General features: G+C 41.5%; 2 protein-coding genes across 2 annotated transcripts in view; both read left to right on the forward strand.

Moving 5' to 3' along the window:
• The window catches only part of NPFFR1 (neuropeptide FF receptor 1), an 8,059-nt gene extending 2,876 nt beyond the window's left edge, over nucleotides 1-5,183 (forward strand). The window contains exons 3-4 of the mRNA XM_046652813.1: nucleotides 2,344-2,443; nucleotides 4,310-5,183. Of these exons, the coding sequence (XP_046508769.1) occupies nucleotides 2,344-2,443; nucleotides 4,310-5,183 (974 nt within the window). The remainder of the gene's footprint in view (nucleotides 1-2,343; nucleotides 2,444-4,309) is intronic.
• Nucleotides 5,184-22,320: 17,137 nt separating this feature from the next.
• On the forward strand, nucleotides 22,321-53,932 carry PPA1 (inorganic pyrophosphatase 1). The gene is made up of 11 exons (XM_046654832.1): nucleotides 22,321-22,507; nucleotides 25,132-25,190; nucleotides 37,256-37,309; nucleotides 38,176-38,295; nucleotides 40,592-40,678; nucleotides 41,549-41,675; nucleotides 48,138-48,265; nucleotides 48,540-48,625; nucleotides 51,845-51,914; nucleotides 52,954-52,996; nucleotides 53,560-53,932. Exons 1-11 carry the CDS (start codon nucleotides 22,444-22,446, stop codon nucleotides 53,589-53,591), a joined length of 870 nt encoding a protein of 289 aa, XP_046510788.1. The 5' UTR covers nucleotides 22,321-22,443; the 3' UTR covers nucleotides 53,592-53,932.
• The last annotated feature ends 18,157 nt before the right edge of the window (nucleotides 53,933-72,089 follow it).

Genomic DNA, 72,089 nt, shown 5'->3' on the forward strand with positions numbered 1-72,089 from the left:
TACGTGCACGAAGTAGGCATCGCCTGGCTCCCCTCCATGGAGCTGTATCAGTTTGCATTCCCACCGGCAATTCGAGCTCCCCTGTCTCCATGGCCTTGCTGTGGGCTTTTGCATTTTGCTAATTATGAGTGAGATTCGAACTGTTTTCATATGTTTAAGGACAATTTTTAAATCTTTCATGTGAATTGTGAAACTTTTTCACATTTTTCCATAAGGTTTTTAGTCCTCTGTCCCTCAATTTTTAAGGGTTCTTTACATATTAAGAGTAATACCACTTTGTGGCATATGTTGCAAATATTTTCTCCCAGTTTGCCAATTCTCTTTTGACTTTATTTACAGAAATTTTTGCTATAAAATTAAAAATTTTGATGATGTAGTCAAATTTATCAATCTTTTCTTTTATTGCCTCTGGATTTTAAAACATAATTAGAAAGCCTTTCTCTACACATAGATTAAAGAAGAATTCGCCTATGGGTTTTTTCCCTAGTACTTGTACAGTTTAATATTCTGCAGTTATACCCCTAATCCACTTGGGAATTATTCTTGAGTATGGAGTGAGATATGGATCTAGTTTGATCTTTTTCCGAATGGCTACCCAGTTGACCCAGCACCATTTATTAAAATGTCAATCTTTGCACATGCTTTCAGATGCCCTCTTTATCACATACTGAACTTCTACTCTACTTGAGTCTGTTGCCGGGCTTTCTCTCCTATTCTGCTGGCCTGCTTGCTGGTCTATTCATGCACCAACACCACACTGTTTTAATTATAGACGTTTAATAGTATTTTCTAATGTCTGGTAGGGGCTGGTTCCCCTTGTCATTTTTCTTTGTCAAGATTTTCCTGGTTATTTTTGTGGATGTATTGTTAACTTAATTGAGTGGTTTTGTGTTACAGATCTCATTCTATTTCTTACTTTATTCGCTAAGCCTTCTATTGGCGTTGCCATGGGTGCATCTAACCTCTTGCTTCCAACTGCTGCCTGGTAGGCCACGGTGTGTGTCTACCACATCTTCCCTCTGACCTCCCAGGGATGGGCCCCCAGGTGGCCTCTACCTAGTGGTGTACTGGAGCCAGCTTGTCTGTGTTCAGTGACATCATGTTGATAGTATGAACTTTGCTATGTAGGGAGATTTTACACCACAGGAATTGGCAAATGCTGCAAACCAGAACCTTTTGTTTTCTTTTTTGAGAGTTGATTTACCAGCACACCACTGCCTCCGAGTCTCCATCACTATAAAAAACATTGCTGCGAACATGTTTACGGACAACGGGGAATGTCTGCAGGATAGGAACTCAGGAGAGGAATTGCTGGGCCAGGGAGTTTGCACATACCCAGTTTTCCAACAGAGAACCAACCTGCTCTCTACAGCGATGCTGACTCTCCACGACATTTAAACTCCCAGCACCCGGACCAAACTCTCACTGCTAATCCGTAGCAGGCAAAGAGACTGTAAATTAATTAATCTCCCCCTCAGTTTTCTCATCTGTAAAAAGGAGACGATAATAATAGGGTTGTTGTGAGGGTTGACTGAGACAGCGTCTGGTACTCAGTCCACGTGCAGGCAGCACGTCAACTCAGGAAAGACAGCTGGTGAAAAGAGGGCCCCAGCCTTGGGAGAGGACTCTTGTCTCTGGGCACAGTAGACAAGAATAAGGTGGGGTACCAGGCAGAGGGGGCAGAGACGCCAGGCAGTTACCAACACACGGCCTCAGGAACCAGGATGTGGATCTGGTCACCAAACCTGAGGGCAGGTGGGGCCCAGGTCTCCTGACAGAGCAGAAGCCTGGGGATCAGAGTGAGGATATTGGTAAGAGAAGATGAAGCTGCTTCTCTCACCCCGAACCTGGGAGTCAGGATTGATTTGTCCTCGTGGTTCTCACCTTTGGCTACCACTCCAATCCTCTGGGTAGATTTTTAAAATACTGATGTCTCGGTCCCACCCCCAGAGATTCTGATTGTAAATGGTCCAGTCTGGGCCTGGATGCTCATTCTTTCAAAGTTCTCAGTCAATTCTAGAGAGGAGCCAGTGTTGAGAACCACTGGCCTAGAACCCAGGGCAGGGCCATGGGAGCAGAAAGCCAGGCAGGCCTGGGTGGATCCAAAGCTCATGGAGAGAAATCGCTGGTCAATATAAAAATTGTCTCTCTAATAGAACTGTCCACAGTGGTATGGGCTGGTCAGTTCCTTATTCCTAGAAGTGTGTAAGCCGAGACGTATGACTAACTGGCAGTACAGAAGAAAGATCCAAGCCACAGAGGGGACGGGCTTAGATGGTCCGAGGCCCCTGGCTCTTTGTGAGTAAGACTTCTCTTACTCTATGGTGGCCTCTGTCATTGCAGGGTGGCCCTTCGACAACGCCACGTGCAAGATGAGCGGCTTGGTGCAGGGCATGTCCGTGTCGGCTTCTGTTTTCACACTGGTGGCCATTGCTGTGGAAAGGTGAGAGGCTTCCCGACTAGGTTATCGCAGGCCAACTGGGGGCCCAGCCTGGAGAAGAGCCACTGCCTTCAATGCTGGGCTGGCTGGAAGGCCGAGGCTGCTCAGCAGTGGGTGGGGCTGGATTCTGAGCCGTACAGGGAAGGATTGTGGGTCTGGCTGCCCTCTAGACTTGGAAGACCTGCAGAGGACACCATCACCTCCTTCCAGAAAGCCCAGAGACAGCTTCTAAGGAGATTTAATAGGGATTCCAGGGGACAGGGCCCATGGGCAGTGAAGGGCTGCAATGGGTTGAGGGCAGGGCTAAATTTATAAGTTATAGGTATGTGAGTTATTTTTTACTAGACAAAGGAAAAATCATTTAAAAAGTCATTAAAATGGTATCAGTGCAGGTGGCATCTGGTTATCGGGTGGTCCTCCACTTTGGATACAAATCAGGTCAGATCAGGTCAGGACGTCCTATGCTTCCCAGAGGACATTGTAGATCGGTATGTAGGCTGGGACGCCTCGGGCTTTTCTCCCTGGGGCAGCCTGGATCCTCATCATTTATTTCCTGAGCAGCAGAAATCCTGCCATCCATGAGTCTGAGCCAGGCGAGCCAGCTTCGGCTTCACAGTGGCCTCAGCACAGCTGGGGAGGAGGGGTGTGTCCCTGCCCCTCCACTCCACCTCCACAGCCTTGCAGCTGCTTCCTGGCCATCCAGGCCCTCCTGACCCGCCATCGCCACCCTGTCTCCAGCTACTCCTGGTCTTTCAGCTCCAGATTCCATCAGATTCTCTGATAAGCATGAGTCTGCAAATGTGATGGAGCCGGGGCCAAGGAGGCTTTGCAAGCAATGAAAGACAGACCCGACTGCAAATGGTCTTTCTCCCCCTCCTCCCTCCAGGGAGCCCTTTCACTAAGTCACTTCACACTCTGAGCCTAAGTTGTCTCATCTGTAAAACGGTAAATACCCTGCAGGGTGGCTGGAAGGCTTCAGTGAGCTTCTGATTGTAGAGCTGATGCACACTATCTGGCACAGTGTCCAAATGTCAGCTCTTAATATTATTTTATTTCTTCCTTACACGCAAAATGGATGGAGGAGAATCCTGGGACACACCAGGAAGGCTTTCTGGAGGAGATGGGAACTTGAAGAATACTGCAAACACCACTGGGAGGGGTTGCATACCGCACATATCATTCAACAATGGTAACAAATGAAGATGAGTGAAGCAGAGGGACTTGCCCCAACTACCCAGCTAGTTAGTGGCCTTGCAGAGACAGGAACCCAGTTCCACCACCCCAACCGCCTACTTCATTGGGTCACAAAAGACTGGGTTTGGTAAGGGCAGAGGTGGAACTAGGATGAGGATACTAGATTCTGGAAAGGGCGGAGCTAAGAAGTGCCCATATTGAGAAGAGGACAAGGAGTTGGGTGTGCCTGTTACATAGATAGGCTCCACATCTGAACCTCCAAGGTTTTCTGGAGAATCCATAAACAGCTAAACATTGTTTTCTTTGGTACATTTACCTAATCAGCCTACTCGAGGACAGAATGTGCAGACTGATCGCTTTGCTAGCTACAAGTTTACCCCCCAAGGTGCACAGACAGGTTCATTGTTTCCCGCCTGCAGTTCCCTCCTCCCCTCTTCTCTTGTACATCCTGTTTTTGCCTTTGTTCCTTGGCAGCTGACTCCCTCCCAGGTGAGAAACCAATTTGCTTGCAAACTAACCTAATTAACGTCTGATCTGTTTTTTGACGCTGCCTGAGGTGCGATGATGACTGTCAAGCGCCCACACCCCGCCAGCCCTCAGCCAGGCTTGGCTCTCACTTGGGGACGACTGGGACCCCCCCAGACCTCCCCGCCTCTCTTTCATCCCTCGCCGCAGGTTCCGCTGCATCGTGCACCCTTTCCGCGAGAAGCTGACCCTGCGGGAGGCGCTGGTCACCATCGCGGTCATCTGGGCCCTGGCCCTGCTCATCATGTGCCCCTCGGCCGTCACGCTGACCGTCACGCGCGAGGAGCACCACTTCATGGTGGACGCCCGCAACCGCTCCTACCCGCTCTACTCGTGCTGGGAGGCCTGGCCCGAGAAGGGCATGCGCAAGGTCTACACCACCGTGCTTTTCTCGCACATCTACCTGGCGCCGCTCGCGCTCATCGTGGTCATGTACGCCCGCATCGCCCGCAAGCTCTTCCAGGCCTCGGGCCCGGGCCGGGCGGGCGGGGCGGCGGCGGAGGGCGCGCGCGGAGCCCGGCGCAGGGCGCGCGTGGTGCACATGCTGGTCATGGTGGCGCTGTTCTTCACGCTGTCCTGGCTGCCGCTCTGGGCGCTGCTGCTGCTCATCGACTACGGGCACCTCAGCGAGCCGCAGCTGCATCTGGTCACCGTCTACGCCTTCCCCTTCGCGCACTGGCTGGCCTTCTTCAACAGCAGCGCCAACCCCATCATCTACGGCTACTTCAACGAGAACTTCCGCCGCGGTTTCCAGGCCGCCTTCCGCGCGCAGCTCTGCCCGCCGCCCTGGGGGAGCCATAGGGCGGCCTACTCGGAGCGGCGGGGCCGGCTCGTGCGCACACGGGTCTTCGTGGAGGTGCCGCCCAGCGACTCGGGCCTGCCCTCTGAGTCGGGGCCGAGCAGTGGGGCCCCCAGGCCTGGCCGCCTCCCGCTGCGCAATGGCCGGGTGGCCCACCATGGCATGGCCGGGGAGGATCCCAGCTGCTCCCATCTGCCCCTCACCGTCCCTGCCTGGGACATTTGAGTGGTACACGGAGGACAGGCCCTGAACCTGAGGGTGCCGACTGGACATGTGATTCCTGGACCTGAAAGCAGCCCAGTGTGGTTTTGAAGAGAGTACCATAGTGCCTGTTTCTCGAATACAAGGCAGTGGGCCGCTGCTAGTGATCTCTGCTACCTTCCCCCTCAGATAGAGGCCAAGGAGGGCAAGGGAAGAGGAGCTAAGTTTCCCCAAAACCCTTCTGTGTGGTGGGCGCCACAACCGTCATCTCGTGAATCCTCACAATGCTTTGGGAATAGGCTTTTTTATCCCCCTTCTACAGATGGGAAACTGAGGCCTGGAGAGGAGACGAGGCCAGCCCACTCTCACAGCTGGAAATCTCACAGGGCCTGATTCCAGGGCTTGTTTGGTTTTTACCATCTCACCTTTCTCCAGAGGGACCCCTTAAGGAGGAGCACAGTGAAATGTGTAAATCCTCATTAGGCAGCTGGGAAGAAGCAGAAAGAAAAGCTGGCCTGTCCATTTGATGCTTTGTGTTGGTGTCCTGGAGTCCCTTATGTATTACTGAAGCCACCTTCCTTGACCGCTTCCCACAAGAACATGGTGCACCCCTCCTGCCAGCTCTGCGTAGGTTTGTCTTTGTTCCAAGAGGTGCCCAGGGCCATTCTCTTCCTAAGTACTACATCAGGACGTCATGTCTGAGCAGCTGCAGAATGAACCCCCGGGAGTCTTACCCTCCAGGTGTTGCCCTCCCGGTCTGAGCCCAGAGAAGGGCCGGGTGAGCTCTGTTCTCTCTCCTTTCCTCATAGGGCCCACTTCCATCCCCCAGGCCCAACAAGAACTCATAATGCAACAGGCAGCTGCAAGGCCACAGGGAGGCGTGGGTTTATTTATTCATGGACAGGAGAAAGGGAGAACACAGTACCCCCTTTCAGCCTTTGGAAACGTAGCTGCTCACTGGAGCTGCAAGCACAAAGCCTTCCCCAAGGCCTCTTTTTCCCTGCTGCCTCTGGGGAATGGGCGGAGAAGTGGACCAAGGGAAGCTGTGGTGCCCTTTGGGGCTTCATGGAGGACAAACACTAAACCCCTTTCCAACACAGATAACTCATGTACCCTAAAAAGGGTTGGGGATCAGGAAGTCCCTTGTGTACTTGGCTCTCACTCAGCACACCTACATGAGCTTGAAGAAAGGAGACTGCTCCTGAGATGGAAGGAGATGGGACTGACTCGGTGGTCCTTGCACGGCCCCAATAACCTGCAGTTAACTGGACATTTCCCCCTCATCTCTATGGAAGACAAAGTGTTGCTAGAGTTTTAGTGAATAAAAAAGAACATTTCCAGGGGTCAGGGCAGCGAATGTGACTCTGAGGCTTTGACTGTATCCAATCGATACACAGTGACTTAACCGTGTTTACTCCACATTATGTACTAGATGTTGGGGCAGAAGAAAATTCTTAAGCAATTGTACAATATGTTGTCTCCAAGCATGTCCCCAGACACTGTCTCATTTGATTCATAAAATGAGGTGGAAGGAGATGTTGTTGCCATTTCACAAAGTAACAAAGGCTCAAAGTGGCCAAGGTCGCAGGCCGCAAAGGTTTGAATTAGAATTTGTCTTCTGATGGTTCCTTTCCACGCTGCATCCAGCCTTTCAAGGAAGCTGGATTGGGCATAAGGGGGAGGAGAGCGGGAAATTCTCGCGAAAGTTTTTTGCCTGATAGTGAACCAGAATCCTCACCCTCAAGATCTTGGTCCGGGAGATGGAAGTCTATTGTGTTAATTCTTGTAATATCCTTCCTGAGCTGTGCTGCACACAGTATCTATAAACCCATGTGTTGAGCGGGCTGCCAGGATCCATCACAACTCCACACGATCCAGGGGTCTGGGGTGATGGATGAGGGTCTCAAGAGAGGGTGTGCCATCCTGTGCCTCATTAGCTAGTGCATGTGTGGGCCCCATTTTTGGTACTGTATCAGTGTTATGTGTCATGTAGGACAGAGAGTTCCCAGCTGCTTACTGTGAAGAACTCTGACTCCAGGCTCTAAAAATAGGCCAGAGAAAAGGCCATCTCAAACTCAAATGCTTGTCCCTGTGCCTGGGTGGCATCTGTCCAGAGACACAGTCTGGTCTCTCCTCTGGGTGCGTTTCTCCTTTAGCATGACTGCCTCAACCACAAAATCACAGCCTCCACAGCAGGGGGAAACCAGGGCACTCACTCAAGCCAACCTTTCCACCAAGGCCCCTTTGTTTCATTTCCCCCGAAGATGCCATGCTCTGAAAGACTGTGCCTACCACAAAAACTACACTAGGTCATAACTGATGTATTCTGCTGTTATTTTTATTTCTTTTTGAAGATCAATCAAAGGTCCTGCCTGCCCATTCGGAGATTTGATCTGAGTGGTAACAGGCATGACTTGCTGCTTTCGTGAGGGGTTGAGGCCTTGTGGGTACCTGTGGACTGTTCATTTTTTGTGTATGTGGTGAAACGTGCACAACATTAAATTTACCGTTGTAGCCATCTTTAAGTGTACGGTTCAGTGGCATTAAGTGCTTTCACATTATTGTGTAACCATTGCTATAACTGTTTCCAGAATTTTTTTTAAACATCCCAACCTGCAACTCTGGACGCATTAAACGATAACTGCCCATCCCTCCCAGCCCCTGCGGCCCTGGCACCCACCACTCTACTTTCTGTTGTATGAATTTGACTACTCTAGGTGCCTCATACAAGTACAGTCATGCAGTATTTGTCCTTTTGTGACTGGCTTCTTTCACTGAGCATAATGTCTTCAAGGTTCATCCATGTGGCAGCATGTGCAGTACTCTGTTCCTTCTTAAGGTTGAAGAATATTCCATTGTTATATATGTGTGTGTATACACACACATATCACATTTTGTTTACCCATTCATCAGTCAATGGACACTTGGGTTGTTTTCACCTTTTGACTATTGTGAATAATGTGTGGAGTTTTAAGATATTAGAAGTAGTTCCTGAAAATAGTGCCTTTGTGAACCCTGAGGACAGAGACCCCAGTTTGGGGACCTGGGATTTCTCCCAACCTAGCATTTATGGGTAATGAAGTAGAAGCTCTGAGGAAAGCTATGATTTGTCTCACTCCCCTGTGCCCACCCCAACTGCTCTGAGCTTCTGCTGGGCTTTACTTCTGGACTAGAGTGGCTAGAAAACTGTGAGCTCCCTCCATAGGGTATTTTTGAACCTTTTTTGTAAGTGTAGCTTTATTATCCTCACTAGAATTCTGTGTCCTGACACCTGGGCCCTGTCAGAGACCTTGTCTGGCTACCCCCAGGCGTGCAATGGCAAGCAATGCAGACTTCTCCTGATGTGGCATCCTCCACCTACGGGCTGGTCAGGTCTCCTAAGGTGACTGCCTTTCACAGGCAGAAAGTTAGGAGACGAATTGGATGTGTGATGGGGAAAAGAGCCAAGGGCTTGTTGACACTGAGCACCCGCACCCCAGAGAGGCTCTTAGAGGAACTCCGTGTCCTGTCCCGCCATGTGCAGCATGAGGCGGTTGTTCTAATCATGGGTCTCCATTGATGAATGGCCTCTTGACTTCTCCAAGACCACGCAGCACTCAACAGACCAATGTGAGCTGGAGGCAGGGGCCCAGCCTAGACCCTACAAACCACAATCCGTCCAGCCCTATGAGGACTTTCTCTTGGGGCCTGGAGGACACATGAGTTGATTGGGTTGGAATGGAAGATGGAGTTGGCAAAGTAGGATGAGAGCCCCCCTATCATTAGTCTACTGTGTATTCATTCAAAAATCAAGGTGAGAGCCAAACCGAGAGCTGGATGGACAAAGCATTGCTATTAAGCTCTGTACCTTTTTGCATCCATTTCCTCAGCTCACCCCTTCCAAGTGCCACTGAGAAAAGACAGATGAGAAGGAGGTGACCCAAATGGGCCTCATTACAAGCAAACAATGTTGGCTCAACAAGAGATTCCTTGTTGAATAACCCAATTATTTATGTTTATGGCATTTTATTGTTGGTTTCTCTCTCTACAAAAGCACTCTATAATCACTGTGGAAATTTTACACAATTTAGATAAGCAAAGAGAAGAAAATAAAAAGCACCCAAATCCCACCACAAGACATAAGCATAGAGTCATTTTCTATGCATATATATCTATATGTGTAAAAATTTTGTAACAGCTTTATTAAGAAATAATTCATTTACAATAAAATTCACCCATCTTACATGAACAGTTCAATGAGTTTTAGCTATTATATACAGTTGTATAATCACCATCACACTCAAGATATTTCCAGCATCCCCCAAAATTCCCTTGTGCCAATTTGTAGTCACCCCTCTCCCCACTCCTGGCCCCAGATAACCACCTGTCTGATTTCAGAATGTCATACACATGGAACGATAGGCTGTGTAGCCCTTGAGTATGGCTTCTTTCACTTAGCATGATGTTTTTGAGATTTGCGCATGTTGTAGCATGTATCAGTAGTTTGTTCCTTTTTATTGCTGAGTAGTATTCTATTGTATGAGTACATCACATTTTGTTTGTCCATTCATCAGTTGATAGACTCTTGGGTTGTTACCAGTTTTTATAAATTTAGAATTATGAATAATGCTGCTATGAATGTTCATATGCAAGTCCTTATATGTATATACGTTCTCAATTTTCTTGGGTAAATACCTAGGAGTGCGTTTACTGGGTTGTATGGTTTAAGTGTATAGTTTAACTGTGCCCAAGTATTTTCCAAAGTTGCTGTACCATTTTGCATTCCATCAGCAGTGTTCTTGCTCTCATGAGAGAGTTCCAGTTGTTCTTGCCAACATTTAGTAGTATCAGTCTCTTAAAAATGATCACTGGTGATGCTGGGCATCTTTTCATATGCTTATTGGTCATTGTTATATCTTCTATTGTAAAGTGTTTTCAAGTCTGTCTTTTAAAAATATGATTATTGTAGAAATTTTACTACAAAAATTTGCCTTAAATCTAAGAGAAACTTAACACCGACAGATAATATTTAAACCCATCAAGAATGGGTTTAAAGTAAGATAAGTGGATAGAATGTGAAAGAGGTGAGAGGGCTATTTTAAAAAAAGGATTTTTGCATTTTTGTTGAGACATAATGGACACGGGAGGGCTATTTAATAGGTGGTTAGGAATGGCCTCTCTGAGGAGGTGACATTTGAGTTCAGATAAGAATGAAGTGAGAGAAGGAGCCATGGGAATAGCTGAGGAAAGAACATGCCAGACAGAGAGAATATCATGTACAAAGGCCCTGAGATAGGATAGGGATCAATGAAAAAGGAAAGAACGCATAACAAATGGTACTGAATGTCAATAATTACATTTCTGGTCAACTCAAAACATTTATGTTAAATGTTAAAAGCCAGGCACGGTCGTAAGTGCTTTGTGTGTCTGTGATTTATTTCTCACCACAGACCATAAGCTCCAGGAGGCCAGGAACTATGTCTATTTCACTCATCTTTGTGGACTCAGACCTAGAACATTGCTTGGTACAGAAGAGGCACTCAATAAATGTCTGTCGAATGAATGAAGTAATGAAATAAGAAGGTATTTGTTATTATTCCCAAACTAAGGCTCAAAGAAGTTAAGTAACTTACTGAAGATCATATAATTAGGAAGTGCCAAAGCTGAGACTCACATCTTGGTCCATCTGACCAGGAAGCCCAGGGTTTTGCCACTCCCCCAAGCTGCTGTGGATCCTCCTTCCTATATTTGGGAAACTGAGGTTCAGAATAAATGAAAGAGGCTCCCCTCTAATCCTAAAAGTTAGAAAATTAAATTAAATTAAATTAAAGGGAGGTCCCCTCTAATCCTAAAAATAAATCCAGCCAGCCACAGGCTCCAGACTGCTGTTTTGGCCCGAAGACCACATTTCTATCACATTCAGTGACTTCCAAAGATTTGAGATGGAAGGAATACCAGCAGTTTAAGTAAAAGGTGTAAATTTAGTTTGACCCATCAAGCCTTCGTGCAGCCATGGGCTGAAAGAAATCAACCTTTCCACTCTCCTGCCTTGTGGTCAGGGGATGAAAGCTGCCGAACTTGCTGTACTGTGCTGCCTTGAGTTGTTTGTGCTCTCTCCCTAGCTGCAACGCCCAGGCCTTCGACTCCCATCACCAACAAATGCTGCTGTTGTCATGTGCAAGCAACCAAATGAGTGTGGCTGGAAAAACCCAAGCTTCGTGATTTGGGCAAATTAGTTTATCTGTCACAGAGCCAGTGGTGCTGGTAAATCACTCTGTGTTTGAGGAGTAATCACCCCCCACCCCACTCTGTCTTCCTTTCTGCAGGGAGATTAGAACAGCCAAAGCCAAGTTGTTTATGACAGAATAACCTACATTCATGTATTCTGACTGCCCCAAGGGAGTGCATTTTGTGTCATGCTGTCTGGCGATCCTTTGAAGTCACCTCTAATGATCATGATCACCTCCTTCATTCTCCTCTGGTCCATGTCTTTGGAACCTAATTCTTTTACCTATGCTAAAAGTGATGAAAAATAAACTCATTATAAAAGACTTCATGTTTACATTTTACTTTCTATTGCATTAGTAGTTTGCCTTTTTTTGTGTCTTTACTGTGAATGAAAAATTCCCAGGCGAAGTAATCATCCCTTCAGAAAAGGTAGACAGTAGACTATACTACCACCGACATCACATTCTTATTCCCACTTTACAGATGCGTGGAGCCCAAGGCATTTCCTTGAGGTCCCCACAGCTCCTAAGTGGTGAAATCAAAACAAACTTTAGGGCTTTGTGGGTTGCAGTTCAGTGTTCTTGACACTATATCAAATTGCCTACTTGGTTAGCTCCCCACTTTTAAGCGTATGCAGCAGTTTAGACGAAATAATTCTAGCATATGTGTGCTCAACAAAAGTAGTGTCTTTGGAGTCTGGGAACACGGACGTCCCCACAGTCCAGTGCGCAGAGATGGAAAAGAAAAACATCATACTGTGGTACAGTACTTTCTTCGATGAGGCCTCGTGGTTGGCCGAAGAAGCAATGGGACAGCCTGAGGAGTGTTAGAAAAGAGCTCCCATAAGAAACTTGAAATAAGTCTTAAAAACTGAGTTGGGGACAACCAGGTAGAGGGTTTGAAGCAGGGAAGTGATGCATTCAGATCTTTATCCGTTAAAGCTCACACTGGCGGCAGGTAGAGAATGACTTGGAGGGAGACAGAGCTGGAGACAAGCGAGGTAGGAGGTACTTGCAGGAATCCACATGAGAAATCCCAGGACTGGCTGAGGCGGTAGGGATGGAGAAGAGGTGACAAATTCAAGAGATGTTTGAGAGATCAATTCAATATCTCCTGGTGCAAAGGGTTCCTGGATCCAACTCCATTGTGTGTGTGTGGAGGTTTCCCCACTCCAACAAGCGGTTCTTGGACATCAGCAGGGTGTCCCAGAATTCAATTCAGTTCTGACACTATCTACACAGTGTTGAATCAGATCCCACAGGTAAAGGGCTCAGTCCCACAGGACTGCCCTCCACTTCAGACGGCAGTGCAAGGCCCACTCATTACCTGTGCTTCTGGCCTACAAACCGGAGGTTCCAAGAAGCCCCTCCAACTCAGGATGCCAAGAGCAAGTCCAGGTTGTTACCTGTACTTCTGACCGACTGGCTATAAATCAGACGTTCCCATGACCCTCTCCTCAGGTTTGATTAATTTTCTAGAATGGCACACAGAGCTCAAGAAAACCCATTTACTGATTTGTTACAAAAGATATTAAATAATACAAATCAACACCCAGATGAAGAGATACATAGGGCAGGGTCCCAAACAAAGGAGCTTCTTTCCTTGGGGAGCTTGGGGCCTGTCACAGTGGCACATGGAACTTTTCTGGTCCCCCAGTGTGGAAGCTCTCCAAAAAAGAAGGGCCAACAAGCTATTCTTTTTGGGGTTTTATGGAGGCTTCATTAAGTAGTCATGATTGACTGAGTCATTGGCTATTGGCAACTGATTCAACCTCAAGCCCCCTTCCACTCCCCAGAAATCAGGCAGTGGGACTCAAAGTACTAATCCTTTGATCTCCTGGCCACCAGCCCCCACCCTTGGGTGGGATCCAAGAGTCACCTTCATTAACATAAACAAAACACTCATTTCACCTTTATGGCTCTGAAGCTTTCCAGGAACTGAGGACAAGAGACCAATATTATAACAAAAGATGCTCCCATTGCCCTTACGGCTCAGGAAATGCCAAGGGTTTTAAATGCTGTGAGCCAAGAGCTGTAGATGAAGACCAAATAGATAATCTGAATGACCAAATATATATATATATATTTCTTATAAATCATAATATCACACCTGGTAACTGGTAGGATGTGGGAGTCATTATCAGGTCATTATCCAGGATGCTTTTAGTTGCCACTGCGAAATCTGACTCAAATTGGCTTAAACAAAAGGGACATGTTGGTTCATATAACAGTAAGCACAGAGGATTGGTTGATCCAGAGGTTCAACAATGTTATCAGGGACCCAGGTTGTCTCCATTCCTCTTCTCTGCCATCTACAGTGTCAACTTCCTCCTCAGGCTGGCTTCCCTTGTGGTGCAGAATGCAGCTATTGGCAATCAGAGCTACATGCTTTCTTGTTCACCTTGCAGGGGGGATATCTACCCCCCTGACTTTCTCCTGAGAGAGCAAAGTACCTTCTCAGAAGGAGGCAGCAAACTTTCATTGGTTCAGATTGGGTCAGATATCCATTCCTGAACCAATTTCTGTGGCTAGGGGAATGTCATGTTCTGAATCCCATGTTCTTCAGTGGGGTTCTGGAACAGTCAAAGGGGGTAGGAGTACAATGACTGATTTAGACAAATTAAGGCCCATCTCTGGAACTAGAGTCCATCTCCAATCTAATCAACCTGAGGGAGAGGGTGAAAGACCACTGAGAAACCGTATCCATTAGAACGTTTTTCAGCCACCAAGAAACAGACTACTCTCAATCAAATTGGTTTAAACACAACAGCAAAGTCAAACTATCTCGTATAATTTATTAGCTATTAATAAGGTTAATTTATTACCTCTTCGTAAGAAGACCTGAGGCAGGGAAGGCCCAGGGTTGGTTAAGTGAGCAGCTCAATGACATTATCAAGACCCAAGGTTTTTCCACTTGGCATCTTCATGGTAAGTGTATCAATATTACCTACAGGCTACCTCTCCTCCAGGTTGTAAGACAGCTGTGCTTGGCAAATCCCAAGACAATACCCAAGAGAAGAAGAGACGGCCTCTTCTAGTGTATCTCTCATAGAAGGAACAGAACTTTACACAGAAGCCTCTATCACACTCACCTTAGACTGCCTTGGCCGGAATTGTGTCACATACCCACGATCAAACTAGTCACTGGCAAGGGGAACGGAACCACTGTGATTAACTTGGACTAATCAGACCGTCCCCTGGGGCTGGGATGACACTGCAATCCCCGAAGCACAGGGCCATGCAGGGGAAGGTGGATGCATGTCTGAACAACAACAGAGTCCTGTTGGGAAGGAGAAAGGAAGCGTGAACAGGTGTTGGGTAGGCAACCACCAGTGGCTGCTGCAAAGGTTAATCAGGGGGAGCCTGGAGGACCTTCCAGGTTGGCTGACTGGGCAGTTGTGGCACCAGTAACTGCGACAGAGGACTCAAGAGAGAAAAAGGAAAGTTCATTTTTGGATTTGGTGAATACAAGATGCTCATGGGGCAGCCAGGCAGAGAAGTCCAGAAGGCAGCTGTATATAAGAGTTGACCATAATTTCTTCCTAACACCTCCTCTTCCCCTGGCTTCTAAGACATCACAGTGCTGTGTTTTATCTCCCACCTCACTGGCATTCCTTCTCAGACCCCTTTGTGGACACCTCTTCGGCCATCTGTCCCTGGAATATTGGAATTCCTTGGGTTCTGTTCTAGACCCCCTGCTTTTTAAAAAATTATTACTCTATATACTTCCTGTAGGTGGTTTTACCTTCTCTTGTGGCTAAAATCACCCAAATCAATGACTCTGGCCAACTGTCCTTTCTTTTTTTTAAATTTTTAAAAAAGATTTATTTTTCCTTTTTTCTCCCAAAGTCCCCTGGCACATAGTTGTATATTTTCAGCTGTGGGTCCTTCTAGTGGTAGCATGTGGGATGCTGCCTTAGCATGGCTTGATGAGTGGTGTCATGTCCGTACCCAGGATTCGAACTGGCAAAACCCTGGGCCACGGAAGCCCATAAACTTCACCACTCGGCCATGGGGCTGGCCCCTAACCTTCCTTTCTTTTCTGAGTTCAATGCCTTATCTCTAACTACTCCTTGGACATCTCAACTAGGACTTTTGTTTCTCCCCACCTCCAGAATGTCTGTAAGATTCCCTCCATTATTTGTCACTGATAATTCTGGACAATCTTTTCCCTCTGTCTTATATAATGGACTACACAAATGCAATTTCAAGCTGCCTCCTCATCCAATTCTATTGCTATCCTAAGTCCCTGTTGTCATATCCATTCTTTATTCTTCCCCTGCTCAGCTGTATTTGCTGTGTAGTGGAGGAGGGGGCTGGGGTCAGCTAACCACTGTAGACTAGTTTTCTCAAGCTCCTGTGTCAGAGGAATGCACGATTATATTATTGTTCCTAATTATTCACTCTCCTCTCTGTAACAGGAATATATATCCCCACATTGCCAAGTGCCTTATGGTGCCTCTCTGAAGATGAGTATACTTCCCTGCTCCCTTGTCACTGGACCTGGCTACATAACTTGCTTTAGCCAATGGAAGGTGAGCAGAAGTTGCTAATACCAACTCCTACCAGAAGCTTTAGGAGCCATGATGAGGTTCAAGCCATTTCTCTTCTCCTTCTACTATGAGACCAAGAAAGGAGCCGTTCCCTCTGTCAGGAGCCCAGAATAATAGATACACGGAACAGAGCCAAAGCCCTGACATGTAATCTGAGAAAGAAGTGAATGTCATTGTAAGATTAGGGGGGAGGGTTGTCAGTTAACACAACATTATCTAGAAAAGCTGACAGAGGAATTGGTGGCAGGAGCAGAATGCTTTCCTAAAAAGTGTGTCATTGGCTTTGGGACCTAGTGGTGGGCAGCAAGGACCACAGCCTTTCGTCCCGTGGAAGGCAGATAATGTACCAAGGAGCCTGTGGTTTTATGCAAAGAGGCTGGGAAACAGATTGTTACTAGTGTGCCTTGGTTGCATTGAGCTGCATTTGACAGGAAACTACAAGAAACAGATGAGCTTAGAAAAGAATTAGCTGTTTCGTAAGCAGGGATGAAAGGGATAACGGGAGACTCCGAAGTTTCAGATCGGCAGGGTTAAAAGACTCAACTCTTGCTCATCTCAAATAAAGGAGAGAAATTAAGAAATGCTTTGAGTAACAAAGTTGATTACATGTCAAATTAAAACAGCCTTGGGAGAGAGACCAGAGCTTCTAGTACATCCTTTCTTGGATACAACGACTCAGGAAAAATACACTAAGGGGATGCTCTCCAATGGAGGCTTGATAAGTTCAAGTTACTGTAGCAATTACACCTAGAGAGAGAGGCATTTCTTGGAAAGAATTACAGGTGTGGTAACGGGCACATGGAGCTGGCTAGAATCAGATAGCTAAACACTATACAAGTTTTGAAAAGAGTTGTACTTCCAAGATGCACCAACTTGGGCTAAAAGAGGTTATGACTACTGGAGAACAACTTTTGGGCTCCCCAATTTCTGTGAGCAGGAAGGAAGGAAGTTGCAAAAGCTGCTCAATCCCTAAGGAGTATATATTTTCCAAATGTGGCCAAGAAGGATATTGGAAAAGAAAGGAACTTCCATAGAGTAAGGCCAAGGGCTCTGAAGAACAATAACAGGAGGCAACTCAAGAGAGCTGAACTGGAACTTAATCAAGGAATGTTTCCCACACCCAGTAGAATTTTGGAATTCTGACAACCAGTCATAGCTGTGTGCCTCGCATTCTTTCTTTTGATGAATAGGTGTTTATTTCACTGTTTATTCTGTCCTTGTTTAACCATTTCTTATTAGGTACAGATGTGGGGAGCAGGAGATAACATTTGTTTGTTTTAAGTGCGTAAGTTTCTGGATCAAGAGGAGCCATATCTGGACATAACACAGAAACTATCATGAGATACTAAACTGACTCTGACGTCATGATTGGTTGAGACTTTTGAGTGTCATTCTTTGTAGGGAGAGTAAGTGTATTTTTCATGCAAAAAGGGGACAAATGAATATTTACGATTAAGAAAGTACACTGTGTGTGATAAGACAGCATTCTTGTTACTATTTATTTACTTCTCTCTCTATAGGAGAATTATACATTCCTATACATGGTTACCCACTTGCAATGTCTGCTAAAGGAGGAGTTTATTTCCATGGCTCATTGGCATCAGACAAGGTCATAAGACTTGCTTTAGCTAATTGAATGTGAGTGGAAGTGATATATACTGCTTCTGATCCAAAGCTTTAGAGCCATCGTTTGGTTTGGCCATTTGTTTTCTCCCTCTGCAATAAGATCAAGATGGGGGATGCCACTTAAGCCTCAGTCTGCAAATGAGAAGACATATGGGGCAGAACCACAGCTGACCCATATCACCACCATGATATTGGAACTTGAACAAGAAATAAATGTTCATGTTCATTCTTGTAACCAATTGAAATTCTGTATATTGTTTGTTACAGTAGCATAAACTAGTCAAAATTGACTAATACAGTTGGTTTTCATCTGGGCCCAGCCAATGGGAGACCCTGACAGGAGACTGGAGGGCATGAAGCAGGGAAAGAATACGTCTCCCCTTCCCTTTTTGCCCCAGGTAGCAGCTCCAGCAGCAGCTCTATCTCCAGATGGGCAGGCCCACTGTGCTTCTAGCTTCTGTCCACAGCCCCTGAGTGACTCCCTTTGGTGACCCTGCCTCTTCCTCCTGCCTAGTCCCTCTGGCCTAGAGACGGTTGTGGCTTCCTGCTGTTGCTAATCTATATTTGGCCTCTCGCCTCTTCTATTGCTTATTTACCAATTCCCTGCATTAAAGTTCCTCTGTTTTAAACATTTTGAGTAGTTTTTGTCTGGTTGGACCTAGGTGATACACCATCTATGTACAAATTTTGGAGTAATTATTGATCACAGATGTCTTAAATTTCGCATTTTTTTTAAGGAAAGATATATTTAATTATATCATTTTTTTTTTACCATCTCAACCATTTTTAAGTGTACAGTTCAGTGGCATTTAGTACATTCATACTGTCGTGCAACCATCACACCATTCATCTCCAGAACTTTTTTCTCTTCCAAAACTGAAACTCCATTAAACAACTCCCCATCCCCTCTTCCCCTCAGCACCTGACAACCACCATTATACTTTATGTGTCTTTATGTTTCACTCTAGGTGAAACTTCATGTAAGTGGAATCACACAATATTTGTCCTTTTGTGACTAGTTTATTTCACTTAGCATAATGTCTTCAAGGTTCATCCATGTTGTAGCATGTGTCAGAATTTCATTCATTTTTTAGGCTATCAGTCTATTTTAGCCAAGATGCTTTTAGTTCAATAATAGAAAACCCCAATTTAACTGGTTTAAACTCTAAGGAACTTATTATCTAACTCAATAAAAGGTTCCAGAGGCAAAGTAACTCCAGGGTTGGTTAAGTCAACAAGTCAAAGACATCTTAACAACTCAGATTCTTGCCCTATTTCTGCTTTCCTGATCTCTACATGTCAGCTTGGTTCTCAGGCAAACTCTCCTGATGACTGATGCCTTCTAAGAGGACTGCAGCCGCAGTAGCCATTTGTATTAGTTAGCTTTTGCTGGTTTAAGCTGCTATAACAAACAACCCGCCAAGTCTCTCTGGCTTCACACAACAAGCATCCAAAGTATACTCTCTTTTTAAGAGAGAGTAAATCTTTTCCAGAAACCCTCTAGCAGCCTTCCCTTCATCCCACTGGACATAATTGCATCACATTTGCGTGCCTGAAACTATCGCTGGCAACCATGATTGTCTTAGCTTGTTTAAAACTCATTCTTTGAAGACAGTGGAGGGGCTGGATGCCCTGAAGCAAATGTAAACACAGAGGAGTAGATACCTGAACAAAATCAGGATTCTTTTAGAAAGGAGGAGTAATACGCTATTGGGCAGGCTACTATCGGTGTTTGCCATAATACTCAAAACAAAGTCATCATTTTTCTCACCTTCCATCCCAACGAAACTATCTCAGTAAATGACACACCATTCAACCAGTTATTGTCACCAGAAACCTAGAAATCATGCTCAAATTCATCTCCCTGATCTTTCACTCTGTCCAACCAATGATCAATTCCATCGATTCTCTCTTGAATTTAGCTCCATAATTAGTCTTCTCTTTGGCTACCCAAGCCCAGGGCAACACCATCATCTTTCATCTGGGCCACTGCAGCAGCCTTCTCATTGCTCTCCCTGCCTCTAGTCTTGCTAAACCTCATTCAGGCTCCAAGCTGCTAATAGAGACACTTTTTAAAGCAATTCTGATTATGTCACTTTCCTGGCAAATACCCTTCTTAGGTTTCTCATTGCTCTTAGGGAAAAGTTCAAACCCCATATGAGGCCTTCCAAGGCCCTTCACCATTTAACCCTGACCATATCTCTGGTTTCATCTCTTAATAATCCTTTTCTGGCTTCTATCTTGTCCTCCACCTTATGAACCCCTTCTCATCCTTCAGGTCACAGGTTAAGGGTCACTTCCTTCAAGAGGTTCTCTGCACCCATAATGCAATGCCCCGTATTTCCTCTATCATTCTACATATCCAAATTTATTGTAATTATTTGTTGAAGTCTGTCTTCCCTTTAGACTGTAAGTTCTGTGAGGGCCAGCACCATGTCTTTCTAAGAGCTAGATCCCTACCATCTAGCACAGAGCATGGCCACAATAAGTGTTAAACAAAATTTATAGATTTGAAAGTTTTCATGTTATAGGACCTATAGGTGGTATTTGATACCAAATATATATATGAGATAACTTAGGGAGAGGGTATATCTAGAGAGAGAGAATATGAGAAGTAAGAAAGACAATGATGATTAAAATAAAGAGATGACGAGAAAGCTAAGGGGGAGGATGGGAAATGAGTGGCCAGAGAAGTAGAAGGAATGTCAGAAGAGAGTGCAGCCACCAGCCAAGGAGGAGAGGGCATCAGGAAATTGCAGGTACCCAACAGGATCACCCACAGCAAACAGCACAGGATACCGACCGAAAAGCGTTATCGGATTTGGTTACAGAGAAAGAAGGATAATGTCTGAGGACAGGGGTGCTCCTCTGTCAAATATACTTAAGAAGGTATTCTCCCCCTCCTTTTGATTATTTCCTCTATCCATTGGTCCAACAAAGATTCATTAAACATCTACTCTAGGCCAGATACTGGGCTCAGCCCCAGGGAGACATGAGAAAGAGAACAAGATCTACTTGGTCCTGTGGGGCTCACCACTCTTGTCTGCAAGGGAAAGTTACAAGGCACTGACGTGAGCCCCAGCAAAGCCAGGCCTCAGTGTTTTATTGAAGTTGGTACTGATTGGCTCTCTGAACACATTCGATGACACAAGAGCTAGTCTGCCAGTCCAGAGGTCAGTAAGACTTTATTATTGTGCTATGAGCTGGCAGGAAACAAAAGCACTTGTGTGTGGCACATTATTGCATAATTTCTGTCTGTTCATAAGTCAGTCACAGAGGAGATTCTGAGTTTTTCCAAGAAAAGTAGTTCCATCTTCTCAAAGGCAGAAAATTGAGAGAGCAGGTCCATCAAAAGAGCATCCTCTTTAAAAAACTCTCTGAACTTGACCCTAATTAGTATTCACTTTGCAAAGATTCCTTTAACTTTCAACAATACATTGTTTTACTGACTAAACTATTGCTCTATTTTTTCTCTCCCCTTGTGTTCCATAGTAAAACAGTGTGGGGTAGTGTTCAAAAGGTCAGTGAGTCATGGCCTTCTGAAAATTAACGGGAGTCTGGATAGAGGCAAGGGAGAGACACTCCTTCCAACTAATTAGAAAATTATCTTACTAGGTTTTCATTTAATCAGGGAGCATCTCATTTTACAAATAGACATTGTTTTGAAAAAAAAGTTTAAATTAAATTGTCTTTAAGGCACATTATCTCCAATGCCTTAGAAAAACAAGATTATTTAAAGAAACCCAGCCCATCAAAATTTTTAAATAAAGCCAGGTATTCTTTGAAATAATCATTATTATATAATCAAATTAGTGAATAACAATTTCCTAAGTTATAATTCGGATTTTGAAACATACTTTTTTTTTTTTAACATATAGGATTGGGGAAGTAAGTGATGCAATTATCTGCCCACAGCCTCAATCAGACTTTAGTTTTAGGGGTCTGGCCTGACACGATGCAAGAGTAGAAAAACAAGCTCCTAGGAGCTTATGCCTGAGAGAAACGTCCTCCAGGGACTCTGAGCTCACGCCTAGACTTTCCCAATGCTTCCATCGGCAGTCCCCGGGGATCTGGGATGGGTTGGGCAAGGAAGGGGCAGAGGGAATCCTCCCCCATCGGGGAACGTGGGAATAACAAGTTACACCGCCCGAGCGCTTACAAGGAGCCAGGCTCCTCCTCCAACTCTTGACGTGTCTCAACTCAATTAAACATCCCTATAACCCATGAAATAGTTATTATCTCCATTTCCCAGATGAGAATCTGAGTCAGAAAGGTTAACAGCGAATTTGCCCAATATCATACACGAGAAAGCGGTGGAGCTGGTACCCAGCTGGTATCCATTTCGGATGCCAGTGACATGCCTCAACTTCGCTTAAATGGATCAGAAAAATGCCCACCTTTGAGACCGCAGGCAGGGCGTGTCGGGTGAAGCGTATGACTTACAAACGCCTTTTGAGATAAGGAATTACTCTGCAGGGAAGGGTGTGCGAGAGCCAAACGTAGGAGAGGAGTCGACGGTCAATTCTATCTGGTCCAAGCTGAGAACTTGCGCTTTTACCCTTCTGCGTCAGAGTCGCAAACCCCACCCGCCCAGGTGGAGGACTGGAACCACAGCCTGCCGGCAGCCACGTGGCCCAGTCTGGAAGCCAGCGCGGCGCCTCGCGGAGGCGGGGCCCGAGGGGGCGGGGCTAGGGCGCGGGGACTCGCGGGCCGGGCTGAGTGCGCCTGCGCGCAGGGTGGGCCGGGCCCGCGAGCGTGAGCCGCTTTAAAGGCCGCTCTCCCTCCTTGCTCACTGGTCCAGTCCTTGCAGTGCGCAGGCGCCGGGGTCTGTCCTTGTCACTGGGCGCCGCGTGCAGGCTTGTGGCTTTGTCGCAGCGGCGGCGACTCGTCTCCGCCACCATGAGCGGCTTCAGCAGCGAGGAGCGCGCCGCGCCCTTCACCTTCGAGTACCGAGTCTTCCTCAGTGAGTATCGGCGGCCCGCGGCCCCACCCTGCCCGCTAGCCCATTCATTCCCCGGCCTCGCCCTGCGTCCCGCCCGGGCGGCTGCGGCCCGCGCTCGACCCCTTGTCCCGGCCGCGGGCGGGGCTCCTTCGGCGGGTCCCCGGGGCCTGGGCAGGCCCGGCCCTCCCATCTTTCACGTCCCGCTCGCGGGCGGGACAGCGTGGGTCGGCGTTCCTCTTTCACGCGCTTGGTTGGACCCGAACGTGGGCCAGGCCGGTTTTGCAGGTGTCCGGCTCGGGCAGTGTCTAATGGGAAAAGGATACCACTAAGTCACCCTAGAAAGGTGCCTGGAGGTAAACTAATCCTCGTAAGAGGATTGCTTAAGTTGGAGGAACGTGGGGGGGGGGGGTGACTCCCCAAGATCTTAATTCCTTCACTGTAATTCGGATTGTGGGCACCGAGGGGGATCAAGTTCAGCCCCTCGTTCTGCAGGTGAGGAAACTGAGGCCTGGATCAGGAGCGGTCAGTGGATGACTGGACCCATCCCTTGGGGGTCCCCGTAGCGCTCATGCCTCTCCTGCGTTGTGTTTTCCCGGAGCACTGATGCTGGGAATGCGCCTTGTGAAACAGAAAGCTGGTCCCCTCCAGTCGACCAGGTGACGTCAATCTGGGAGGCAGAGTAAGAAGGTGCCAAGTTTTCACCCATGTGCAGGGAATTGGCGTCTAAGGGGTACTTCCCCCAAGTCCGCGCCTAGAGCGGCGCTGAGCCCGGGAAGCTGCCGGCTGGCGGCGCTCCGCTTTCCTCGGCGCGCCACCTTTTGCGCTGTAGGTGGAGGAAAGCTCCCTCGGGTTTATCTTTTTCCTCTACCTCCCTCCCCCCAAGCTACTGGGAATAGATTATTAGAGATAACCGAGGTGTTGAAAAATGTGTCACCAAAGGCCTTTCTGTTTTAAATTCTTTACGGTTTTATGCGGAAGGAAATGGGTAGGTGCACGAGCTTCTTTAAGTTCTTGCGTGTGTTGAACGTCAGGAAAGAGGGGGGCGTAGAGGGGACGAATGAGAATAGTGAAAGAATGAACAAATCTCCTAGCAAGAAGTAGCCTGATGCAGGAGGAGAAGGAAAGTGAACTCAAAAGTGTCCACATCCAGCTGAAGTTGACTACCGTGTAAAATCCAAGGGTGGGGCTCCCCATTTTAATTAATTTCAGAATTAAGCAGCAAGGGCAGTGCAAGAACTTTTGACGAATACGTCACTGAACTCTTTTTCTGGAGTTAGTCTTGGCCCCAGAATTTCTAGGAGGGATTTGGAGAGGTGACTGGCATGATTTGGGTACTTGCCGGCGGGCTGTATGTGCAGAGCAAATGCAGTTTTTAGTTATGTATTGGTGGCGAGTATTCGATAGCCATTATAGAAGACCGAAGCCACTCCTTGACTTTGGCACTGGCTAAAGTAACTGTTATCTATCGGATGGAACTCGCTGGAACTTAAGAAATACTAATAATTACAGCCACCTATATAATTATATATAATTTTGTTTCATTTGTTTTTTTCAAATCACAGATTTCTTAGCATCCTGCCTTAATAGAAGATTTTTGGCCTCTATAATGTTACATTTGCCAGTCTCTTTAAAACTCATGGTGGACTGCAAAGTCACAATTGACTCTGAAGGGACCATTGTGGTATTGGGGGTGGTCACTGTTATGTTTTTCCTATTCCACTTTGGTTTTTAAACCTGAAGGGATGCAGTGTGGACTGACCCTTAGGTTTCTTAAATATTCTTTAAGAATATTTAAGGGAGTTTTTTGGGTTTTCTTTTTAATTTTTTTAAAGATTTTATTTTTTTTCTTTTTCTCCCCAAAGCCCCCCGGTACATAGTTGTGCATTTTTAGTTGTGGGTCCTTCTAGTTGTGGCATGTGGGACACCACCTGAGCATAGCTTGATGAGCAGTGCCATGTTTGCGCCCAGGATCCCAACCGGTGAAACCCTGGGCCCCCGAAGCCAGCCGAGCAAACTTAACCACTCGGCAACCGGGCCGACCCCAGTAAGGAAGTTTTAAAATTACTTTTTGGATATGGTAGTTAGGTCTCTAGAATACAGAAATAACCTGTGAAAATGTTGCAGCTCGTTTATCCCTAAGAAAAATCATCATCTAAGATGGCTCTCTTCCTGGAGCATCACTTAAAGCAACATGGTTTCTAATTCAGCAAATTGGTCTCCTCCCTTCTCTTGGAGCCCAGTTGTTTCATTAGTTATGTAAACTGTCAAATGATGTAAGATCAACCCAAAACAATTGGAGCACCTTTTGTATGCCAGGCACTCCTAGGCTCTGGGAATATAAAGATCTCTAAGGCAGTCCCTGCCCTCATCACAGAGGTTAGTACCTGTTAGACACCTGAGGATCACATTGGATGAAAACCTAACCCAATCTTGGAGGGGTCAAGTAGATGAAGTATATAACGAGGGAGGCTATGCACTCGTGGGAGCAGGGGTATATGGGAAATCTCTGTACCTTCTTCTCAATTGTATTGTAAACCTAAGACTGCTCTAAAAAAGTAAAATCTTTTTAAAAATAATGTGTACTTCATGCATTTGGAAATACAGTCAACCAAAAAAGTAATAACTTTTTCTAATTCATTTTGCAGAAAATGAAAAAGGACAATATATATCTCCATTTCATGATATTCCAATTTATGCAGATAAGGTAAGACATCCTTATCTTTTGAATGTAGTCACTTCACTCAGGTCAGTTAGTCCCACATGGGGATTTTCTTATACGTCTTAACAAGTGCTTAACGTGCCTCGTGCTGTGACTTAAAGGCATGTTGACTAAATAAGAAGTCAGTCTTAAATCCAGATTGTTTGGTTAAAGAAGCAACTATAAATTGGGGAAGGAGTAGAAGAACAGAAGTAAATGTTTTAAAACTGCCTTGGTTAAAAAAAACCCAGATTGGTCATTTGTGTGTTTGTATGTGGAACTAAAATTTTAGTACTTCTTAAGTGGTTTTAAAATTAATCAAGTGGCCAACACAAAATTTGGGCTTTGATATTTATTAAATGGTAAAAATAAACTAGACTATTAAGTGAATACAGGAAAATTCAGTACTTTTAATGGACTGGTAGAGTTAAGATCTGCAAATAGTGTTAATAAAGGTAAGTCCTCAAACTTCGAAAGAGATGGCTCTTCCTATACACACTTGTGAGCTGAAGAAATCTAACCTTAGGACAAATTGGTAAGAATATTTACTTTCCTAGGGGAAAAAGTCTGCAACTATATATTCCAAAATCTTTGTGATCCTTGGGAGGTAGATTGCTAGTGACTTTTTGTTTTTAATTTTCATTCTTGCCTTTTTCATATTTTCTAATCTTTTTTACAAAGAGCATGTATTGTTTGTACAGCTTAAATAGTTAATTTTTTTTAACAAAAAACCACAGCTTGTTTTATCCTCCTTCCCAAGAGAAGTTTGTACTGTATTCAGGAACTGATACAAGGACAAATGTCTGATTCTTTTTTATACCTTTACAAAATTTTTTCATTCAGCCACGAAGCTTGATTCACAGTGAATCTTTTTGAATTGTAAGATGTCAATACATAAGACATATGAACCTCACATTCCAGTGCCTGCCTAGAATAATAGTAAAGATGAAATCTTATCCTTGCACGTGCTAAGTCTTAACTGTTTTTCTGTGCTTGACTATCAGAAATAGATTCATTATACTTCTACCAGGAAGTTTGCTGCGGTTCTGTAATGACACTTGGCCACTGGCGCAAAATCCAGCCTTCATGTTGCTGCTGAGAAGCCTGCCTGAGCTGGGCTCCAGCTGTAGGCGGTGGAGCAAACAGCCCGAGGCCAATTGTGTGCCACAGTTACAGCAGGGACCTCTAATTAGCCTGTGTTCTCCTGTGGGAGTCTCAAAGTTGTATTTATTCAGAAACTCTAATTTGTTACATCTGATTTCCTGGGAGTTGCGATGCAGGATCCTTCCTTCCTCTTGAGCTGGCGTCATCTGGTTGGCGTGAGTTGTCTTCTTGTATAATTAGTCTGTATGTCAAAGTGCTTTACAATCACATCTCTGACCATTTTGAGAATGAAGAGGTATAAAATGATGACCCTAAGTTTACTGATGGCAAATTGGCATCCAGATGTGCTAAGGAAGGACATATAGCTGTTTTTTTGGTGAGTTCATGGCGTCTTTGTTTAGGCTTCTGTAACAAAATACCATAGACCGGTAGCTTATAAACAGCAGAAATTTATTGCTCACAGTTCTGGAGGCTGGAAGTCCAAGATCAGGGTGCCAGCATGGTTGGGTGAGGCCCCTCTTCTAGTCACAGACTTCTAGCTGTGTCTGTATGTGGTGGAAAGGGCTAGGGACCTTCATGGAGCCTCTGTTCTAAGGCACTAATCCCATTCGTGAGAGTTCTACTCTCATGTCTTAAGCACTTCCCAGAGGTCCCACCTGCTATACCATCACCTTTGAGGGTTAGGATTTCAACACAGGAATTTGGGGAGACACAAACGTTCAGACCATAGCTATAACCTATAAGTGACAATATTTCTAGCCAAGGACCAGAATGATCATAGCACTTGTGTTGCCTAATCTTGTTGCTGCTTCAAGTTACCCCAAAACTGGAAATTGAAACTACCTTTTGGTGTTGTGTAAAATGTCTTCACTTAGTTTACTCTAAAAGTCATGTACGGAACTCGTTGTGCCTGTACTCTAGGGCAACTCAAATGAAAACCCTGGTCTGGCTCAAAAGCACAAACTCTTGGGCCAGCCCAGTGTCGCAGGAGTTGAGTTCACATGTTCCACTTCGGTGGTTTGGGGTTTGCTGTTTTGGATCCTGGGTGCAGACCTGCACACCACTTGTCAAGCCATGCTGTGGCAGGCACCCCACATATAAAGTAGAGGAAGATGTGTACAGATATTAGCTCAGGGCCAGTCTTCCTCAGCAAAAAGAGGAGGATTGGTGGCAGACGTTAGCTCCGGGCTGATCTGCCTCAAAAAAAGAAACAACCACAAACTCTTGCAGCAACTCCAGATTTCACCAGTGGCCCACTCAGTGAACCTCAGCACTCTGGATTCCTGCCTGAGAAGCAGGAAAGAGTTCTTTTGTTTTTAAGGAAGTTTATATAAAACATACATGAGGGTGTGTTACACTGAAGTTATTTTGGATTATAGCCTACATAAAAGATCTGATCAATTCTGGTGATTGCAAAAGAGGGTAATTTTTTAAACATCCCAGTGTGATTAAGTATACGTAAGTACATTTTTGTGTGTGTGGCCATAGACTTTATCCCTAATGTGATCGGTCATTTGAGGGGTAATAGTGAGGGAATGGACCTTTAATACAGCTCAGTTAGCTCTACGAAGGAAAAATGCCCAAAGGCTTATATTCTGCTTCGTGTTAGGACCTTTCAATGTGGACAGCTTTCTTTTGATATATATGCCATTAGGTAATCCAGCCAGCCAGTTCTGGAGATCCTTGTGACTCAGATACATTGCTTGGATTATTTCCAAATCCATTAGGTGGAAGAAGGCAAAGGTAAAGACTCACTGGATTTTTTTAATTGTAGGTTGTCCTTTGCTTTATTTTGGGATCTAATATAAAAACACCTGTAGTTCAGAGTTTCTTCTGATAGAAATGGCGGGCCTTCTGAGATAACAGAAATTTTAAAAATCCCCAACAGAGTCAGCATAAACAGTGTGAAACACTGGTAGATTGAAGCTTTGTCTAAATCTTAAAGTGCTCAAATATCATTACTTGATGTTTTAATTTTAGAAGTTTGGTATTTTTCTGTTCCATGTTTTAAACTTTGATGTTAAATAATAGTTTGAACAATGTGGGCCTTTTGCTGGTTTTTTTTCAGGTGACTGTTGGCAGGATATATACCTAGGGAGCTGTGTTTTTCTTTTTCTCTTTTAAAAAAAAGTCAAACTTCTAATCAAATAGGTTGATGCTTCAGAAACTTAACAGAATGTTTTCTGGAGTTGTATATCGTTCTTAAATTTTTAAAGAGACTATTTTGCTGTACCTGGCACTTTGAGAGGAGATGCACTGCTCAGGCGGGTGCTTGTTAGCTCACTTCTTATAGGGTTGCTTTGTTTTGAATTTTCTATTTCTTTTTTATAGACAGCTCTGTAAGTGGAAGTTTTTAAAATGCCACTAAATAATTTAAACACTGTTTGTCTTCCCCAACTTAATAGGTATATAGAATGGTTGGGTTTTCTGGGTTGTTGTTGTTTTTTTTTGTCTTGTTTATCTTTTGGTTTTGCATTTTCCAAACCAAAGTTAGAAGTGGGAACATAGATGAAAACTGAGTACAAACGTAATTGACATGTCATAGCTAAGAATAAAGTCCTATTTTTTTCCTCTCAGATGAACTCTAAGGTGACTAAATTTTGAAAACAGTTATTCTAAGCATAATCTCTGTGGTTTATCAATTTTGTCAAAAAGATAAAGTTGCAATGATTAAATATGCATATAATGGGCAGCCATAATGCTTGGCTTCTAGTAAAGTCTCAATACATAATAACCAAGAAAATAAAAATAGAATTGCTGATGTTGACCACAATGACTGCTTATTTCTAAAGCCTTTCAGGGCTCTATTTTTTTTTTTTTTTTTAAAGATTGGCCCTGAGCTAACATCTGTTGCCAATCTTCCTCTTTTTTTTTCCTTCTCCCCAAAGCCCCCCAGTACATAGTTGTATATTCTAGTTGTGGGTCCTTCCGGCTGTGATATGTGGGACACCACCTCAGCATGGCTTGATGAGCGGTGCTGGGTCTGTGCCAGGATCCAAACCTGTGAACCCCTGGGCTGATGAAGCAGAGCATGCGAACCCAGCCTCTCGGCCATGGGGCCAGTCCTAGGCCTCTATTTTTTGGAGTTAAGATCACTGAACTAGGAGGGAGAAATCTTGATTTTTAGTCCCGGTTTTACCACTCACTGGCTTTGTGATGTTGACCAAGTTGCTTTATCTCTGAGTACTGTTAGTCTTAGTGGGTATTTTAGATTATATTCTACACTGATGTCCCATGGTTCTGTGTGTATTATTGATAAAGCTTATTGATGAAGTTTCATTAGAGATCATTGTAAAAAAAAATTTGTTGTTAATTTATTGAATGTTTCCTTAGGCACTATACCAAAGCCCTTATGTGGATTATCTCATTTAGCCATCATGTTATTCTCTGAGCTAGCTTCTTTTATTAACCCTGCTATCCAAGGATCACTAACTAGAACTCATGAGCAATGGTGGCAGGATTTAAACTCAGGCATTCTGGCTCAGAACTTGTGGTCTTAACCATTGAGCAGCACTGCCTTGAGTGATTATGGGGATGTGTGTGGGGTGGATTTTACTTTGTGCTTTTTTGTATTTTCCAGATTTTCTGCAGTAAATATCTCTTTGATAATGAAGAAAAAAAGACTTGGTTAGGGTTTTTTTGGCTTAGAATTCAATGGAAATGAATAAGAACTTTGTTCCTTTGGGAAGGCTATAAAGTCGTCTAGTCCAGGGATTCTTGGTGGCCCCAAGGCCCTGGAATGCCCATCCATGAAACCCATGGATGAGGTTCTGTGAACTCTCTGAAATTGCGATTTGATGTAAGTGTGCATTTTTCTAGGAAAGTTTCTGTGGTCAAAATTCTTAAGTCATTGCAAATCATAGAAAAGTTTGACAGCTGGGAATGCAGACTCTTTTGCTTGATTTTATAAAGAGAGGAGAGTAAAGAGAAATTATGGTTAGAATATCTGTTTTCAAAATTTAGCAATCTTTAGAGCTCATCTGAGGGGAAAAAATAGCTTATTCTGAGTTATGACATGTCAGTTCTGTTTTATTACTTTCTATAGGTACGTATGGCACTATGTGTTACCAAACACAAGACTTTGTTGGAACTGCTGTGAGCAGAAAATCTGTGTAATTGGAAAACAAATAGGTATTACTGAAAGGTGTTTGTTGTTTGTTTGTTTTTAAAATTTAATAGGTTAACTATCTCCCCTGGACTCTTAACATAATTCATTGGGCGAATTTGTTTTGGTTGGTATAAATCAGGTTTTCCTTTGCGAAGTTAAAATTTTAAATGGATAAAGGGCACACACTGTGAACTTTGTCATCATATTTCTTTCTGTCAGCTTCTCAAACAGACTTTTGACAATGAAATAATCCAGGAACCCATTTATTTTTTCTTTTTAAAAAATTTTTTGAAACTTATTTTTTCAGATTTAATGAGGAATGATTAACAAATCATTCTATTTAAGATGTACAGTGTGATGTTTTGATATACGTATACATTGTGAAAGAATCCCCCCAATCAAGCTAATTAACCCCTCCCTCACTTCACATATTGACCTTTTGTGGGTGGGTAGGAGGTGGGTGGGTGTGTGGTGAGAACACTTAAGATCTGCCTACTTTCTTAGCAAATTTCATAGAGCTGTGCTGTACGATAGATCTCCAGAGCTTAGTCATCTTAGAACGGAAAGTTTGCACCTTTTGACCAACATCTCGGTCATTTTCCCTACCCCCTAACCCCTGGAAACCACCATTCTCCTCTCTGTTTCTGTGAGTTTGACTTTTTTAGATTCCATGTGTCAGTGAGATCATAGAGTATTTGTCTTTCTCTGTCTGATTTATTTCACTTAGCATAATATCCTCCATGTTTATCCATGTTGTCATAAATGGCAGGATCTCCTTCTTTTCTAAGGCTGAATAATATTCCATTGCACGTGTGTCTGTGTGTGTGTGTGTCTAAGTGTATCACATCTTCTTTATCCATTCATCTGTTGATAGAACTTAGGTTTCCATATCTCAGCTGTTGAACTAATGCTGCAGTGAACATGGGCGTGCAGATGTCTCTTGGAGACTCTGATTTCATTTCTTTTGGATACATACCTAGAAGTGGGCTTGCTAGGTCAGGTGGTGGTTCTGTTTTTAGTGTTTTGAGAAACCTCCATACTGTTTTCCATAGTGGCCGCACCATTTGCAATCCCACCAACAGTGCACAAGGAGGAACCTGTTACTTTTAACAACTTAAAGTATATCTTAGAATCATAAAACGGACTTTGAAGCCAAAACTTAAAAGTAAGGGTTAAGAGCCATTGTCACTTGGTGAGCCCTGAATAAACTATAATATTTTTGGAAGTGATGAAGTCTGTGACAGCTTTTCAAATGCACCTTTATGGGGGTGGAGCATCTATTAATTACGTGAGTTCTTCTAATAGAGATTTTATACTCCAAAACTACTCTCTAAGTTAAAAAAAAAAAAGCAAGCTGTCCTTGTTTTTTATTAGCTTCTTGCTTTACGTCTAATCTCTGGATGAATTTAGAAGAAAATCCTCTCTACCACTACTGTTTTTATCCAAACTTTATTGCAAAACAGAAAAATAAAAGAAAGGATGATGGAATCAGAGGGTGATTTTTGTATTTTTTCCTGTCTGGCATTTACTTAATTTCTGGAGTTATCTAGAGAGACACGTGATGAGTCGTGTTGAAAATGCTAATTTAAGCCACTTATGTAATTTTGCAAGACAGCGTGTCATGTTCACTAGGCTTCAGATCCAACGTTGGAAGCAGATCGTAATCAGGAGACGTTCGTAAATCTTCCATTAAAGACACATTTAACTTCACTACTAAGATTGAGAGATGGGATGTAATTAAGACCATGTTCCCTATACACCTACTTAACTATGTTAGTGTTAATACCCTACCAAATAGCCATAGCTGTTATTAATGAACAACCTGACAGACTACTGACTTGATCCACAAGAAAATTAACCAGCTTGGAGGTAAGACTCATGATCACTGTACTACTGTAATATTCCTGTTTAACCCTGATGTTAAAAGCCTAACCAAGCTATGTTACATTTCTTCTGTACCTAAAACAATTTTATTTTAAATCTTTTGATTAATGGAGTGATATAATTTAGACTTAACTTTCCAATCTCCTTAGAATCTGGACATCTTTAACATTAACATTCTTTTGTTTTTTTTTTTAATTGCCGGGAAGGATGCGCCCTGAGGTAACATCTGTTGCCGATCTTCCTCTCTCTCTCTTTTTTTCCTTCCTCCCCAAAGCCCCAGGACATCGTGGTACATTCTAGTTGTAAGTCTTCCTAGTTCTTCCATGTGAGCTGTGGCCACAGTATGGCTACTGACAGACTGGTGATGTGGTTCCACACCCGGGAACTGAACCCGGGCCGCCGAAGCAGTGAGAGCACCAAACTTTAACCACTCGGCCATCAGGGCCGGCTCAACCTTCTGGTCCTGTTGATGAACTGATTATAAGTCTGGGAAGTAAGACTGATTGCTAGGTTATTTTATGTTTCTGACTTTGGGCAGTGAGAGCTAAAGCTGTAGTTGGCCTATCCTCTGCCTTCTCCAGCCTCGTCAGAATCGTCCTACTAGGAAGTTTCACATCTTCCTTTCTTACTCTGAAACTATGAATAGGGAGCTGAGAACTTGATGCCAAAGTAGGGACTTAGAATTTAGAAAGCATAGTAGAAGCGGAGAACAGGGGGCCGGCCCCGTGGCCTAGTGGTTAAGTGCGTGCACTCCTCTTTGGCGGCCAAGGGTTTCACTGGTTCAGATCCAGGACGCAGATATGGCACCGCTCATCAGGCCATGATGAGGTGGCGTCCCACATAGCACAAACAGAAGGGCCTGCAACTAGAATATACAACTGTGTACTGGGGGGCTTTGGGGAGAAGAAGAAAGAAAAAAAGAAGATTGGCAACAGATGTTAGCTCAGGTGCCAATCTTTAAAAAAAGAAAAGTGGAGAACAGAGTTCTGGGAAGTCCTAACAATGGAGATAATAATACGATAAATCCAGGATTGAGCTAAATAGTAGTTGAAACCAGTTGGGGTTAAAGAAAGAAGGCATGAATTTGTAACTGGGTGGTACTAGATTTCCTAAAATCTTGTCTCAGTATTTTAAATACATAAATGTTGGAAATATTAGGATGCATGATTTTTTCCAGTTTTTTGATTGTAAAATACGTATAACATAAAATTACCATGTTAACTATTTTTAATTGTCCAGTTCAGTGGTATTAAGTACATTCATATTGTTGTGCAACCATCACCACCCTTCTCCAGAACTCTTCATCTTGCAAAACTGAAACTCTGTACCGGTAAACAGTAACTCCCCATTTCCCCTCCACTGTCCCTTGGGAACCACCATTCTATTTTCTGTTTCTATGAATTTAACGTTTCTAGGTACCTCATGTAAATGGAATCGTATAGCATTTGTCTTATTGTGACTGGCTAATTTCACTTAGCGTAATGTCCTCAAGGTTCATCCATGTTGTAGCATGTGTCAGAATTTCCTTCCTTTTGTAAGGCTGAATAATATTCTGTTGTGTGTATTTTGCTTATTCCACGTTTTGCTTATTCATTCATCCTTTGATGGACACTTGGGTTGCTTCTGCATTTTAGCTATTGTGAATAATGCTGCTATGAACATGGGTGTGCAAATAGCTCTCAAGACCTTGCTTTCAGTTTTTTGGGTCTATACTCAGGAGTGGAGTTGCTGGATCATATGGTAATTCTATTTTTAATTTTTTGAGAAACCATCATACTGTTTTCCACAGCAGCTATACCATTTTACATTCCTACCAACAGTGCACAAGAGTTCCAATTATAATGCATAATGTTTTAACAGTAAAAATGTTTCTATCAGTGGAGTAATTGGTTGAGTTTCTCGTATCAGTTGCACTGAAAATCCTAAGTATTACCCTTCACCTAGTGGCAACTCCCTGAACTGTAGCCATGGTGTCTAGGAGAAACAAACTGTTCCTTAGTTCCTGCTAAAGAAGGAGAACCTCCCCTGTTTTATATCAAAATATTTAAAAACATCCTCTGTTGTGATAATAATTGATGGAGAAAATAATGACTAAAAGCTACTACAAATTCATTGCTTTAAAAAACAGATACAGGGGCTGGCCTGATGGCATAATGTTAAGTTTGGTGTTCTCTGTTTTGGCGGCCTGGGGTTCACAGGTTTGGGTCCCAGGCACGGACCTACACCACTCCTCAAGCCATACTGTGGTGGCAACCCACATACAAGATAGAGGAAGATTGGCACAGATGTTAGCTCAGGGCCACTGTTCCTCATGAAAAAGAAAGAGTGAGAGAGACAGTAATCACTACAGCATCTACATACACTTGAAAATGTGCTGAACGTGCATTTTACCCCCTAGTCCCTCATCTGGGTTTGTGGACCCCAAGCAATAGCCTGAGGCCTACAAGCTGAAACGACCTGGTTTGGGGATCCAACTCTTAGGGAGTTAAAAGAGCTTTTATTCTGTTCACTGCTAGTCTTTAACACCTAGAGAAGTGTCTGGCACAAATTAGTGGTGCTCAGTAAATATTTGTTGAAAAATGAATGAGTTGGCTTGAGGCTCCTTGCAGGATACTCCTTGCTAATTTTGGCCTAGCTAATTTCTAAAAAGCACCAAACCTTCAGGCTTTTGGAGCTCTTCTGTTTGCAGTAGAGTTGTCTTACCATTTTCTGAAAGATGTTTTCTTTCCTGTAATGTTGGTTTTTTTCTTTTTTCCCTTTTGCTTTCCATTAGTTATGTAGGTTTGTAATATTAGGTAATGTGGTTTTGAGGATTATACGTATTTATCATTTAATCCCATTAAAGTGTTCAAAATAGTTCCAAACTTTGAATTAGTGAGTTCATCTCTATTTGCTACTTTTTCTTTTTTGAGGCAATTTGTTCATTTGGTAATATTTTCCCCCCAAAAATTAACTAATCTTGATTTTCGCATCTCAATCTTTCATGTAGTAACAGCTCCATCTTGTGAGCAGTTCGGGTATTGCTGCTGAGGACTGGCAAAGCCCTGACCTGTTCTTGTATCGCAGACACACGGATCTGTATTGTAACCCCCGAGTCGTGGTACCAGACAGACAGAGTTCTTGAAACCTTAGAGTAAAGAGAACAAATTTGATCAGACGTTGGGTCTGAGGTTTCCTACCATGGACAATGAGCGATGCTTTTTCTAAAACCATCCAGTTATCCCTTTACAGGGAGAGAGCGGTTTGTGTTTGTTCAGTCCTGATTTAACAGTGTCTCCTTCTTTGTGGGGTGTCCTGTTGTATCAAGTAGGCATCAGGAGGCTTGGAGCAGAAACCCACAGAATGCCCGAGTCTCCTCAGTTTGACAAGAATTTAATAAATGACACAAGTTCTACACTCTATAAATCTGGGTAGCTTTTCTGCCTGGTTAAAAGTAGCCACAAGGTCATTATTGGCTGGAAACCTTTGACTTACTCTCTTGTAGCTTATCAGTCCCTGTTTTTTGATGCAAAGTGGCAAAGAAGTAATTCTAAAAAGTTGTGTGGTGATTTTCAAATTAAGTCAACTTTTTAAAAAACCTATTTTATAACAGTAATTGCAGATTGGGCTTCGTGTGTGCCCTTTGTAGAGGCTATCAACTGAAAAACTGAATTTTTAAGATTTATTCCTTGGTAAAAATAATTTTCTATTTCAAGCTCAGCTTTAATTAGACAACCTATTTCAAGTTGATATTTGACTATGGTATGCAAAATAAGATGACAAAGTGTGATTTTTCTTTCATTGTGTTTTTAAGTAGTAAACATCTGGAATTTCTTAATATATCATCTACTTTAATGTGGTCAGCTTAAGGCTATTAACTAATTACAACAGAACTGGTGTTGGTTAAAATATTTTTGGAACATAATATTTTATTATCAGTGTCAGACTTCTTATCTTTTTGAGGAGTGTTTGATTTTTTTTTTTTTTTTTAAAGATTTTATTTTTTCCTTTTTCTCCCCAAAGCCCCCCGGTACATAGTTGTGTATTCTTCGTTGTGGGTTCTTCTAGTTGTGGCATGTGGGACGCTGCCTCAGCGTGGTCTGATGAGCAGTGCCATGTCCGCGCCCAGGATTCGAACTAACGAAACACTGGGCCGCCTGCTGCGGAGTGCGCGAACTTAACCACTCGGCCACGGGGCCAGCCCCGAGGAGTGTTTGATTTTTAAAAACAGCCAAATTGGAAGAACAATGCAGGTAATCGAGCTGATTAATTTTGTTTGAGGAGCCCAGCCCCAGTGGCCCAGTGGTTCAGTGGTTAAGTTCAGTGTGCTCCACTTTGGTGGCCTGGGATCAGTTCCTGGGCACAGATCTACACCGCTCTGAGTGGCCATGCTGTGCTAAGACCCACATACTAAAAAAATCGAGGAAGATTGGCACAGATGTTAGCTCAGGGCAAACCTTCTTCAGCAAAAAGTACATAAATAAATTTGTTTGAGGCTAAAACTAAAGTATGACAAAGTAATTAAACTGATTTGGGATTTGTCTTAGAAACCACCTCTGAATTAGAAGATCCAAAAACATTGTAATTGCAGTGTCACCTGAGGAAATGAGTAGCCTTTGGAGAGGATTGCTTTAAAGATGGCCTTCCTCAGACGTACAAGTTCTGTTATGATTAAAAACTGTTTCTTTCCTTATAGAAACATTCTCCTCCCCCGCCAACATTTTATTATGAAAAATTTTAAACATGCAGGAAAGTTTGAAGAATTGTACGGTGGACAGCTGTATACCCACCACCTTGATTCTACAATGAATATTTTCCTATATTTGCTTTTTCTCTTCACCCCTCAAGCTGTCTTACTTTTTGATACATTTTGTTGAAAGTCCATTGACTTCAAAGCTCTGATGCAGTGAACAGTTGAGCTTTGGAACCAGGGCATGCTCACTCAGTAAGAGAACAGGTCAGCTCCTGTGACCGTCTCCCTTTCTCTGTTTTTCAGGATGTGTTCCACATGGTAGTGGAAGTACCACGCTGGTCTAATGCAAAAATGGAGGTATGTTTCATCTTATGTTGATGGTCAGACGGAGGAGATTAGTTTTGACCCAGCCACACTGATTTCCTCAAAGGTTAAACAGCTGAAGTCCATGGTTTTCTGTTGTCTGGTCCCAGTTTGTTTTCCAGTTACTCCTCCCATTACCTGCCAGGCTTCCTTCAGTCCTCCATCTGACCTGAGCCATTTCTATTTGCAAATATGCTTCAGACTTTGCTACCCCACCTTCTGCTGCTTGCGTTCCCAAAGTCTGGAATTATCTTTTTCTCCCTTCTCTTGTTCTCTGTAAGTCCATCACTGACTCCTCTACAGAGGCAATGGGCTTTCCGTAGTCACCCCAGCCAAAGATCCAAAAATGATCTTTTTGGAATTTATGTTGCATTTTGTAAATTTCTTTCTGATGACGCCTGACATATTTAGCTTTTTGTTATGGATATCTATTATGTATTTCATGTCACTTAATTAAGCTTTTTGAGAGGAAGCACACTTTGTATGTAATAGACACTCAAATATTTGAATAATTTTAAATGCTTAATGGAAAGCTGAAGTTGGGTAATATTTATTTTGCCCTTTTAATAAAAATCTTAGTACTTTTATTTCTCAAGTGTTAGGATTTATTCCAGCTAATTTTAGATTTTGTTTTCTGAAATTTGTAAATGTTCTTTTTCCCTTCTCAGTAGTTCCTGTTTACCTCAAATAAATTTTCCACTTAAAGGCTGATTATGGATAAACTTTTATTTCAAATTATAACAATATTGGGGGTAAAATATATCATTAAAGTGGAATTAGGGGAGGTTCCGTCCATTATTTATTTCCTCAAATCCTTATTTGAAAAGTACTTCACAATGACTTGAAATTTCTTATTTTAGATTGCTACAAAGGACCCTTTAAACCCAATTAAACAAGATGTGAAGAAAGGAAAACTTCGATACGTTGCAAATTTGTTCCCTTATAAAGGATATATCTGGAACTATGGTGCCATCCCTCAGGTATGTCTCTGTGCAAAATGTGCTTTTTAGCTTACAAAAATTAATCTTGCTGTTATTAAAAAAAAAAAAATTAAACACCTTCAGAAAGGTTTTGCTATGGTAGGTTTAAAAAATGTAAAGGATGAGGGGGCAGCCCCATGGCCGAGTGGTTAAGTTCACACACTCTGCTTCAACAGCCTGGGGTTTGCCGGTTTGGATCCTGGGTACAGACCTGGCACTGCTCATCAAGCCATGCTGTGGCGGCGTCTCACGCAGAAGAACTAGAAGGACTTACAACTAGGATATACAACTATGTAGTGGGGCTTTGTGGAGAAAAAAATAAAGGGAGATTGGCAATAGATGTTAGCTCAGGGCCAATCTTCCTCGTGAAAAAAACATAAGGAATAATTAAGTCATTTTATCATTTCTTTGAACAACTTATTGTCAAGATAAACTGAAAGGTAAATATTTACAGTGTTTAAATTCACATTTGAAAGTTTGTTCTTTTATGAAATGTTTATTTTTCTATATGGACTGGTTATAAACTATAAAAGTTCTTTCTTTACAGAATGAGTGGCACATCTATTAAGAGAGCCAGTATAAGCCAGTGGTTAAAAGCACTGAGTTTTGGCCCCAGACAGACTAAGCTTCAAATCCTGAGTCTGCCCCTTCCGGCTTACCTGACTTGCCCGTGTCTTCCTCCCTGTGTCATTGGTGTCTTCCCTGAGATATTAGTAGGGCTTACCTCATGTGGTTACTGTGAGCAATAAAGCCCTTGGTGACCTGCCACATGTCACTTCTCACAGCTGTTGACTTTTAGTCATTCCTTCTTCTTTAAGCCAAGTTCTTTGTGGTAAAGCAGTAATGGGATTGTATTTTCCTAAATAGCCAACCTTTGAGGAGGGGAATGTCTGCATTGTTTACCAGTTTATCCCCAGCACAATGGCAGTGTGTGTGGTACGTTTTTATATAATGCTTGAATGAACAATCACTTGAATCATGTCTATTAGGAGTAAATGATGGATATTGAATTCTGATTTGGCTAGGCTAATGCTGTGGCACTTATGATTTCTACATGAACTATTCAATGTATTTTTTCCTGTTGATAAATGGTTTGTTTTTACGAACCATTAAGCCTATTAGGTAGAATCTACTGTGAAACAATCTGTAAGTTACCAAAACATGGGTCGAACTCGTCTTGCTTATTAGGAAATCATGAAGCCATTTCTCTGCCTGAATTACAGCACTCACCTTGTACTCAGTTGGTTTAGCATTTCCCCTCCGTCCCTCTGGGAAGGCGTTGCTGAAATACTTCTTCTGGAGGTTGGATTTGGCTTTGTTGGGTCCAGTCTTCTCTGTCCCCCTGCACTTTTATCTTTTTGCCTTTACTCTGGCTTAGCAGGCAAGTAAATCCAAGTAACGTGTTCCAGATTGGGGGCGAAAAGAACCAGAACAACAGTGACGTTTTAAACCTGAGCTGGGGGCAGGCGCAGGTCATCCATTGTTTTGAGATGCTCTGCAGGACTCGGTTTTGCGATTTACCAGGAAAGAAAGCTTCAGAAAATCCTGGTTAAACCTTTCAGTCTTGGGTCCTGGTCAGCGGTGACACTTTGACCATCAGAACACATCATTTCCATTTTAGTATTACTGCCTAGCCACCTCTGCTTTGGAAATCTACTTTAAAGAAAATCTAGTTAGTAGAAGATAGTGTGTATGAAGAGTTCATCAGCGCACTTTTCTTTTAATATATTTTTAAAGTAAATATTTGGGTCTATTCTTGTGTTTACCTGTTGTCTCATTTATTAGGTGACTGTTTTTTGTTTGTTTTAAATAGTATCATTGTCAGTTTTAAAGCTTAAATTTAGTTTAGCATTATATGCATATAGGAGCCCTAACATTTAATTAAAATTATTGTGTGTAGTTATGATTCTTAGATGTGAATAAAGAATTTCTTAAAAATGAGAAAACAAATAGCTAAAGATTCATATTTTCACAGAAAGACTCATGGATGTTGTCTTCTAATATCAACAGGATCCTCTTTGTCAGTAGCGTGTATAGGAATGATAAACTCGGGGCCGGCCCTGTGGCCGATGGTTACGTTCAAGCGCTCTGCCTCTGAGGCCCAGGGTTTGGCCGGTTCGGATCCTGGGCACAGACATGGCACCACTCGTCAGGCCACACTGAGGCGGTGTCCCACATGCCACAACTAGAAGGACCCACAACTAAAATATACAACTATGTACTGGGGGGATTTAGGGAGAAAAAGCAGGGAAAAAAAAAGGAATGATAAACTCTAAGCCTTATTTTTTTTTTTTAGACTTGGGAAGACCCAGGACATAATGACCAACACACTGGCTGTTGTGGTGACAATGACCCAATTGATGTGTGTGAAATTGGAAGCAAGGTAATGGAAATATTTTTCTTTAGGATTAAGATGATATTAATGAAATATACAAAGTTCATATTAAAATATATGACTTGTGAAATATTGATGTCTCTCTGGGTGATAAATTAAAAGCTTCCATTGTATCTAAGCATTTGTATATTACAATTTATACATTTAAACCTAGTTTGGAAAGAATCTGTATATGTACGTGTATGACTACCTACCTGTGGAAGAAGTGGATGTGTTCTGCATTGCTTTAGAGGGCAGATGACTAGTTAATAGCTGAAGAGCGCCAGGGGGCAAATTTCCTCTTGATACGAGACAGACCTTGCCCAGTGATTTGGAGCGGTCAGTGAATTGGCCCACGACAAATAACCTCATGAGCTGGAGATTTATGGTAGGGATTCCTCTTTCAAAACAGGCTTGCTCTAAGATTCTTTATGATTTTTTTTAGGCTCAGGGAAATAGTAAACAACTGAAAAGAAAGTTGTCATTCAGTTTTTAAGTCATCAAGTTAAGTCATTTGTATGACTTGCCTAACTCAGTGCGTCTATAAAATAAAAAGTAAGGAAAGCACATTTAAGTATGTATTTGAAACAAATTGTGCTTTGGCACAATCAATGACAGTTCAGAAAACATTAATTGCCCTGAACTGTGTTACTGACTTTCTTAGGACCTAGAAATAGTAAAGGGGTACCTATTTTCAACTTTGATAGGACTGACAAGTGCTTACTTATTTAGCTTTTTAAAAATTGCTTAAAGGAGCAATCTTAAGATAAGTGTGCTGACACTCAGCATCTTCCTTATCTCCTATTATCCACCAAGTGAAACTTTCTTCTAGACTTTTCATTCTGTAGTATTGTCCTCACTCTGGTTATTGACTCTCAGGTATGTGCAAGAGGTGAAATAATTGCGGTGAAAGTTCTGGGCATCTTGGCTATGATTGATGAAGGGGAAACCGACTGGAAAGTCATTGCCATTAATGTGGATGATCCTGACGCAGCCAATTATAATGGTAAGGAAATCAGAAGAGTCAGAGTCTTTATACCTATATCTTACATACCACCAACCTTACCCTGTGCTGACAGGGTTGTAATCCCATGCCTTCAAACTGTCAAAGAATGGGGGAGCCAAACCTCTGGCAAAGCACTGTTATTTCTGCTACTGAACTTCAATAATTAACTAAGTAAACTTTCTCCTTCATTCCAGGAAAGAAAAAATCTGGTAGTTTGTGTTTACTGTTTTTTCCTTTCCTTTCATACATATTGGCACTCAGTTGCTCGATTATTTAAAAAAACATTTTAAATTAAGATATAATCCACACACCATAAAATTCACCCTTTTAAAATATACGATTCTATGATTCTTAATATATTCGCTCGGTTGTGCAACCATCACCACTATCTAATTCCAGAACATTTTCACCACTTTACCAGGAAGCCTGGTGCCCGTTAGCAGTCACTCCCTATGCCCACTTCCCTCAGTCCCTGGCAACCACTACTCTATTGTCTGTCTTTGTGGATTTGTCTGTTCGGAACATTTCACATAAGTGGAGTCATATGATGGTATGTCTGGCTTCTTTCACAGAGCATATTTTCCAGGTTCATCCACATTGTAACATTTATCAGTGCTTCATTCCTCTTTTTTGGTGGTAAAATTCACTTGACATAAAATTTAGCATTTTAACCATTATAAAGTGTACAATTCTGTAGCATTTAGTACATTCATAAGGTTGTGCAACCATCACCACTATCGCGTTCCAGGACGTTTTCATCACTCCAGAGGGACACTCCGTACCTCTGAGCAGTCACTCCCTATTCCCTCGTACTCCCAGGCTCTGCAACTGCTAATTTGCTTTCCGTTTTCCTTTTCCATAAAGGATTTGCCCATTCGGGATATTTCATATATGTGGAATCGTAAAGGATGTGGCCTTTTGTGTTTGGTTTCTTTTACTTACGGTGTTTTCTGGGTTCGTCCACATTGTATGTATCAGTACTCCTTCCTTTTTATGGTTGAATTATATTCCATTGTGTGGATATGTACCATTTTGTTTATCCATTCATCTGTTGATAGACATTTGGGTTGTTTTTGGCAATTAGGAATAATGCTGCCGTGAATATTCCAGTACGAGGTTTTGTGTAGACGTATGTTTTTAATCCTCTTGGGCTTATATACCTAGGGGTGGAGTTGCTGAATCATATGGTAATTTTGATGTTTAATCTTTTGAGAAATTGCCAACTTTTTCCCAAAGCAGCTGCACCATTTTACAGTCCTGCCAGCAGTGCGTATATGTTCTGATTTCTCTGCTTCCTTGCCTTACACTTGTTATTACTTATCTTTTTTTATTATAGCCATTCTAGTGAGTCTTTTTATTGTTGAATTCTAAGAGTTATTTATATGTTCTTGACCTTTATCAGATATATGATTCATCCATATTTTCTTCCATTTTGTGGATTGTCCTTTCATTTTCTTTTTTTGCTGAGGAAGGTTTGCCCTGAGCTAATATCCACGCCAGTCTTCCTCTGTTTTGTAATATGTGGGCCACCAGCATGGCATGGCCACTAACAGAGTGGTGTAGGTCTGTGCCTAGGAGCCAAACCCAGGCTGCCAAAGTGGAGTATGCTGAACTTGACCGCCAGGCCAGTGGGGCTGGCCCCTTTTCATTTTCTTAAGCACTCAAGTTTTTCATTTTTATGTAGTCTGATTTATCAGAGTTTTCTTTTGTCGCTTGTGCTTTTGATGTCATAGCTAAGAAATCATTGTCTAATGCAAGGTCACAAAGATTTACATTTATATTTCCTTCCAAGAGTTTTATGAATTTACCTCTTACACTTAGGTCTTGGATCTCCCTCTCAGGATCCTAACCTTAATCACATCTGAAAGTCCATCTGCCACCAAAGGTAACACACTCACACGTGCTAGGGATTAGGTGGTGGACGGCTCTGGAAGGGGGGGCATTATCCCGCTACCGTAAAACTCTATAGGTTTTGACAAATGTGCGGCATCATGTATTCACTGTCACAGTGTCACCACTTGTGGTGGGCAGAATATCGCCTAGAGAAGCCTAAGGAGACATGGCTAAATGTAATGTGGTATCCTGGGTGGGATCCTGGAACAGATAAAGACTTCAGTTAATAATAATGTATCAATATTGGTTCTTCATTTGGGACAAATGTATTGTGCTTATATAAGATGCTAATAACGGGGGAAACGAGGTGTAGAGTATCTGGGAACTCTTTGTACTGTGGTATCTTCACAACTTTTCTGTAAATCTAAAACTATTCTAAAAGTTTATTAGAAAAAATAGGCAATTGGAATAGTTTAAGAGCATGATTAATAGGATGTGAGGTGCTATTGAGAAGGTCTAGAAAGTGTGTAAGCCAAATATATTTGAGTGTAATCTCTCAAACAATTCTGTAGATGTTAACAGGGCTGATGGCTACGTTTCAGTCGTTGGGAAGAACACAAGTCAGTGTCCAACAGGTTGTGAAGTTTTGATTGTTCTTTCTCATTGGGATTCTACAGTGAGACAGTGACCTGAGAGTCACGTTGCTTGTGCCTGCAGAAGTACTCTGCTCTGTTAACTCTCTGAAAAGGGAACACCCTAGGCTGGTGATGGAGGTCCTCGTGTGCACTTGCCAGTGAATCCTGTGTTCCGTACTGCAGCTGCTTAACCATGATTAGAAAACAATGTTTTATAGACTCCAGAGATGCAGCCAGTCCAAAGGGACGGCTGTACAGGGGCCTTGGTGAGCTCTGAGGCCACGTTTACCCTAACAACTTCAACTACAACGTTATCAGACTCAACAAGATGTGTGTGTAAAAGATTTGCATGTTCCTCCAGAAAATCATGTGGTTTCTGTGCCACTTGAAAGGGGGCAGCCTAAGAACTGCAGAGGACAGACTTGTGATATCTGTTGGGTTGTGCTTTATCTCTTGGGTTCTTGGGTCTAATTAAGGCATTTGGTTCTTGTAACCCAATTAAAATTTGAGATTTCCTATGCAAGAGTCAACATCTTTACATTTATCACGAGAGGAGTGTTTATGGTTTTAGATGTTTAATGGGATTACAGCAACCAGCCTACAGCTATCAGGTGGTAAAGTTTGTAGCTGATTTCAGAAATCCTCGTAGTGGTCCATGCTTTCTCCTAGGCATTGTATTTTCTTAATCACAGTTGTGTGAGCTAGGAGATCTCAAAGTGCTATTATTCTGACATTACTAAGTAGTGCCAAGAAGGCTCTTTGTCTTGTTAAGATTAATAAGAAAGATCTGTCCTGTGAACGGAAAGAGCATTGGACTAGGTGCTGAGATGTGGATTCCTTGGCTTATTGGCTGTATAACTTTGGGTAAGTTCATAATTCTCTGTAAATACTGTGATTTTGTGGTGGTCATCAAATGAGAGACTGTAGATGGAAAGGTTTTGCAAAAGTAAAAAACACTATATGAAGGGAGGATAAACTGCCACCTTCTCCTTTTACACTAGCAATATTTTTCAAATATCCCAAATAAGATTGTTTTCTAGAGCACTTACAGAAAATTGGCATTATCATCAATATCACCTTGACCCAGCAATTCTACTTTAAGTATCTATTCCATGGCATTCCTCATAAATATATACAGAGATGTATGTGCCAGAATATTCACTGCAGCATTGTTTATGGTAGCAGAAACCTGGAAAGAGCCTAAATGTCCATCACCAGTTGGATGGTTAAATAATTATGGTCTGTCCAGACGATGGAATACTGAGTGACCATTACAAAGGGTGAGGTAGGCTTGTGTATACAGATGTGGAAAGATCACTATGGCAAAATGGTGGTATTCCTTTCTGCTGTTATCTTTACCTTACAGAGCATGATCTCATGTATGTTTAAATATATGTATATTTGCATAAGTAGGTAAGTTCATTAAAAACTACTAGAAGAACACCAGTCCTTTAATAGTGCAGTAAGAAGAAGGATGAAGAGAGACTGACTTTTTGTTTCACATACTTCTGTGTTGTTTAAATTTTGTACAGCTAGAATGCATTCGTACCATTTGCTAACCCCTGACGGTAGAGCTCTGATTCTCTTGATTGTTGTGTCCGTCTTGACATGTACTGCTTAGACTAGACTGCACGTGCTAAGTGGCGTGCTGTGGCCACAGTTAGTGAAGCCACACCTGTCATTGTGTTAGCACAATTTTGCTAGGGCCTCATTTCCCTGCAGTAGAGGTTATTAGAACCCTGAAAACTTTCTCTGGGTCGCTGGGCCCATGGCGCGAGTAGCATGTAGCTTTCCCTAAATGTCAAACTAAGGCAGTGTCTGTCTGTCATCAGTTATACTCTGAAGGGTTTATTGGCATTTCTAGATAGAGAGAACTCCTGACTAGCCACAACTTTGGGAGGGATAGCACAGAGCCATGGAAAAGGACAGGCCACCCACTAAAGCAACCTGGTCGGTCACTTTGATCCTCCTCGTTGTCGTGGGGCCCACAACAGCCAGACTACCCTCCTGCTTGGTTGTGGGAATCATTGAAAGTGAGCCTTACATTCCGTGCATGCTACAGCACTGCCTGGCTGGCAGGAAAGCCGAACCCAGGAAGGAGCCGCGTGGAATTGGTGCTGTCGTTGGTAGGGTCTTGGTGTGGCCTCAGGAGGCAATTCAGGTAGCTCTGCAGACTTGTCTACATACATAGAACGTACAACACGAGGAACAAAAATTGAGGGGTTTTTTTCCTTAATTTTTCCTTCTTGGTCTGGTGTTCAGGGTTTCTCAGTCTGGATCCAGCACACCTTTCAATGTCTGGTTCACAATCAGAGAGTTAATCAGCTCTTTTATTTTTCCTTGCTGTGGTATAATATAAAAATATATTTGGTTTTTGTCTCCAGTTCCTGGCAAAGATGTCCTAACCCTTTGGAATTTCCTGAGTGTTTGTGGTGTCTTTTGTTCATACTGAGTCCCTTTCCTCACACCTGAGCTTAAGGTGACTTAGGGTTAGGGCGTCTAGCTAGCCTCGGACTGGGGCTGGTCAGCAGAAAGACCAAGTGATTAGAGGATGACAACGTTCAGCCCTACCAACCGACCTCTGAGATGCTGGGAGGCTGGAGATGGAACTCCGTAGAACTCTTGAATAATGAGATTCGGAGGGCTTCTGAGTTGGTGAACACATCAGGTGCTGGGAGGGTGGTGGCCCACCCTGACAGGGCACGGAAGCTCCACAGCCCTCTTCCTGTACCTGGGTCTATACGTCTCTTCCCTCTGGCTGTTCCTGAGTCATGTCCTTCATAATAAACCAGCAGACGTAAGTGAAGTGTTTCCTGAGTTCTAGCACATTAACCCTGAGGAGGGAGTTGTGGGACCCTCATTTATAGCAGTCAGTCAGAAGTGTGAGTGCCTTGGGACTTGGAACTGGTGTCTGAAGTGGGGTCAGTTTTGTGGGACTGATCCCTTTAACTTGTGGGATGTGACGCTAATTCCAGATAGATAGTGTCGGAATTGAGTTGACTTGTTGGACACCAGATTGGTGCCCGGAGAATTGGAGAATCAGTTATTGGTGTTGGAAAACACCCTACACTTGCATTTTGGATTTCTGGATTTTTGGGTTTTCAAATTATTTCTTATCTGGTGACACATTTTATGTTAATTATAAGTTCTTTGAAGTTTATGTTTAACATTTCCCAGTTCACTTTGCGAACTTTCTGTACTTTTAGTGGTATGATAATAGAGTGCATGATATTCTCTAACTATGTAGATTATAAATTGGACTTAAGCAAAGTTATTTGATACAAGTATAAATAAGCTTCTATTGTTGAATATATTCCTCCTTTCAATAATACTTTTCCTGATTGATTTCTTTAGCACTTGTATCTTCTGTTTGCTTGCATTGAGCAACAGTTTTGTCATTTAAAATTGTTTGATGACGTTGAAGCTAGCCTTTTTTGATGGCTGTACAGAAACTTCTAAAAGTTTTTTTAAACAGGATTCTCTTCTGTTGGCCAGAAATAAAACAACGTGATATAGAATGCCCATACTATAGAGCAAGAAAAGTCTATAGTCACTTACTGTGTAACCTATCAATGGATATCAGTGTAATCGGTTTTTCTTGTCTTTCAGAATGTAATTTGGGGTGTGATCCTCTGAATATAGCCTCAACCTGTCTTTTTTAATATCTTCTGTCCTTCCCATAAAAGTTATCCACACTTGCCAAACTATTCTTTCCTTATGTAGCCCAGTCATTTCTACCTCTTCTTATCTAGTAGAAGTTACTATGGTACTGATTATTCTCTCAGTACTTAACATCAGAGCTATTCTAAGACACTAGATCGTTTCTTTTTAATGTGTGTATGTGCTCTCTTCTCAACAAGGTGGTTAGCTCTAACATTATCTTGAATTTTTTGATAATCCATCCTGTAGCTCTTTCAAAGTAAGTACTTGATATTTTTATTGAATGCATAAATAATTACATATATATCTTGCAATCTGCTTATTCTCTTCATAGATATTAATGATGTCAAGCGGCTGAAACCTGGTTACCTAGAAGCTACTGTGGACTGGTTTAGAAGGTACAAGGTTCCTGATGGAAAACCAGAGAACCAGTTTGCTTTCAATGCAGAATTTAAAGATAAGGTAATGTATCATTCAGAACTGTAGCTTTAGGCCTGTTTATTTGAGACATAATTTAACTATATATTGTTACCATTTAAAGACTATATGATCATAAAACAAATGTCTAAAGACATAAGACAGCCTTGATGTTGATTTATTCATTTAAATATTTTCTTCCATTTTTGACACACGGAAGTGATTCAAAAGAGACAGAGTTCTCAGGCTTTGGGAAAATGTTGATAATAAGAAAAGAACATTTTTCTATCATTGTAATGCACATCTCTTCAAATTATAGGACTTTGCAATTGATATTATTAAAAGCACTCACGATTATTGGAGAGCACTGGTGACGAAGAAAATCGATGGAAAAGGAATCAGTTGGTAAGCATTAGCTCTTCTCTGCATGTTTAGCACACAAAGCAGACCAGCTTGCTCCAAAGGTTTCGATAACCATAACACACTGTACAGTTATATTCACTTAGGAAAGAGACTGTCCGTTTTGTTAGTGCTCATGTGAGTGGGAAGGTAGGTAGTTACACGACTGAAAAGTGCCTGTAAGATGCTCTCTGGACAAGTATGAACTAAAACTATAAAGGGGACAGTGAGGTCAGAGCTTTGTGAGGGTAACTGGGAACAGCTGCCTAGCGTCAGGGTGCTCGGAATGTAATGGATAAAATCAGGTTGAGTGCAAGCTGTGGTATTCTCTGGTATAAATATGTAAGATACATTGCAACTAGACCTCTGGCTACCATGCACTCGAAATTAACTGCCACTAAAATAATAGCTAATATTTATTGAGCAGTTAATATTTGCCAGGCACGTAACAGAGATGGAGATTAAACTTAACCAAAGTAATCCCACATAAGTGTTTTGGAGTTAGGACTCGCATCCAGTTCTGTCTGAGCCCCCCAACCCATATTCAGGACAATATACTTCCTCTTAGCTATTTAAAGATTTATAAGAGAATGCCCAGGGGCTGGCCCCGTGGCCGAGTGGTTAAGTTCACATGCTCCACTTCAGCGGCCCAGGGTTTCGCCATTCCAGACCCTGGGCACGGACATGGCACCACTCATCAGGCCATGCTCAGGCAGCATCCCACATGCCACAACTAGAGGCACTCACAACTAGAATATACAACTATGTACTAGGGGGCTTTGGGAAGGAAAAAAAAAAAAAGAAGATTAGCGACAGTTGTTAGCTCAGGTGCCAATCTTTAAAAAAGAAAAAAAGAAAAGGAGAGAGAGAATTCCCTCTATCATCACTTAACTAATATTGTTCTGGAAATAGTAGTCAATGAAGTAAATAAGAGAAATGATGTGTTTTGATGCAGGAATATTGGAAAAGGGGGAGCAAATTGTGTCAAATGGTATGATTGTGTACCCAGAAAACCCTAGAAAAAATAAAGAATTCAGCAAGATGACTGATTACAGAATGAGTGTATATGTATATTGATAGCTTTCTATACAAACTGTAACAGAAACTATAATGGAGGAAAAGATCCCATAGAGAATAGTATTATTTTTTAAAAAACCACCAAAGTATAAAGAAGACATCTGCAGGACCTAGAAGAAGAACACTTGAAGACTATTGAGAAATATAAAAGATATTAAATAGAAAGGTGTACTATGTTCATGAATAATATGCAGTTTCATCTAGAAAAAATTTGCATGTGAAAATAGCCAGAAAAAATCCTGAAAATTCTGTAGGTGGTGGTGGAGAGGAGTGTTAATTATTTTAGTATTGTTTAGTAACATTGTTTTACTAAGAGTTTGGTATTGAAGAAAGTCAGATTATTCAGTTCTGTTAGAGTTTAGTAGACCTAAAGATGTTTGGGAATTTAGTTTATAATGAAGAAGGTATTATGAATGAGTGGTATTGGACCAACTGGCTGTTTAGAAAGAAAATAGACTAGATCTCTCTCTTGCTTCTGACACTCCTTATGCCAGAGATGCACGCTGGCAACCACCACTATGTTCTGGCTGTTGGATTCTGGTTTTAAAACGTGCTATAACCAGGCAGGTGCTTCGCGAGCACGCTGTAGAAGCAGCCCAGGCCCAGTGTTCTTACGTCCAGCTGCTTTATGCCCGTGTGGTAGCTGGGTGCTGTTGGTCGGCATTTGAGTTTGCAACCTTTGTCTTACATTGATATTTAATTCCAGACAGACAAATTGTAATGTTAAAAAATTCTGGAAAAAGTGCAGGTGAATTTATTTATTAGCTTGTAGTAGGGAAGGCTTTTCTAAACAGAACACAAACTCAAAATCCATAAAAGAAAGTTTTACTTTAGAATATTTTTTATGTATCAGGAGACAGTTTTTCCCAGTTTCTTTTCTTTTTTAACAACACATGACAAAGGGCTAAATTCCTTAATTTATAAACAGCATATTCAAGTCGAGAAGTAAAAGACCAACAACTCAATAGATGGATGAAAAAAGATAGGGAAAGGAAGTTTGCATGTAAGGAGGTGTATAGTCTCACTCATAATTTAAAATGCAATTCAGCAAGATAATGTTATTCCCCGTTAGATTTGTAGAAATTTAAAAAATTAGATAATAGCTAAGGATGCCAAGAACACACACATACATCTATCTATCTATCTATATATATAGTTGGTGAGAGTATAAATGGGTACAGCCTTTTTTCTTTCTTTTTTTTTTTTTTTTGGTGGATGATTAGCCCTGAGCTAACTGCTGCCGATCCTCCTCCTCTTGCCGAGGAAGACTGGCCCTGAGCTAACATCCGTGCCCATCTTCCTCTACTTTATATGTGGGACGCCTACCACAGCATTGCATGCCAAGCAGTGCCACGTCTGCACCCAGGATCCGAACCAGGGAACCCCGGGCCGCCGGAGTGGAATGTGCAAACTTAACCGCTGCGCCACTGGGCCAGCCCCTGGGTACAGCCTTTATGAAGGGCAATTCAACAATATCCAGTCTAAAAATTAATATTGCATGTATTTCTTCATCCCACCACTGCTAGGAATGTATCCTTTAGCTGTATTCCAAAAGCTCACCAAGATATATTTATAAGGATGTTCATTCTAGTGTCACTTATAATAGCATAAAGTTAGGAACAACCAGAATAGAATGTGAAGTACATCAATACAGTCGCGCGTCGCCTGAGTTTTGAGAGGTGGAACTTCTCTATCAAAACATGAACTTTTAAAAAAGTTTTGGACATGTTTTACCAGATTATTTTTCAGGATTGTTGAATTGGTGTTGCTCCTGCGGGAAGGTCTGTTTATTTCAGGTGCCTCACCAGCACTGATGGGAAATGGTTGTGTCTGTTTTTTCATTTTATCTCATTTGGAAAACTGTGATTCTCCTTTTAATGTGCATTTCTTAGCTATTTCAGTGAAAATTACAAAGCTTTCCATCTCAGATTTCTAAATCTGAACTTAAGGTATTTAGATAAAGTTGACAATGAGAATAACTGTAACTTGCCAAAATAAATACTTAGAATATTTAACATAGGTGAGAAAGCTTTCACTAACTAAACTTGAATCTCATCGGGCCTACCATCTTCAACTTGTTGTTTTTGAACTCTGAAGAGAGAAGTTTTTGTTATTGTGACTCATGACTGCTTTTCTTTTATTTAATAGCATAAATACCACGGTGTCTGAGAGCCCCTTCAAGTGTGATCCTGATGCTGCCAAAGCCATTGTGGATGCTGTATGTAAAAGTTTCCTGGAAAAGGGACATACCTGGGGGCTAAAACATATGGTGCTAAATGGGGAGGGAAAATACTTCTTTGAACAAGTATTTGAGACCTCCTGTATGCATATTACTATGTGAGGTCTTGAAATTACAAACCTTGAACACACACAAGTAGACATTTGACTGAGGGGAGAAGCTGAGGAGGGATCTGTCGACCCTAAATTGGGCAGATAGCAAAGCAGTACAGTTTGTAACAATCAGAATGATTCCAGAATGTTCTGACTAACCCCAGTGCCTCTGTATTGATGATAAGCCATTCTTCACAAAAGAACCAATGGGAACTTACTTGACTTGGTTATGACAAGGACTGATAAAGTTATCAAATCTCCGATACCATTGCAGAGTGGTTCATAATCTTAGAAAAGACTTTCACATGAGGTAGTAAACCATCCATAAAAGAAATAATTTTGATTTTGTACTATTTTTAACTATCTGATTTAGATTAACCAAAAGACTGAACTAGATCCTCTTATTTTAATTTACAATATTACATAAGAAAAACAAAAGAAAATGAGGTATGTCTTTTTATTGCCTTGTAAATGAGGTAGTACGAGGAAAAAGAGCAATTGAACAATGAAGCCAATGCATTTAGATTTATCTGTATTTATATATGAATTCCAAGAAAATTGAGATGGATAAGAAAAACTGGAAAGAAAAAGCCTTTGGTTAACAATCATAACGTTTCAGTGAGAATACTGCCTACATTTTATATATATGTGTATATATAAAATCATTATATATGCATAAATCCAGTTTTTATTCTTCAAAAAACTTTTTTTTAATTCTCTGGTCTATCATTAAAAGTTTTGAATTTGTTAGCATTTCTTAGCAGTAGAGCAAACCTTGAGTTGTTCTCATATAAGTTATTTTTAGAACCTAAAAATTGACCTGGTTGTCTTCTGTTCAGATTCTTTTTGATTTTTGTGTCAGTATACTTTTTTAGCTTATTTTTTTTTCTGAGATTAGACTAATACATTTTAATATTTTATTTTAGTTACCACCGCCATGTGAATCTGCCTGCACAGTACCAACAGATGGTAAGATCTATATTCTAGTAAAATTACATTAAACATATGTGTATGTGTGGGAAAATTACCTCTGTATCTATAGATATCTTTCATACCACATATGAAGGAAGGAGAGAATAAACATTTTTAGAGTTCCATAGTATACGTGGGAAGAAAGATGGCCATACATACCACCTTTACTGCTGCCCCCATCACAGCAGTTTCCACACCATGACCCATGCGCTCCTCGGAGTTCCGGGGAAATGCCTTGTGGACGTTGGAGCGGGCTGGGCTCTGCATCCCCATTTGGCCACAGGCTGCTTTGCCCTGAAAACAGTTCTCTCCCAGTTACAGTTCTCTGTAAGGTTCTTTTGGTGAGAATCACGTGTCTGTATGATTAGTATCAGGAGTAAGGAAGCCCAAAAGAAAACGCTGTGATAAGTTACCTGTTTTTGTCATAGCGAAACTTTGCGTGTATGTGGGTTTGCTTTAAGATAATCCATAGTACGATATGTTAAAGCAAGTATATTATTCTTTGTTATATGTTGGGTGTATTTTGATTCTAATTTGTTTTTCTTTTTCTCTCAACACAGTGGATAAGTGGTTCCATCACCAGAAAAACTAAGGATATGTCTTGGAATACAAGCTTACATTGCTGCATCCTATTCGTCTGCAAGTATTAGATGCAAAAGTGGTAGCTGTTCAAAGCTTTAAATTATAGAACTAACATAAGTAAGGCAAATTCTGCTGTGACCAATCCAATATATTCAATGTATATTCCAGTAATTTATGTTACCCATCTAAAAGCATTTTTCATATCTCCACTAAGATAACTTGTAGTACATGCTTAAATATCAAAGCAGTTGTAATTTGAAAGTTATTTGTGAATAAATGTGCAAGATAAGTAGATATTGGATGTATATGTTTACCATGTCTCAGGAAATAAAATTATTTTGCTGAAACTTGGTTTATGATATTTTTATTTGAATCTGAAGCCTGACATTACCAAGCAGGCATGGGTACTGTTTGGTGTTTGTTTTCTATCAATGATCTTATAATTCAATTTTTTTTTTTTTTTTACTTCCTATTAGGATTATGATAGTTTACAACCTTGTGAAATTTCAGTTGTACATTATTGTCAGTCATGTTGTAGGTGCACCACTTCACCCTTTGCACCCTCCCCGCAACCCCCTTTCCCCTGGTGACCACCGATCAGTTCTCTTTGTCTACATGTTTAACTTCCACCTGTGAGTGGAGTCATACAGAGTTCGTCTTTCTCTATGGCTTATTTCACTTAACATAATACCCTCAAAGTCCATCCATGTTGTTGTGAATGGGACTATTTTATCCTTTTTTATGGCTGAGTATTATTCCATTGTATATATAGACCATATCGTCTTTATCCAGTCATCAGTTGCTGGGCACTTAGGTTGGTTCCATGTCTTGGCTATTGTGAATAATGCTTTGATGAACACAGGGGTGCATGGGACTTTTGGAATTGCTGATTTCAAGCTCTTTGGATAGATACCCAGCAGTGGGATGGCTGAGTCATATGGTATCTCTATTTTTAGTTTTTTGAGAAATCTCCAAACCATTTTCCATAGTGGCTGCACCAGTTTGCATTCCCACCAGCAGTGTATGAGGGTTCCTTTTTCTCCACAACCTCTCCAACATTTGTCACTTTTTGTTTTGGTTATTTTTGCCATTCTAACAGGTATGAGGTGATATCTTAGTGTAGTTTTGATTTGCATTTCCCTGATGATTAGTGATGATGAGCATCTCTTTTATAATTCAATTTTATAATTATTAAACTAAAACTTTATTTTTAGAAACATGAGATTGAAATCCCTTATATTTACAGTGGTCTTGATACTATGCTCTTACCTAATTTCTAGCATCCCATAATAAAGCAAAAGCTTTTTAGTTTATATCATATTAGCAGAAGGCACAACCTTGCTCACCTATTGAAATGTAGTTACTTCCTTTTCTTCTCTAATCAACTAATTGGACCATTAAGTCATTGATGTTATATTCTGAGTTGTCAGCTGGAATAGCAGTGTGATTAAGTTCATGGGCTTGGGATCTGCACAGACCTGGATTCTTAATCCTAGCCCATCTTATTAGCTCTGTAATAGGTCAGTTACCAACCACTCGACTTCACTTCCCTCATTTGTAAGACAGATGTTATTCACGTAATCACATGTACCAAGCATTCAGATTTCTTTTTAACTGAAATTTTTATTGAGATCATTATAGGTTCACATGCAGTTATAAGAAATAATAGAGATTCTTGGATAAAGAAGATGTGGTATATATATACAATGGAATACTACTCAGCTGTAAAACAGAACAAAATCATCCCATTTGCAACAACATGGATGGACCTTGAGGGAATTATGTTAAGTGAAATAAGCCAGTTAGAGAAGGATAATCTCTGTATGACTCCACTCATATGAGGAATTTAAAAATGTGGACAAAGAGAACAGATTAGTGGCTCCCAGGGGAAAGGTGGGGTTGGGGGTGGGCACAAAGGGTGAAGTGGTGCACCTACAACACGAATGACAAACATTAATGTACAACTGAAATTTCACAAGATTGTAACCTATCATTAACTCAATAAAAAAAAAGAAAGAAAGAATAGAGATTCTCCCTATGCCTTGCCCAGTTTCCTGCAAAGGTAAGATTTTGTAAAACTAGTAGAATGTCACAACCAGGACATTGACTTTGATACAATCCATCGATCTTCAGATTTCCAGTTTTGCTTGTATTTATTATGCTGTATTGTTCCATACAATTTCATCCCCTGTGTAGGTTCCTGTCTCCTACAAGATCCTGAACAGTTCTAACATCACAAGGATCCCTTGTGTTGCACTTTTATAACCACACCCACTTCTCTCATGTTCCCCCCACACCCCCATTATTAATCTCTGGCAACTACTAATCTGTCCTCCATTTCTAAAGTTTTGCCATTTCAGGAACATCATATAAATGGAATCATACAGTATGTAACTTTTTGGGGGTGGCTTTTTCTCACTCAGCATAATTCCCTGGAGATTGATCTAGGTTGTTGCGTGCATCAATAGTTCATTCGTCGTGTTTTTTTGATGAGTAGTACTCCATGGTATGTGTCTACCAGAATTTCTTTTGCCTGTTGAAGGACATCTAGGCTCTTTCCTGTTTGGGGCTATTACAAATAAAGCTGCTATGTACATTCATACATAGAATGATACACCAGTATAACTTTTCGTTGCAATTGCTAGGTCATATGATACATATTTAGTTTTATATGAACCTGCCAAACTGTTTTCCAGAGTGATTGTACTATTTGACACTTCCAATAGCAATGTATGAGTGATTCAGTTTCTCTACATCCTTGCCAGCATTTGGCTTGTCACTATTTTTTATTTTGGCCATTCTGTTAGGTGAGTGGTAATATCTCACTGGTTTTAATTTGCATTTCTCCAGTGGCTAATGATGTTGAGCATCTTTTCATGGGTTTATTTGCCATCCGTGTATCCTCGTTGGGGGAGTATCTGTTCGTGTCTTTTACCCATTTTCTAATTGGATTATTTGGTTTTTTACTGATAAGTTTCGACTGTCCTTTGTCAGCTATGTGGCTTGCAAATATTTTCTCCCAACCTGTAACTTGTTTTTTCATTCTCTTTACGTGGGCTTTCACAGAGCAAAAATTTTAATTTTGATAAAATCTGCCTTATCAGATTTTCCTTTTATGGATCATGTTTTTGGTACCGAGTTTAACTCTTTGCCTAGATCCCAAAGATTCTCTCCCATGTTTTTCTCTAAAAGTTGCATAGTTTGACATTTTACATTTAAATCTATGACACATTTTGAGGTTCTTTTTATATAAGGTGTGAGGTTTAGGTCGAGGTTCATTTTCTTCCCTCTAGATGTCCAATGACTCAGCGCCATTTGTTGAAAGTTATTCTTCCATTGAATGGGTTTAGTGCTTTTGTCAAATGTCAGTTGAGCATATTTTTGTGGGTCTGTTTCTGGGTCCTCTGTTCGGTTCCACTGATCTATATGTCCATCCTTCTGTCAGTACCACACTCTTGATTACTGTAGCTGTATGGTAAGCCTTACTACCAAACAGTAATTCCTCTCACTTTATTCCTTGTCAAGATTACTTACTCTAGGGCCTGTGCCTTTTCATATAAATTTTAAAATAAATTTGCCTATATCTATTGTCTATGCCTATAAAAAACCTTATTGGGATTTTGATAAGGCCCTGCATGAACCCTCAGATCAATCTTTAGCCATGTGTCTAGTTTCCTAATGAGTTTCTGTCAGTGGTTTCCAGTTTGATTCTATTATGGTCAGAAGACACTCTGTATGATTTCAATTCTTTTTAATAGATTGGGGTGGTTTTATGGCCTAGGGTGTGGTCTGTCTTGGGAAATGTCCCATAGTGTTAGAAAAAGGAATGTGTATTTTGGTGTCATTGGGTGGAGTATTCTATTTATGTCAACTAAATCCTGTTGATTGGCAGTGTCGTTCAGCTCTTCTGTATCCTTGCTGATTTTCTCTCTATTCATTTTTCAGTTGCTGAAAGGGGGGTGATGAAGTCTTCAATTATAACTGGATTTGTCTGTTTCATCTTTCAGCTCTATCAGTTTGTTCATATATTTTGAGGCTGTTCTTGGTGTGCACACATTTAGGATCTTAATGTCTTCCAAGTGGAGTGAGCCTTCTGTCGTTACGTAATGTTAATTTTTGTCTCTGGCAATGTTCTTTGCTCTGTAGTCTACTTTATCAGCTATTAATATAACCACTCCCCTTTTTTTTAATTAACGTTTGCATGGTATATCTTTTTCTATTTTTTTACTTTCAACCTACATATGTTGTTGAATTTGAAGTGAGTTTCTTATAAGTAACATAGTTGAGTTGTATTTTTTAGTCCACTCTGCCAATCTCTTTTAATTGATATATTTAGACCATTTACATTTAAGATAGTTATTGCTATGTTAGCACTTTATCCTGTTTAGGGTTTGCTCAGCTTCTTGGGTCTGTAAGTTTGTGTCTTTCACCAAATTTGGGAATTTTTCAGCCATATTTCTTCAAATACTCTTTCGGCACCAGCCCCACTCTCCTTTTTTAATGGGACTCTGATGATACAAATGTTGGATCTTCTGATGTTGTCCTACAGGTCCATGAGCTGTGCTTGTGTGTTTTTTCTTTTTTCTAGTCTATTTTCTACCTTTTTCAGACTGAATGAGTTGTATTGTTCTGTCCTCAAGTTCACTGAGTCTGTCCTCTGTCATCTCCACTCTAATATTGAAACTACCCAGCAGTTTTTCATTTCTGTTATTGTATTTTTCAGTTCTATAATTTCCATTTGGTCCTTTTTTATAACTTCTATTTCTTTGCTGAGGTTTTCTATTTTTTAACTTGTTTCAAGGAAGTTTCTAATTGACAGTCTAAGTGCAATTTTAAGACGGCTGCTTTAAAATCCATGTCAAGATTCATCTCAGTGTTGGCATCCGTTGATTGTCTTTCTCATTCAAGTTGTGATTTTCTTGGTTCTTGATATGATGTGTGATTGTTAATAGTATCCTAGACATTTTGTCTGTCATAGTTGGAGACCCTAGGTCCTATTTAAATCTTTTATTCTAACAGGCTTCACCCTGTGTAGAGTCAGCGCGTGGGTCCTGGCCTCCTTTTGTAGACTGTGGTTTCAGCGGCTTTGCAGTGTTAGTTAGGTCTGCTTGGATTATCTGGGGCTGTGGGGACTTCTCTTGGTTCCTGCTAGTGCTGCCTGGGTCCCCCAACTGGTTCTCCCACCCCACTGCACCACCCTAGTGTCTGTGGGTGGAAGAGGGGAGTCTTAGGCTGCAGAGATAAAGAGGCTTCCTGAACCAGTCCACCTGCTAGAGCTGGATTTCTCCCTCAGGCTCAGCCTACCCACCGACCTAGGTAACTCTTGGTCACAAAAGGAGTCTCATGCCTTGTGAGGAAGGAGAGTGCCTCCCCTGGAGGCTTATTTCTGGCTGGGCTCCCAGTGATCCCCCTTGCCAGGTGGTGTCATGCCCACCAGAGGGACCCCCGTTCTCTACGGGGGAGGGATGAGCCTATCTGGGCTGCCATGTGTTGCTGGGTGAGGGTCGGGAAGGACTCCTTCTGTTGGGTGATAGGATGCAGTGCCCCACCACTCTTCTCAGGTCCTGGGGTCCCATGCCAGCTCCCCATCTTAGCACCTTTCAGAGCTTTCCTTTGGTTGTTATAAAGATTGTCACCTGAGCTGACAACTGTTGCCAATCTTCTTTTTTTTAATTGCTTTTTCTCCCCAAATCCCCCCAGTACATAGTTGTATAAGTTTTGGTTGTGGGTCCTTCTAGCTGTGGCATGTGGGATGCCGCCTCAACATGGCCTAATGAGTGGTGCCATGTCCACGCTCAGGATCCGAACCAGCGAAAACCTGGGCTGCTGAAGCAGAGCACGAACCCAACCACTTGGCCACGGGGATGGCCCCTGTAAGTCCTATTTTTCAATGCTGACTCGGTCATTGTAATATGGATTTCTGAAGTAATTTGTTTGGTGGGATAAGAAATATGTTTTCTGATGAAAGGTTATGCAGTGTGAGGGACTTCACGAGTATTGGCCCAATAGATAGGAATCACCCGTGGATATTTATGGAAAGGAAAGGCGATAGAATACCAGTGGAAACAATGTCAGCAGTAGTTGTCCTGTATGATCCTCCGTAGAAAGCTGCCACTCCTCTGTCAAAGCAAGGAGAGGTATAATACTCTTGCATTGGCTTGCTAGGGCTGCTGTAACAAAGCACTTCGAACTGGTTGGGTTAAACCAAGAAATTTATTCTCACACTTCTGGAGGCTGGAAGTCCAAGGGCAGGGTGTCCGCAGGCCACGCTCCCCTTGAAGGCTCCAGGGGAGGATCGTTCCAGCCTCTCTCCCTGCTTCTGGTAGTTCTAGCTGTGGCAGCAGAACACTAAACTTCACGTGGCATTCTCCCCACGTGCTTGTTTGTGTCCAAATTCTCCCTTTTTATAAGGACACCAATCATCGGATTAGGGGCCCACCTACTCCGGTATGATCTCCTCTGAACTAATTACATCTACAAAGATCCTATTTCCAAACAAGGTCACATGCTGAGGGCTGGAGGTTAAGACGTCAACATAGGAGTTTTCGTGGGACAAATTCTACTCCCAAGGAGAAGCTTGAATATTTGGAAAGCTCTCTTCTTTGTCATCAATGCTGGATAAAAGTTATCTGCATACTGAAGCCAAAAAGAAATCCTAAGCCTGGTACAACAGGCTGGAAAGGATAAATTTCCAGGGATAGATTGCAAGGTCATGGAATATAGACATTTGTTTTTTATTGAGGTCATAAAAGCTTATAACATTGTGAAATTTCAGTTGTCCATTATTATGATTATTTGTCAGTCATCATATATATGTGCCCCTTATGCCCAGACCCCTACCCACTTCCCCTTTGGTAACCACTAATCTGTTCACTCTGTCAAGTGTTTATCTTCCACATATGAGAGAAACCATACGGTGTTTGTCTTTCTCTGTTTAACTTATTTCACTTAATACTCTCAAGGTCTGTCCATGTTGTTGCAAATGGGATTTTCTTTTTTATGGCTGAGTAGTATTCTATTGTGTATATATACCACATCTTTATCCATTCATCAGTTTTGGGTCATTTGGGTTGCTTCCACATCTTAGCTATTGTGAATAATGCTGCAATGAACATAGGGGTGCATAAGTCTCTTTGGATGTTGATTTCAAGTTGTTTGGATAGATACCCAGTAGTGGGATAGCTGGGTCATATGGTAGTTCTATTTTTAGTTTTTTGAGGAATCTCCATACTGTTTTCCATAGTGGCTGCACCAGTTTGTATTCCCACCAGCAGTGTATGAGGGTTCCCTTCTCTCCACACCCTCTCCAACATTTATTTTTAGTCTTAGTGATTATAGCCATTTTAACAGGTGTAAGGTGGTATCTTAGTGTAGTTTTGATTTGCATTTCCCTGATGATTAGTGATGCTGAACATCTTTTCATGTGTTCATTGGCCATCTGTATATCTTCTTTGGAAAAATATCTGTTCATATCCTCTGTCCATTTTTGATCGGGCTGTTTGTTTTTTTGTTGTTCAGTTGTGTGAGTTCTTCATATATTTTGGAGATTAACCCCTTGTTGGATATATGATTTGCAAATATTTTCTCCAAATTAGTGGATTGTCCTTTTGTTTTGATCCTAGTTTCTTTTTCCTTGCAGAAGCTCTTTAGTCCGATGAAGTCACACTTGTTTATTTTTTTTTGTTTCCCTTGTCTGCGAAGACATGGTATTTGAAAAGATCCTTTTAAATTTGATGTCACAGAGTGCATTACCTATATTATCTTCCAGGAATTTTATGGTTTCAGGATTTATCTTCAATCTTTGACCCATTTTGAGTTTATTTTTGTGTATGGTGTGAGATAATGGTCTACTTTCATTCTTTTGCAAGTGATTGTCCAGATTTCCCAACACCATTTATTGAAGAGCCTATCTTTTCTCTATTGTATGTTCTTGGCACCTTTGTCAAAGATTAGCTGTCCATAGATGTGTGGATTTATTTCTGGGCATTCAGTTCTGTCCCATTGATCTGTGTGCCTGCTTTTGTACCAGTACCATGCTGTTTTGATTACTATGGCTTTGTAGTACATTTTGAAGTCAGGGATTGTGATGCCTCCAACTTTGTTCCTTTTTTTTCAGGATTGTTTTAGCAATTTGGGGTCTTTGGTTGCCCCATATGAATTTTAGGATTCTTTGTTCTATTTCTGTGAAGAATGTCATTGGGATTCTGATTGGGATTGCACTGAACCCATAGATTGCTTTTGGTAGTATGGGACATTTTGACTATGTTTATTCTTCTAATCCTTGTGCATGGATATCTTTCCATTTCTCTATGTCATCATCAATTTCTTTCAATAATGTCTTATAGTTTTCATTGTATAGGTCTTTCACCTCCTTGGTTAAATTTATTCCTAGATATTTTATTCTTTTTGTTGCAATTGTAAATGGGATTGTATTCTTGAGTTCTCTTTCTGTTAGTTCATTATTAGAGTGTAGAAATGCAACTGATCTTTGTAAGTTGATTTTGTACCTGCAATTTTGTTGTAGTTGTTGGTTATTTCTAATAGTTTTTTGATGGATTCTTTAGGGTTTTCTATGTATAAAATCATGTTGTCTGCAAACAGCAAGTTGGTCACTTCTTCCTTGCCAATTTGGATACCTTTTATTTCTTTTTCTTGACTAATTGCTTTGGCCGGAACCTCTAGTACTATGTTGAATAAGAGTGGCAAGAGTGGGCACCCTTGTCTTCTTCCTGTTCTCAGAGGGATGGCTTTCAGTTTTTCCCTGTTGAGTATGATGTAGGCTGTGGATTTGTCATATATGGCCTTTATTATGTTGAGGTACTCTCCTTCTATACCCATTTTATTGAGAGTTTTACATAAATGGATGTTGGCTCTTGTTAAATGCTTTCTCTGCATCTATTGAGATGATCATGTGGTGTATCACATTGATCGACTTGTGGATGTTGAACCATCGCTGAGTCCCTGGTGTAAATCCCACTTGATCATGGTGTATGATCCTTTTAATGTATTGCTGTATTCGGTTTGCCCATATTTTGTTGAGGACTTTTGCATCTGTGTTCATCAACAATATTGACCTGTAATTTTCCTGCTTTCTGTTGTCCTTGTCTGGCTTTGGGCTCAGGATTATGTTGGCCTCATAGAATGTGTTAGGAAGTGTTCCAACTTCTTCAATTTTTTGGAATAGTTTGAGAAGAATAGGTATTAAATCTTCTTCGAATGTTTGGTAGAATTCTCCAGAGAAGCCATCCAGTCCTGGACTTTGATTTTTTTGGAGGTTCTTTTTTTGGGGGGTTAGGAAGATTGGCCCTAACTCTGTCTTAAATTTCTTTACTTGTGATTGGTCTATTCAGATTATCTATTTCTTCTTGATTCAGTTTTGGGAGGTTTATGAGTCTAAGAATTTATCCATTTCTTCTAGATTGTGCAATTTGTTGGCATACAGTTTTTCATCGTATTCTCTTATAATCCTTTGTATTTCTGTGGTATCTGTTTTAGTTTCTCCTCTTCCATTTCTAATTTTGTTTATTTGAGCCTTCTCTCATTTTTTCTTAGTGAATCTCGCTAAAGGTATGTCAATTTTGTTTATCTTCTCAAAGAACCAGCTCATAGTTTGATTCATCCTTTCTTTTGTTTTTTGGTTTCAATTTCATTTATTTACGCTCTAATTTTTATTTCCCACCTGCTGAATTTGGACTTGTTTTGGTTCTTCTTTTTCTAGTTCTGTTAGGTGTAGTTTAAGATTGCTTATTTGAGATTATTCTTGTTTGTTAAGCTGGCTCTGTATTGCTATGAATTCCCCTCTTAGGACTGATTTTGCTGCATCCCATATGAGTTGGTATGGTGTATTTTCATTCATTTGTCTCCAGATAGTTTTTGATTTCTCCTTTAATTTCTTCAATGATCCATTTGTTGTTCAGTAGCATGTTGTTTAGTCTCCACATATTGGTCAGTTTCCCAGCTATTTTCTTGTAGGGGATTTCTAGTTTCATAGCATTATGGTCAGAAAAGATGTTTGATATGATTTCAATCTTCTTAAATTTATTGGGGCTTGCCTTGTTTCCCAACATATGGTCCTTCTTTGAGAATGTTCCCTGTGCACTTGAGAAGAATGTGTATTCTGCTGTTTTTGGATGGAGTGTTCTATATATATCTATTAAATCCATCTGGTCTAGTTTTTCATGTAATTCCACTGTTTACTTGTTGACTTTCTGTCTGGATGATATATCCATTGATGTAAGTGGGGTGTTAAAGTCCCCAACTACTATTATGTTGCTGTTAATATCTCCTTTTAGGTCTGTTAATAGTTGCTTTATGTACTTTGTTGCTCCTGTGTTGGGTGCATATATATTCATAAATGTTACGTCCTCTTGGTTGAGTGTCCCTTTTATCATTATATACTAGCCCTCTTTGTCTCTCATTGCCTTTTTTATCTTGAAGTCTACTTTAATGTAAGTATGGCAACTCCTGCTTTCTTTTGTTTGCTGTTAGCTTGGAGTATCATCTTCCATCCCTTCACTCTGAGCCTGTGGTTTGTCTTTACAGCTGAGATGTGTTTCCTGAGGCAGCATATTTTGGGGTTTTGTTTTTTAATCCACCCAGCCACTCTGTGTCTTTTGATTGGAGAATTCAATCCATTCACATTTTGAGTGACTATTGATGTACGAGAGCTTCATACTGCCATTTTATAGCTTGTTCCCGATTGTTCTGTATTTTCCTTGTTTCTTGTCCCATGTATTTCCAACTGACAATTCAGCTTGGTGGTTCTCTATGAAGGTTTTCTCAGTTTTCTCTTTATTTATCATTTGCGTCTCTGTTCTATTTTTTTTGTAGTGGTTTACTTCTATAAAAGCTCTCATAGATGAGATAGTCCATTTTCTGACAGCCTTTTATTTCCTTAGTCTAAGCAGCTTCCATTCCTTTCCTCTTCCCATCTAAGTTATTGTCACAATTTATTCCATTTTGTGTTGTGAGTTTGTGGTTAAAATGAAGTGATTATAGTTATTTTTGATGTTTTTCCTTCCCTTTATCTTTAATGTTATAATTAAGTGTTTGCTAACCTGCTATGGTAGAGAGCTGCAATTTTCTGATTTTGTTGGTCTATTTATCTCCTTGCTCAGAACTTCCTGAACCGTTTTTTTGTAAACACTTTTTTTTAATTCAGGTATGAGGGCCTTCTTAATCATTTCTTGTAATCAGGGGTCCTGTGGTGATGAACGCCCTCAGCTTTTGTTTGTCTGGGAAGGTTTTTATTTCTCCTTCATATCTGAAGGATATTTTTGCTGAGTAGAGTATTCTTGGCTGAAAGTTCTTGTCTTTCAGAATTTTGACTATATCATTCCACTGTCTCCTAGCCTGTAAAGTTTCTGCTGAGAAATCTGCTGAAAGCCTGATAGGGGTTCCTTTGTAAGTTATTTTCTTCTGCCTTGCTGCCTTAATGTTTTTTCTTTGTCATCGACTTTTGCGAGTTTTACTACTATATGCCTTGGAGGTCTTTTTACATTGATGTAATTAGGAGCTCTATTAACTTCATTTACTTGTAATTCCAGCTCCTTACCCAGGTTTGGGAAGTTCTCAGCTATTATTTCTTTAAACAAGCTCTCTGTTCTTTTCTCCCTCCCTTCTCCCTCTGAAATACCTATAATACTTGTGTTGCATTTCCTAATTGAGTCAGATATTTCTTGGAGAGTTTTTTCTTTTCTTTTTAGTCTTAGTTCTTTCTCTTCCTCCATCTGAAGTATTTCTATATTTCTGTCCTCTAAATTGCTAATTGTGTCCTCCATAATATCAGCTCTGTTATTTAAGGACTCCAGATTTTTCTTTATCTCATTTATTTTGATTTTCATGTCCAACATTTCTGATTGGTGTTTTTCATAGTTTCAATTACTGTTGTGAAGAATTTCCTTGTTCATTAATTTTATTCCTGGTTTCATTGAAATGAGCCTTTCTGAGTTTTCTTGTAACTTGAGTTTTTTATGATAGATATTTTGAATTCTCTGTCATTTAGATTGTAAATTTCTGTGACTTCAGGGTTGATTTCTGGGTATTTGTCATTTTCCCTCTGGCCTGGAGTGTTGATATACCTCCTCGTGCTATTTGATGGGGTCGATTTGTGCCAACGCACATCACATAGTGGTAGTACCTGGTTGCAGATCCCACCTGCTGCCACTGGGGAGGGGGCAGGAGCTGAGTATTCTGAGCCCGCCATGATCCTTGACAGCTGTGCCTGTCCTTTGGAAGCTGTGCTGATAAGGCCCATCTGCGTTTGCCCCCTGGCCCTCACTGCTTTACACATGTAGGCATGCAGGCACTCTGGCGGAGTTTCCTTGCTCTAGCCAACTGGCCAAGCTGGTGCACCAGGCAGGGAGAGGGGAGCTTTCTTTCACATGCATGATCCTGGGGGTGGTCCCAGTCTGCACTTGCTCTCTGCCCTCCTGGGCTGGTTGGCTTGGTGAAGATGCCCCTGTGATTGCTTAGCCTCCTCCATGTGGAATCTTCCCATGGGCTGGGAGGCAACTCAAAGAGCAAAGGCATTCCTACGGAGGGCTGCCCTTTCCTCCCTCCTCTCAGAGCCATGCACAGTCCCATGCCCTAGTTTGCTGCCATTTGGGGAAGGAGAGGAGATCCCCTTATCTCATTCCACTGCCTCCCAGGGGGTCCAGCACCTCCACCTTCAGACATATGGCTGTGTGGATCTCTCAGACATCTATTGTGTTGTGTGAGTGTCCTCTGTTTGTTTATGAATGTCCTTTTCATTGTATCTTAGTGGGGAGAGACTAAGGGAAGAGCTCACTCCACCATGATGCTGACATCACTCCTAGAATATAGATATTTTTGTTCCTCTTGTTTTCCACAGTGTTTTTGCTAGTTTTCAATGCAGCATATGATTGCATTTTTTTCCATGGGATGGGAAATCAGACACAGCTGACTCTATTACCATGGTTAAATTACTTAACTTACTTTAGCATTATTAATTTTCCCATCCATAAATGGTGATCATCACAGGGTGGAGGGGATGTAGGTGAAGGACTTAGCCCAGTGCCAGGGTCCTAGTGGGTGCTCAGTGAAGGCTGGTTGTTCATAATTGAAATCGCAACAACACTGAGAGTGATCAATGCATTTTTTCAGGTAAGGGAATAGGAAGCATTGGCCCAATTGTGTAAAGGGTCTGAATGAGAATGGAAATTCAAAATTCATGTTCACCATTGCTGAGCACAGGCCTGCCTGTGCTGCAGCTATCATGGCAATTATGTCCTATCTGATCGGCATATTTGCTCTGCAAGGGCTTCAATTGTGCTTTTGCACAGAATGTTCTTTACTTTTAGAGAAAGCTGCCCCGACTGCTTTCTGGGAGTCTGGGAAGAAGGGAATTTGCTTTCACATGAACAAGAATGCAGTGCAAATCGCTTCATGGTGGGCAAGTATTTATAGACAGTTATAAACTTGAGTCAATTGCCAAACAGTTCATTGCTCACTCTGTCGGTCTTTGGGATCATTCCCTTAGTTTTTACGAAACCTTTAAATTAATGGAAAATATTCACCAGGAGTAACAGTAAGCAATGAAGATCACAAGGTTATGTGGCAATCTGAATTTTTTAAAAAGCCTGAGGGCAATTTGGCAATCTCTGTCAAAATTTTAAATTCCTACTTACCCTCTGGGTCAGCAATTCTGCTCTAAGAATTCATTCCGGTGGACTAAGATTAGTCAACCAAGCACACAGTGTGTGGCAGCTTTGTTCACTATAACAAAACCTGGAAAATATCTAACTGTCCAACTGAGGAATGGCCGTATGTATTATCTGTACCACGTGGCAGTTAATGAAGTCACTGCATGGGCAGATATGGAAAAGATGTTCAAAATATATAAATGAAAAGAGAAAGCCGTAGTGCTCTTTAGCAGCCAGCTCCAGCCTGTGGGCTAAATGCAGCCGGCCACCTGTGTGGTCAATAAAGTGTTATTGGAACACAGCCACACCCATTCATTTACGAATTGCTGTGGCTGCCTTCGAGCTACAATGGAGAGTTTAGTAGTTGGGACAGAGACCAGATGGCCTGCAACGCGAAAAATATTTACTGTTTGACCCTTTACTGAAAGCATCTGCCAGTCTCTGCTCTAGCCAATGATCCTATTTGTGTTTTTTACAAAGGGAGCACCAGGGAGAAAGAAATACAGTAATGGATATGATTGTATTGGCATGGACAATTTCTGGAAACAAAAACAAACCACAGTTTGCAATGATTATCTCGGCACGGTGGGAATGTAGAGTTAAGCATGGAAGAAGGGGGCTCTGGGGAGTTTCGCTCCACTGTATAAGCTTCTGTGCTTTTTGAATTGCTTTTCCTAGAAGCATGTAGACCTTATTTTAATTTTTTTTAAGAAAGTCAAATGGAGTAGGAGAACACCAATAGATGGTGCTCAGCACAGCTAGTGGCAGAGGGCTCCTGGCTCAAGGCAGCTTCTCTCCCAGTGGTCCCTGAACCACCAGCACTGAATCACCTGAGATATTTATTAAAATATATATATGTGTGTGTGTATACACACACACCTACTGAATTAGAACAGGAGGGGCCGCGCCCTGGAATCTAATTTTTAACCAGTTCCCTGGGTGATTCTTACATACCTCAATGTTTGAAACCATGGCTCGAGTCATAAATCTCAGATCAACGAAAGCTTTCTCAGTGGCTTGTAACCTGATCAGCATGAGATAATCCAGCAAATTTCTACCACAGCAAGAGCAGCAATGATACGAGTTCCCATTTGCGAGAACTTCCTAAATGTCCGGCCCTGTGCTATAGACTTTGTGCACTTCATCTTGTTTAATTCACTTGCAACACTGAGCCAGAAAGCCTCAGTGACCTGCCTAAGGTCTTTGAGCACCTCTTTGGGTCAGGCCCTTAATATAACTCTTCTCTATTTATAAAAATTTTCAACGTTATATAAAGTGACTCAGGCAATTAGTTACATAATGAAGATATAGTTCACTTAACCACCTATAATTTGCCTTTCGGTTTATTTCCCGTTTCTTACGATTTTCAATAATGCTGCAATGAATGAATATCTTCATAAATAAATCTCAGAAAATAGCTCTGATTTTTTGAGCATAAATACCTAGAAGTGGAACTACAGAGTCCATGAATAGGCAGATTTACAAGGATTTTGACGTGTGCTCAATTGCCCTCCAGAAAGGTCTCATCAGTTTGCCCTCTTGCCAGCTCCTTAGGAGAGTGCCTCAAATCTCAGAGTTTTGGACATAAAACATGTCTCTTAGCTTATTAAATGTACCTTTTCCTTCCTCCTAGTAATGTCTAATTAACCCTCAAAAGAATGCTCTAATGTTTCTCAAACTTCAGTGTGCCTCAGAATCGTGCCGAGGGCTTGCTAAAACCAATTGCTGGCCCCACCCCCAGAGATTTTGATTTCGTAGATCTAGGGTGGAACCTGAGAACAGGTGTTTCTAACAAGCTCCTGGGTGATGCTGGTCTGCGGACTGCACTTGGAGAGCACTGCACCAGGGAGAGACTTTCTCGATTCATGGTGCAGAACAAATTTTTCCTGTGGAACCTGCCTTGTTCTGTACTGTGAATTGTGCTAAGTGGTCTGTCTTACTCTGTACTCTGCATCTTGCTTCCTACTGACACATCATTGCTAGCAGAATGGGCACTTCATAAGCTTTCTAATATCTAATAAGCATGTGTTGTTGCAAGGTGACCCTATGTTGGCACTGGGCTAAGAGCCCGCGTGACAGAATACCACAGTTTAACACTCTTTGCCTCCAGCAAGTTCACCGGTAGGAGTGAATGCTTCAAGGAGATACATTAAAGAGTTCTTGTAGATGTGGAGCAGTTGGACCCCCTCATACGGTGCTGGTGGGAACGTAAAACAGTGCAGCCACTTTGGGAAATAGGCAGTTCCTCAAAAGGTTAAATGTGTTACCAGATCACGTAGCAATTCCACTCCTAGGTATATACCTAAGAGAACGTATGTCCACACAAAAATTTGTACACAAATATTCATAGCAACATTATTCATAATAGCCAAAAAATGTAAATACCCCAAATGTCCATCAACTGATGAATGGATAAACAAAATGTGGTATAATCGTAGAGTGAATACTATTCAGCCATGAATATGAATGAAAATAAGGAACGAAATGCTGATACACAACTCAATATGGATGAACCTAGAAAACATTAAGCTAAGTGAAAGAAGCCAAACACAAAAGGCCACATATTATATGATTTCGTTTACATGAAAGTCTAGAATGGCAAATCCATTGAGACAAAGTAGATTAGTGATTGCCAGAGCCTGGAGTGATGGGGGAAGGATGGAGAGTGATGTCAATGGGTGTGAGGTTTCTTTAGAGGACGGTAAAAATTTCTTAAAATTGGGATGATGATTGTCCAACTCTGTGAACATACTAAAAACCACTGAATTGTATACTTTAAATAAAATGAATTCTATGAATTTTATGGTATGTGAATTATATCTCAATAAAGCCATTACCAAAACCCCCAAAATCATGTAAACCAACGTCAGAGGTGCTATAATGGTAGAAAAGAAGATAGAGGGATAATATGGGGAGAGGCCAGCTGGGGAAGACTGACTAGGGGGGTTTTGCTTGACCTGAGTCTGGAGCAACAAGGTGCAAAAGAGACAGAAGGGCGCTCCAGAAGGAGGGAATAGCCCATGCAAAGGTATAGAGTCAAGAAGGACCCCAAGGCTCAAGAGGATGTTGAATATTGAATGTTTTGATTGTGCCAGCAAACTAGAATTAATGTAATCTTATTTAATCTCCATAAAAATTATTTCTTTACTCAATTATTGAATAAATTTCATTGGGCACCTACTATATGCCAGGAACTGTGCTATCTACCAGAGACACTATAGTGAGGTAGACACTGTTATTGTCCATTTTATGCATACTCAGGTTAAAGAAGTTACCCAAAGTTACAGAGTGAGTAAGCAGAAGAAGTGGGATTCAAACCCAGGCCATCTTACTCCAGAGCTCATTTTCAAAAAATGTTATCATCTTATACATCCCAATAAATAGTCACAATTTAACATAAATGCATTAATACCATTACACATTTCTCCATCTCTCTCTCACTTTCTCGTTGTCACTCTCTCTCTCTCTAGCTTTATTGAGATAATATTGACAATGACATTACGTAAGTTTAAGGCATACAACCTGCTGATTCGATACACTTATTTATGGCAAAATGATTACCACCATAGCATTAGCTAACACCTCCAACAATGAGAACATTTAAGATTTACTCTCTTAGCAACTTTCAAGTATATAATACAGTATTGTTAACTATAATCACCATGCTGTACATTAGATCTCCAGAACTTATTTATCTTCTAACTGGAAGTTTGTATCCTTTGACCACCTCTCCCTATTTGTCCCACGCCTCAGCCTCTGCTAACCACCACGCTACTCTGTTTCTATGAATTTGGCTTTTTTAGATTCCACATATAAGTGATGTCATTTATCTTTCTCTGTCTACTTATTTCACTTAGTGTATTGTCCTCTAGTTTCATCCATGTTGTCAGAAATGGCAGGATTTCCTTCTTTCTCCTGGCTGAATAATTTTTCATTGTATATACATACCACATCTTCTTTATCCATTCATCCACTGACGGACACTGAGGTTGTTTCCGTGTCTTAGCTCTTGTGAACAATGCTGCAGTTGAACGTGGGAGTGCAGATACCTCTTCAATATCCTGTTTTCATTTCCTTTGGATAGCTACCCAGAAGTGGAATTGCTGGGTCATATAGTGATTCTATTTATAATTTTTTGAGGAACCTCCATGCTGTTTTCCATGGTGGCTGCACCAGTTTACATTCTCACCAACAATGTACAAGGGTTCCCTTTTCTCCACATCCTTAACAAAACTTGTTATCTCGTGTCTTTTTATGTTAGCCATTCTAACAGGTGTGAGGTGATGTCTCACTGTGGTTTTGATTTGCATTTCCTTGATGACTAGTGATGTCGAGCACTGTTTCATGTGCCTGTTGGCCGTTTGTATGTCTTCTTTGGAAAAATGTACATTCAGTTCCTCTGCCTATTTTTCACTCAGATTTTTTACTGCTGAGTTGTATGAGTTCTTTATATATTTTGGATACTAACCCCTTACCAGGCATATGATTTGCAGATATTTTTTCCCATTCTGTAGATTGCCTTTTCACTTTATTGATTGTTTCTTTTGTCATGCAGAAGCTTTTTAGTTAGATGTAGTCCCACTTATTAATTTTTGTTTTTGTTGCTTGTGTTTTGGTGTCATGTCTAAAAAATGTTGTCAAGGAGCTTTTTCTCCATGTTTTCTTCTAGGAGTTTTACAGTTCCAGTTCTTATGTTTAAGTCTCTAATCCATTTTGAGTGGATTTTTGTGAGTTATGTAAAATAGGGGTCCAATTTCATTCTTCTGCATGTGGGTATCTAGTTTTCCGAGCACCATTTATTGAAGAAACTACCCTTTCGCTATTGAGTATTCTTGGATCCCTTG

This window comes from Equus quagga, chromosome 2, assembly GCF_021613505.1.
Source record: "Equus quagga isolate Etosha38 chromosome 2, UCLA_HA_Equagga_1.0, whole genome shotgun sequence".
Lineage (NCBI taxonomy): Eukaryota > Metazoa > Chordata > Mammalia > Perissodactyla > Equidae > Equus > Equus quagga.

Bases quoted from the DNA above. Each gene is read 5' to 3' on its own strand.
- PPA1 (XM_046654832.1), top strand. From the start codon at position 22,444: ATGAGCGGCTTCAGCAGCGAGGAGCGCGCCGCGCCCTTCACCTTCGAG. The intron at 22,508-25,131 runs GTGAGTATCGGC...TTCATTTTGCAG, and splicing joins CGAGTACCGAGTCTTCCTCA to AAAATGAAAAAGGACAATAT. The intron at 38,296-40,591 runs GTATGTCTCTGT...TTTTTTTTTTAG, and splicing joins ACTATGGTGCCATCCCTCAG to ACTTGGGAAGACCCAGGACA.